The sequence below is a fragment of the Sylvia atricapilla genome, chromosome 10, assembly GCF_009819655.1.
Source record: "Sylvia atricapilla isolate bSylAtr1 chromosome 10, bSylAtr1.pri, whole genome shotgun sequence".
Classification (NCBI taxonomy): Eukaryota; Metazoa; Chordata; class Aves; order Passeriformes; family Sylviidae; genus Sylvia; species Sylvia atricapilla.
Genome location: NC_089149.1, coordinates 21,321,196 through 21,393,284, shown reverse-complemented (window position 1 = coordinate 21,393,284; position 72,089 = coordinate 21,321,196). Strand labels below are relative to the sequence as shown.

Below are 72,089 nucleotides of genomic sequence, written 5' to 3'. Positions count from 1 at the left end.
AAGATCACTGACTCCAGCCCACTGAGAGTGCTGGGTGAGAGTACCCTGGCTCTCAGGCTGGAGGGGTGACCTGAGGAGTGTTGTCTTCACGAGGATGGGTTCCTTGAGTCAGCATGCTGCTGAACAGCAGTGGCAGAGCAACATAGTGTTCCATTGCAGCAATGGAAAAATCCCCCCATGGGAACAGAAGTTAAAGCATAGATAGAGGATTTTAAATTGCAATGGTCACTCTCTGTGATTTTAGTTGGTAATAAAGGCAAGAATTCCCCTGGAGCAAGAAACACTCTTGGTTTCACCTCTCCCCCTCGAGGAGCTGCAGCAGCAGCAATAATTTTCTATAACTATCGACCCTCAGTCCTGGTAACTTGAGAGAAGGTGGGGGCTGAGAGCAGCTGCCGTGTACATGGAGGTGTGTGCACTCCCAGCACTCTGCTTCATCAACAGGGAAACCCACCTGAGCTAGAAACAGTTTGTACCTGGTAATGTTGAGATTGTGCTCTCTCCTGTTTGCAGATGGGTAACTCTGTGACCTTAGCAGAGACTTACAAGGCATTAGAATCAATCCAGGTGACAGGTTGGCATGAAGATAACCTTTGCTGTGACAAATCCCAATGCAGGCCTTGTGTTTCTTAATTTGTCCTTATTCTGTGTGCTGCTATCAGGCAGATGCAGAGACTGCTGGTGATCTTGTTTCCCAAATGCCTTATCCTGATGCATTTCAGACTTTCAGCTCCAGAGAGCAGCCCGTGTGACAAACAAGCTGACTGTGTGCCCTGTGGGGTTTTGCACTACTGCTTTTTGCTTGGGTCCATGCCACTGAGAGATCTCCAGGGAGATTGATGCTGTGACAGAGGCACAAAACAATGCAGATATTTCTGAATTGTTAGGCAGATTATTTACCTTTTTTTGAATGTGCCAACCTATTTACCTTCTTCTTAACTTGCCAACAGCAAAAATAAACTTGTGTGACTGATATCTGAACTGTTTTCTTTTGCTGTTGTCAGGAAGAAGATGGAGCTTCGGAGCTGGGATGTTTCGGCGTTTGGCTGGAATGGATGGATTTGTCTTGTGTGGAAAAACGATTCCTGTTGGCGCCTGTCAGAGGCTGCAGCCATTTGTCTTGTGCTGAGCTGGCTGGCATGTCACGCCGTGGGGACAGCATGTGTCATTACCCTGCTCTGGCCCTCCGCTGGCAGGCTTTCATCATGCCAGCTGCGGTGGTTTGGTCCTGAGCGAGTGATCCTGCACTGGGGCTTGCAGCTGCTCCTGAGCACAGACCAGCCTGGGAAAGCTTACCATCAGTGACTGGAGCAGTCCAGCACTCAGCTGTGTGCTCCAGAGGAGGAACAAGCACAGCAGTGCTCTCCTGTGCTGACAGGGCTGCAGCAGCAGAGCCCTGAGCTCTCTGCTGAGCCCTGGGAGAGGCAATGCTGCTCTCTGCTCCCTCTCCACGCCTGCTCCCTGGCACTGCTCAGTGCTCACGGGCACAGCGAGTGCTCACACCGTGGGCTCTGCCCTGGCTGCACCCTGAATGTCCCTGTGCTCTCCTCTCTGCTTCTGGGGCTCACACAGCTGAGACACTGGGATTTCACAATATGCTGCTGGGAGGAACAGACTGAGGCTGGGATTTGTGTGGGCAGTAGGGCCACAGCAAAGCAATATGTGTGGATGAATCTGGTTGCCATTGGGGAAATTCTTGGCATTTCTTGTACCTGTCCTGATTCAGGTTTGGTGTGATTTGGGGGCACAGTGTGGTTTTGTGTCTGAGGAGAGCCTGCACTGTGGAAAGGCTGTGATGTACTTTGACAGTGAAATGTCAGTGCACTTGGAGTGGCTGGGGCTGTGTGGGGTTCAGGGTGAGGGTGGTGCTGAGGCTGAGATATTTCTGTGTGCTCAGGCAGCCTTGAATTTGCTCTGGGTCCCCACAGTGTGTGAGCACACTGGGTACCTGGGGCTTAGGCTCACACTGAAGCCATGGCTGTTTGTAAAGCACTGTCCTGCCTCCTCTCTCCCTTCTGTGCTGCGCCAGGAAAGGAATATTGTGGCAGAGAGAAAGCCCAAACACCCTGGGAGTGAGTGAGGGGGACAGCCACCCCTGAGCACGGGCTGGGACCACCCCTGTCTGCCTGTGCACCCTGGTGGGGTGAGCTCAGGTCAGCCCTGCTCCAGCATCCTCAGGGCTGTGTTAGTTCCAGGATGGATTTGTTGTCAGCAAATACACATGCACCTGCCCATGGGGATCCAGTGCTCCATTTCCCATAAATTCTTAAGTTTTGGGTGAAAATCCAGATGTGTGGTTATTCATTAGTTCCAGGGGTGCTTCAGCCATGTGAATTGTAAATAAGAAAATGGCATGTGAAACTAGAATGGGGAAATAAAAGGCAACTAATCTAGAAATTATTGATTTTCTTTTTCCAGTTGTTCATGGTTAATATTTAGCCACCCCTAGCTGTGCTTGAACATGCCTGTGAACACAAAATATGAGGCAGGCAATAAGAAGCGGCTGATTTCATTTTACCATCCTTTAATTAGTGCAGAAAATAGCCTGTCACCCATATCTGAAGTGGAAGGGCTGCACACTGAAGCGTTCCCCGTGATGAAATAATGTGTGATTCCAGGTGAGGCTCTTTCTTTCAGCACTGTCAACAGTGAGCCCTGGGGAGTTTGTTCTTTCCAGCTGGATGATAGCAAGTGACAGATTTCTTAATATTTGTTACAGTGTTGATGCCTTTCACTGCACGGCACATCAGGAGAAAAAAGAATCGCTGCTCTGAATAGCTGAACCTGGCCTTTTTGTTCTCACCACTGGATTTTAGTGGTATAGCTTAAAATGTAAAGCCTGTGATATCAGATTATTAAAAGTTCTTTAGTTAGGCGGTAAACAACTAAAACAACTATATTTTAGTTAAATTCATTGTGCTTCAGAGCTGGAGCCCGCTCTAGTGCCACAGTGCTGTAGAACACAGAAATTTCTGTACAAAGCCACAGACCGTTGATTTCAGTCACAATACAAGGGACTATTGTGTCACATTTCTCTTTTCTTGTGGTTTATTTTGAGCAGTTTTCTATCCTGTGCGTTGCTGGCCTTCCTACCCCCCCCCCTCAAAACCTGCTGAAAATTTTATGCCTTTTATTTATAGTAAAGAGCCCTTCTCAGTCTTGAAGGCTTAAGGTTCAGGCTGTGGTGGTCAGGGAAAGCTCCTGTTCTGCAGGGAGAGGATCCGGGGTCAGGGAGGCTGAGGGAGCTGCCGAGGTCTCTGCAGTGAAGCTCTGTGCCAGTCCTCTGGTACACACAGGAGCAGAAGGGACCCCACAGCCTGGAGCCCCACCACAGCAGCCTCCTGCTGGACCCATCGCTGCGGCTGGAAACTTCATCGGCTGCTTTATTTTCAGTGACTGGGACAACACATTGTCCTGGTTGGTGTTACAAAGGGGAACCTGCTTTGGCTCTCAGCTCTTCCTCTTGCAGGCTGCTCTGCCTCCACTAACAATGGGCAAAAGCAACATGTAGCAGCTTCCAGTGAGGGGGAGACAAGCGGGGCAGGAGGGCTGTGGGTGTTTGAGACCAGCCCTTCCCTCCGGGACACCTTGTACAGGCACAAAGGCGACAATCACCTTCCAGCCCTTGGCTGGGGGCGAGTGTTGATGCACAACAACTCTGATTTGCCTTCAAGCATTAGACAGCAACTGCTAATTGTCCTAGCAAGTGTTTGAAGGTTTTCTAACCCAATAAACTTGCATAGCACTGCAATGGCTGAAGAAAGTGTTTTGCTACCATTACTGGAACTGAAAGTTGAGAAACTTTTTGTGGATACTGAAGGCAGCTCCATTAAAATGACTTCCCTCTCTGTCTCCAAGAAGTTCTTGGTAACACAGGTAGTAGTTGGATGTTTTGATTCTGTCTAGAACTAATTTCCATTGTATCAAGAAGGGAAAAGTGCTACAGAATCACATCGTTTCAAGAAATTGCATATGTAACAAAAGTTATATTGTGGGAAGGAGGCTCTATTTCAGATAAAAGGTATAATTGTTATTGAGAAAGGTCAGAAGACACCCATGAAATAAGTGACTGAATGTGTATTTGATAGTAGACAAAAATCACCAAACCCAAAAGCGTCCCAGTTACAAACATTCAACTATACACATTAATTTCTTGTGGTCTAGATCACCCAATTCTGTCTGGTAAACATCACTTTTATTTTGGGAGTGCTTTTCTCCCTGACCCATGTGAAAAATTTGATCTTCCTGGGCCATTTGCAGCAGCCTGTAAGAGCCAAGCGTGTGTCTCCAGATGTCACACAGGGTTGGTGCCCTGAGATCCTGGGCACAGGTCATACCTTGGAGCACTGACAGTATCTAGTAATGAGGCAGTGTCATGTCAGATACAAATGGATGAGTTATTTGTAGCAAACAACTGATCTAATTTCTTTCCCTTGGTGCCTGAATGATCTGCTGTGAGGTTTTGACTGCCAGAGATCTGCGTGTGTGAAATGACAATGACTGTTTTATGCAAATGGTTCCATGCTCTGTGTTGCCTATCAGCTATTCAGAGACATTATTTCTCATTATTTGCTCTTTCGGCTGAATGACAGCCCTTGCAAATCACGGGGCACTGAGGCTGAGCCCTGAATGAGCAGCTTCCAAACTCACATGGAGCCTCCAGGATGATCTTCCAGAAGCACCATACTCATGCTCTGAGCACAGACCCTCATGGAAAGGGGTTTGCTGTGCTCTCCTCCTGTTCTTTGCTGTGTTTATTGCCAGCAAGGCATGGGAGCGCTGCCTGGTGTGTGGGACAACCCCCTGCCTCTCTGCAGGGAACTTTGTGAGCAGGTTTTGGCAGCATTCTCTTGGTTATAAACACCCCAGTGCAGGGGTTGGCTTTGGGCACAGTACTGAGCACTGTCCCTGCTCCTCCTTGCGCAGTCCAGGCTTTTTCTCCACCTGGGAGGCAGGCAACGTTTGCTGTGTTCCTTATGCAGTTTTTCAGCAAGAGGTTGTACATGAGAGAGCTACATCACTTGTGACAGCTGTAGCTCTAAATAGGAAATTATTAATATTTCATGGTTATTTTTCTGTAAGACATGATTCTTGGGAGAATGCATCAGACTGACTTGCTGGAGAGAATGAGCCTGCCTTGCTCAGCTTCAAATGAAAATGTAGTCAGGCACTGCATGCTAATATTTTTACTTTAGATGAAAGCTCTCTGTCTGCCTGACTAATGCTCGACTGCCGGTACGTCAGTGCAAAAGTGTGCAGTGCAGTTTTGGAAACTTTTCTTTCCCTCATCAGTCTTGCAAGTTATCTGGCACTCTGCCTTTGCCTTCTGCACCTTCAGTCTAGGTTTTAAATAGTACAAGAGGTCACAAATGTCAGCCGACTGCATCAACTGCAAAATCTTTGATTCTGATCTTTCCTTTTTTATTTACTTATTTTTTGCTTTCTTGAGTCATAAGCAAACCGCTTCAAAATATTTCAGGGTTGCACCAGAGAATAGCAAACAATTGGTCAAGGAAACACTCTTGTCTCTGTGATACGACTTCTGTGAAGGTGGTTGTTTAAAATGCCTCTAGATAACAAATATTGGCAAATATCTTACGGAACTTTTGTTCATATAACATTAATGGAATGTTCACAGAGTTAACTGTTAATCAGCAGCGAGGCCACCAAGGCTTTGACTGCCCTGGATTGCTCCAAGAAAGTCTACGGGAAGATTATGGAAAGTTTGGTTAGAAAAGTACAATGGAAGCTGCTTTTTTTTGTGCTCTGCCAATTGTTCTCTAGGAGGAGTTATACTCTACTGTGGTAGGATGCTGTTCAGTACTGCAAACCAGGATGAAAGAAACAGAGGGACAGATTCCTACTTACATATAAAGATTTTTTAACCTGAACTCAGTTAGACCAGAATAAAATGCTTTATGTTCCCCCAAACCGGCGTAATGAGATTTAATCCTTGCACAAACAGCTGTACTGGAATAGAAACTGTTCATAGCAGATTCTTCAGGTCCCAGACAAGGTTTCATCGGGTTAGACACAGTAGAGAATGCTCAGAAATGTGCTGAAAGAGAGGTAAGATTGCAGAAAAAAATCGTATGTTAGAATGTGTCAGCATTGAAGTGGTCTGTGAAAAGTTAATTTAACCATCCTCCACTTCTGTCCCCTGCAAGTGCTACACTTGCTCTAAATTACAGTCGTGTCTGCCTTCTCTGTCTGTGCAAAAGGGTGGATATACTTGCTGTCACCAAGCAAAACAAGCACTCCTGGTTCTTTCTAGGATGCTGTTTTGCAGCTGGAGTTGTTTCTATATCACAGATGTTCCAGATAATTTTGAAGTATCTTGGTAGCCTCTAAATGAAGCAGAAAGAAATGTATAGGAATGGCAACTACTTTGCAAGACCTCTATACTCACAAGGCAATTGAAAGTAAGTTTTGGAGAGGAATGATTTACAGCACCCAAAGTACATAGAGACCTCATTAAGGCACAGGGTCATCTCAGAACTTCTGTCTGTGCTGTGTAAGGATTTAGGGATGTAGAAAACTAAATAGCCTGAATTGCTTTGCTTTGCATTGCTTTTCTGCCTAAAAAACCTGATCAAACCATCTCTTTGGGGTATTTATAAATTTTCTGCACATGTGGTTACATACTATTGGTATTTGGTGATCCATCTTTTTTAAGCTAATGCAGCTGATATGTCAGGCAAGACTTGCTCAGCGTTATTAAAATTTGTGGTTTTTTATGAATATAAGACTTACTTCAGCACAATGCACAATATGAATTCAACAGCTACTCTGTAGCTCAGAGTAGTCTTAAGCTAATAGGCAATATAGCCATGAGAAGATACCACATTTATCAGTGGATTGTAGGCAGCTTTGTAGATGTTGCTTTCGATGATCAACAGAGCAATCACATTTGCAGGCTTGTTTTATGATGTCTTCCTGAAAATTTTTGCTTGCTTGCTTGTTTTTTTTTTTTTGTTTTTTTTTTTTTTTTTTTTAAATCTCTTCTCCTGAAGTGTCATTGTTTTGTAAAAGGACTGGTTAGACTTGGTTATACTAATTACTAAAAGAGGTTTGGTTTGGTCTGATGCCACTGGCACAGAGAAGCCTCTGCAGTTGTGTTTGGTTTCCAAGTTAATGCTGTCTGGGTGTTGCTATTGATAGATGGTCTCTGAGCCCTGGCTGTCTGTGCAGCTGTGAGAAGTAGCAACATAAACTTAGTATTAAGGTTTTTGTCAATACTAATTTAAAATCATGGTTGAGGGCTCTCATTCAGCAAACACTGACTGCTGCTCAAAGCACTTAGATATGTTTTTAATTTTGTTCATACTGCAAATATATTTGGTCTCAAAACAACTAAAGCATGTATTTAGAATCTTACGGGTTTGCTGCTTTTTAAAAGCAAATAAATGGCTGGAATTCATATATGTGCTTGGTGGGTAAAAATCAGGAAACATAACTGGAGTTTTTATATGGATTTACTTTTGGGAGCAGGTTCTGTATTTCTACTTCCCTGCAGGTTAGCTGTGCTGGGATTTACTCTGTCATGCTTCCCCCTTAACTAATTTTTCCTAAGATTTCCTCTTACATTATAAGCCTCATTTCATACATTTAGTATCACTGTTCATCAGCCTAATTACCCTTTGGTCCCACCTCCTTGGCACAGGCCCTCAAAGAGAGGCTCAGCATTCCTGCCTCAGCTCCTGCACCATCTGGTCCTTCCCGTTTGGAGCCTGTGCCCGTGGTTTCCAGAGGAGCTCTGGTGCCTGTGCTCTGCTGGCTCAGGCACTGCAGCTGCAGCCCTGGCAGCTGGTTGCTTCCTTCACTTACCAACTCCTGCTGTGTCTCCTCACACTGCAGTTCTTCCTTCCCGTTTCTTCCTGTTCCCTACAAGATACCTCCATTCTTCAAAAAATAGAATAAAACGGGATTGATGTCCTTCCCAGGAGCTCAGGGTGCTCTGCTTCTGCACAGGACCAAGTCTGTACCTGCCAGGCACTGCCAGGTCCTTGCAGATGAGAGGATGAGGAGTGAGAAATGGCATCAGGATGAGAACCAGCCAGCAGGGTGTCACAAAGTTTCTGCTGCCCTGGTCAGAGAGGCACAGAGTGACGCCACAGGGACACACACCTGCCACAACAGGCACTGGCACATCAGGGGAAAGCCAGGAGAATCCACCTCAGCAAACAGATTGGTCATGGCTCCCTGATCAAAAGCAAGCATCAGCGACCCAGAACAGCTGGGTTTGGTTTTGTTTGTGTGCTTTGCATATAATAGCATCATGAAGTGGTTATGTTCAGTTGAGAACCTCATCCATTTTACATCTGCAACAGATGGTGAAAACCTCCTGGCATGGACAAGTAATCCATTTTGTTATCAGACAAGATCTCCAGTAGCAGGCAGAGCACCTGGCCTTTTGGTCCCTCTTTGAGGTGCATTGGTGGAAACCCACAGCCAGGGAGAGCTTGCTGTGACCCCATGTCCACACAGGAGCACCTGTTTGAGGAGATGCTGACAGCAGTTCACTGGGGGGTTTCTGACTTGATTTTAAACAGCTGCAATGAATTGCTTTTGCCTCGAATTTCAGACCATTTATTTTGGGATAGCAGAACACTTGTATGGGATGCAGCATCATGCTGAATGCGGTAGGAACAGATGACAGGAGACCTGGCATTTTTTTGCAAGATGGCCACTGAGTCCTTGGGGATGCAGCTTGCATCTATGAGCAGCTCCTGGACTGTGCTTTTGGGGTTTTGCAGCCCTGCTGCTGGCAGGGTGGACCCGAGGTGATGCTTTGCACAGTAGCAGCAGCAGAACTGCTTCAAAATAAAGGCATCAGCTACAAGTTTGGTGAAAAATGTACCCTCCCTAAGACTCCTGTCTTAGGACACTCAGCCCATCTCAGGCACTTAGCAGTAAGATATGTAAGACAGAAAGTATTTACCTTAGGGGAAAATCACAGCATTTTCACCTGATTATATGGATTTTACTTGCCAGTCAGGGCTCTTATAGCTGAGAGAGATGTGAGACTGCTATCTAAAGCAGTTTGGACATCCAAACAAACATTCTTCCCAGCTTGCAGAAATGTTAGTAGTTGTCCTGTAGATTGCAGCCTGTTTGGAGAAACAATGTCACCACTTATATTTTGATTTTTGCCAGAGAAGGGAACAGCTTGCCTGTCAGAATTTTCCTGCCTCAAGAGATCTTTTCATGACCGAATGGTAAGAAAAAGCAGATTATAGATGTTAACAGATCCCTTAATATTTGCAGTGGATGGATGCCATGCTGTGCCATGTACCCAGCTGTACCCACCCTGAGGCGTTGGATGGAGCATGGTGGCTTTCCAGGTACATTTGCTCACTGTGGAATTGTGCAGCTCACAGATGACACTGATTTCTCTGTCTCCTGCTGTCCAGAATCTCCTCCTGTCCATCAGTTTGATGGCATCAAACCCTCCCCACCCAGGAGAGGGTGTCAGTAGGTCAGTGGGCTGTGCTGGTTCTGGGCTCACTCCTGAGTACAGCCCACAGAAGTGGGGGGTAAATGATTAACCTGCATCTCTTCTGCTTGTTGCACTGAGACTTTGGACTTGCCTTCATTCCACAGCCACTAAACAAGGGAAGCTGCCATTGAAGCCATCCAGTTCTCCCTGGGTCTATATCCTGAAATTCAAAGTCAGCACCTCTGAACCCTAAAATAACAAGATTTCTGCTTTGATGCTGCTCTGCAAATGCTAATAGCCATAACCACATGAGAGGACATGAATTTATGCTCTCTTTGTGATGCAATCGCTCATAATTATGTTGACTAAACTTTTAATTTAGTGTACATTTTTTAAAAAGGGCATGGCATGAAGTGGTTTTGCCTTGTCCACACAAGCTAACAAATCAAATGGTTTACACTTTTCTTGTAGAAGGAGGAAATTCTATAACACTGTCTCTGTGCTGTGCCTTGCACTGAGTCTTTTTCGTCTATTTTTGTCACATTCTTGACCAAATACTAGATTTGATTTTGACCCAGATCTGTATAAATTACTGTAGCAACAGAGTTGGAATTCATGCACATATGTACTGAGCAAAGGACAAACCTGTGGCCACAAAAAAGGCTGTAACTAAACCATGAAAGGAATGACCCTGACAAGGACAATGCACAAGAAGATTGTGATAATATTTTATGGCACGGAGCAGAGCGTGGCTTTTTGCCCTCCTGACTTTAGCACATGAATTCTCACATGTTCCATTGCTAAAGCACCTGTTGCCCTAATGCCTTGGGGATGGAAGAACCTTTGCTCACGTGCAGTAATGCCAGCAGGCTTTGGGAATGGCTGGGGACTCAATATAAAAGAGGAAGCACAGGAGTGTTAGTTTGGAGTGGCAATTTTGCTCCTCTGAACTCCATCCTGTGCTGTCAGACAAGGCAGCAGATAACAAAATGGACACTTTTCTGCCAGAGACACGGAGATCCAAAAATCACTGAGCTTCTTTATGTTTATGAGTGATTAATGTAAAAATTAATGAGGCTTTAATGTAAGTATGGAATAGAAATGACTTAGCCCCAAGATCATGTAGTTTCTGTAGAACAGAATTGATGAATGATTTAGCAGAGGACCTAATAATGGACCTAATCTTAGGCACAACTGTGAAAGCACTTCTCTCTGTTGATTTAACATGAAAACTCACATCAATGTTTGTACAGATCACTGTTGTGCAAACTTTTTTCTCTCCCATGTAAAACTTTTGTGTTCTCTCATGAGAAAACATCACTGAAGGGCAGTCCTGGCTGACCCAGATACCCCAGGCTGGCCCATGCCCCAGGCTGGACATTCACACCAGCTGAGGACTTTGACATGAGCAGGTGGCATGCAGTGGGAGGGCAGAGGCAAACCGGTTTTGCTGGCTGCTGCTGCTCGCTGTTGCCACAGCTGCTCTGAGGGGTTTCAGTTATGTAATCTCCAATGATTTGGGGTGAAGCTGTGCAGATTCTCCTTTGTCTCCTTTCCCCACGAGCCAGCAGTGGGGAGAGGCACAGCTCCCCAGACAAATCCCACCTGGCTACAAGCAGACTGTTTTGAATCAACTTTAGTAAAGGAGAGTTGGCTGGGGCTGCAGGAAAAGCTGCCTCTTCCACATCTGAATGCTGCTGAAAGTTGCTGGGTCGTGCAGCATCCCGTGGATGACGAGTGGTTGAGCAGGCTGGGAGCAGTGACCCTGCCTGAGCGCAGCCAGCCCTGCAGCTGAGCCCCTCGGGGTGTCAAGGCGAAGGGGAGCCTGCCCCATGCTAATTAAAACTCTTTTGTCAACTTCTCCTTGGCAAAGTGCAAAGAAATCCTCTTCTCGTGCCCAACGGCAAGAATAAATCCTATTTTGGGTTTCAGAAGCAGCCGCATGACTAAATGAGCCCTTCAGTTTCATTCATGTTTGCTGTCTATTAATCTGTTCTCCTCAACCTCAGCAGGGTATGACTCAGGGCTTCACATTGTCTTCCTCCCTGAACTATCTGTGTTTTGACTTTAAATTCTGCTGTCTGACGCAAAGCAGTGCTGAAATCATGACAGTTTGATCCAGCCAGCTCCCAGGAGACTCTTGATCTTTACTGGCTGGTAAATGTAGCACTCAGAACAGCTATGCAGAGCAGATATCGATATTTTTACACCAAATGTTGGTAAGCAGGTGTCACAGGCTTGTGAAAAGCCTTGAAACTCCTCAGGAGAAAATATGTGAGTATGTGTGTGGGAGGCCTGGAGATAAAAATAATTCGGTGGTTCTATGAGAAGGCATATATTCCTTAATCCGTTGGTGTTCTGCTATTCCTGGGCAGGGTACTCAAAGTGGAGGCTGCTATACTGGAACAAGTGTAGCAGTAAACTTTTTCCCTCTTGATTCATCTGCTTCTTTTGCAGCCCCTTCCAGCCCAGGCTTCTCTGCCCCTCTGGCCCTGGCTGAGCTGATAGATGCCATCCCCTGCCCTGAGCAGGGGGTCTCTCCTATGGGGTGGAGCCTCTTATCCCAAACTTCAGGCATCCCATAGTAAGTGTAGGTCACTGGGCAGGGAGCAGCAGTGAGGCAGCAGGGCTGGGCTCCTCCAGCAGGCACTGGAGAAAACAGAGACACTGGAGGGGTGACAAAGGGGGAAGGACTGAGCAGGTGAGGCACAGCTGAGCCTCAGGTGAGCACAGCCCGGTGCAGGGCAGGGCTGATGCAGGGGCTGTGAGGGGCTGAGGCCATGGCTGAGCACAGCCCCGTGCTGCGGGGGGCAGCCAAGCCTTGCCCAAGGCTCCTCTTCCGAGTTTGGTTTTTAATGAGCAGGCAGCCTGAAATCCTGAGCTTGTAAATATTGGCTAAAAGTCCAGATTTGGGTTTTTTTCTGTTTTTTCCTTAGCTTTTCCTGGGTTTGAAATGTCCCCTCAGGGGCTGTGTGGGGCAGGCTGGTGTTAAACCTGCTCGTTGAAGTGTTGAATAAAGCCCAGAGATCTACAGCCACTGGACACTTGCCTTGATATCCCTGCTCTTAAAGGACTGTGGTTACAAACAGCAAAGCCTTTTTTTGTCCTTACAGTGCTGTATTTATCCCTCCCCTTATGGCTTTGGAAATGAAATTTGAGCCATTTATTGTGCACTAAATTTAGGGAGGCCAAAAATATTTGCATACAAATATGATTTATCTTTCAAGCATGCAAAATGAGCAGAAAATGATGAGTCTGATGTTGGAAACAAGCAGAGCTCAAGTATTTTAAAATTAAAATAATTTAGAAGAATCTGTATCTATGATGGCAGATGAGCTTTTCCTGAGAATAGAAAACCTCCTCTTTCTCATTATATACAGAGTAAATGAAGATATTCAAGTCAGATATGGACTGAATTTAAAATGTGACAATGGCATTTATTCTGCAGGAGATGTCATGGCTGTAATGAATTGTAAATTATTTTTAGTTGCTACTAGAAACAGAAGAAGGAGGGGGGAAATAATCAATATTGACACAACCATGCTTTATTTTTAAGCAGTGCTGATCTTGGTGGCACCAATTAGAGGAGGAGAGAGCTAGAGCTGCAGAAGTGCAAACCATTCTGGTATTCAGAAAAGGGCCACAGCAGCCAGACAAATGTGCTGCCTCCATATTTCTCCTGAGATGGTCATTCCAGCAGGATCACCATTCCGTCCTCTCCTGGGAGCTGGGCAGGTGTGCTGGGAGGCCACAGTCCGTGAACAGTTGTGGTTCTGGCCACCATCACCCCACTGGTGTGTCCTGGGGCCTGGGCACAAGGACAGTGACCCCAAGGCCCTCTGCCAGACCATGCCTCCTCCTCAAGACAAGTTTCCTGACTTTTCCCATTGACTGTAGGCATGATGATATTCCAGCTGGGATATGACAAAACAGAGTGGGCTGGAACACTCTGGCTTCTGTTTGCTGCAGTGAAGTTCCCCTCCCAACCCCATGCCCTCTTTCTTGCATGAAATGAAATAAAAGCCTTTTGCTGCAAGGTGCAGGGTTGATTGATTAACTTTTATCTTCCCATGATGCATGACTAGGTAAGGCAGAGCATGTGACAAGGCAAGCTGTTCAGAGAAATCACTGCAGATAGAGCTGTTCCCAGGATCCACAAAAGGATGCAGCGTGGTCAAAAGTCACTCAGAAAAACAAGATTACCCAGCTCCTTTGCTTAAGCAGTTGATATTGAGCTAATTCTAATGCAATTTCCTAAAATTTAGAGATGCTGTGATGCAATCTTTCTCTTGTATAAAATGCCATGGAACTTCTGATGACAGAACAGATCCAATTTTCGGTTGCATGACTCATTCTGAGGAAAAGAATGCTGTACATTCAACATGACCAAAAAAAGTACATTCAGTAAGGCTCTCCTGGTAGGGCTGTGTGGATGCAATCAGTCGTAAGCACAAAGTCCAGGCAACACTTTTTGATATGGAGTAAAATTGACAGATGGATTGTAGAAAGCCTTTGGAAAATTTTATCCACTGAACCCAGAATAGCCACAGCAGAGACCTAAGCCAAGTGTCTGCCTGGCTTTATATGCTGTAAATCTGAGGTGAGTGGTGAAGGAGGATGGAATCTTGCTCATGTGCCAAATAATTTGGGTTGTCTGAAATGCTCTCTAATGCAGAAGATCAGGGATAGATGGATGGGGTTCAACAGGATGATTTCATGGGAAAGAATTTGCTCCATAAGTATTAGTCATTTTGGTGACAGAATGCACAAGAGCCTGTTGGAAATAATACATGCAGAAGCACAAGAAAATTCCTGAAAGTCTGAACTGAGTAATTTTCTTCTGAGGTGTGTTGTGGGGGTTTTTTTGTTGTTTTTTTTTTTTTGTGTGTTTTTTGTTTTGTTTTGCTTTGTTTTGTTTTGTTTTGGTTTGGTTTTTTGTTTTGTTTTGGTTTTGGTTTTGTTTTTGATTATTATTTTGTTTGTTGGTTTTGATTACATTGAGTATTCTATCTATGGACTGAGGTGTATTGGTGACAGCAATGTCTGCAGAGCTGTGTTTGGTGGCCATTCAGAGCCCTGCTGAAGGAGATGTGATGTTCAACAATACAGTTCCCAGCTGCTCAGAGGGCACTTGGACCTTGCCCTTTGCTTACTGCAGCAATGCCTTTCTGTTTCCCTTCCTAGGGATTGCTGTCACGGGCCCCAATGCAATATTTTTTTTGGCTCTTTTCTTCCTGGGTGTGGTAATGAGGGTGAGTCTGGACGGAATCTGGGGCCAGAATAAAGCTGCTGCTGAAGAGTTTCAGCAAAAAATGATACTGTATTTTACTCACAAAACTATGTGAGGTGAAACAAGATCTCTATTTCCAGATCTCCATGTCAACTACAGCCAATGCAGCCAGGATTTTCTTGTTGTCTGTTCATGACTACAATTATTTTTAGCTTACTGTTCTTACAATAATTTAATTTTGTAATGTTTATTGGCTTGGAAGGTACATTCATCCTAGGTGGTTTTTTTTTGCATTTTGTGCTGTAAAAGGTCAAAATTGTCAGGAAAGATTTATTTTTGGGGAAAAGGAATCCTTCTTTAAAAGCCAAAGTAAAACAACCTTTCTGTAATAGAAAGGAAGTTAGAAAGGAAGAAGGAAAAAGCTAAAACTCTGAGCATCAGCTGAAGCCATGTGTTACATCTTGTGTTTTGTGATTTATGGCATGATGGTATTTGCCCACCCCACAAGGGAAGGGGAAGTGCTGCCCTTTCTGAGTGCTGAGAATGGAGGTAAAACCTGGGGGCCTTTTCAGCAGTGCCTGCAGTGGTGCCAGGGTAAGTCCCTCTCTGGCTCCATCCCCATCCAGAGTAGCGCCAGCCTGGCCCCTGTCCCATGCCACAGCCAGAGCCAGAGCACACAGGCTGGGATGGGGGTGTTGGGGCAGGAGGGCCCTTCTGCCTTATCTCTCCCCGACATTCTTCAGCTTTTCCATCCACCTCAGATAAACAATGGAAGGGTGTCCTTTCCCCCTCAGCCCCCTTCCTCAGGAGTGCCCATCTCTAGTTGGTCCAGAGCTCCAGGGCCTCCTACACCTGATGACAGACAATTCAGAGCCCTGCTGAAGTGGATGTGGTATTCAGCAATACAGTTCCCAGCTGTATGAACTATCCCTGCCCTGTGACAAAGCCAGAAATGTGCCACAATAGCTCAGTCAATGAACTAAAGAGAAAAAATAAAAAACCCCTGCTGGCCATAGCTGTTGAAAGGCCGTCTCCTGCCAAGGCACGGGCACAGCCCACACACACACACTCACACTGACCCTGGGGTGCAGAGTCTTCCTCCTAGCTGGGCTCACACCCACCTCCGGCCCCTGTGTGTCCCCTGACCCACAGCGCTGAGTGTCCCTGCTGCTGGTTTGGCCTGCCCCCAGCCCCGAGGTGTGGGTCATCTTCACTCACCCAGCCAGGGTGAGGGTCATGTTCACTCACATCCGAGGTGAGGGTCATTGTCACCCACCCAGCCGGGGTGAGGGTCATCTTCACCCACCCCCAAGGTGTAGGTCGGGTTTATCAAGTCCTGCCCCCCAGCCTGTGAGAGCTGAGAAGCAGAAGGCACCGGCTATATAACGTCTGCCTTTTCTAATTTTGTATTAATTTTTCCTTATTAAACCTTTTTTTCCCTTTCCCCTTCCTTCCTTCCTTCCCTTTCCTTTTCTCCCCTTGTTTTTCCTCGTGGCTTTCCCCCCCGTTTCCCCCTTTGCCCCGTTTTCCCGTTCCCGGTGGCGGGGCGGTGTGTGCCGGGCGGGGCCGGGCGGTGACGCGCGCCCAGGGCGGTATAAGCGGCGCTGTCCGGGTGCTGAAGGCGGCGGAGCGGCGGAGCGGCGGCAGCGCAGGTAGGGCTGCAGGGCCCTCGGGAAGGATGCAGGGCCGTCGGGATGTAGGGTGTAGGGATGTAGGGGTGTAGGGTGTAGGGGTGTAGGGATGTAGGGTGTAGGGGTGTAGGGGTGTAGGGATGCGGAGGGCGCGGAGCCCCAGCGCTGCGCAGGGGGATCCGGCACCGAGAGAGCGCTGAAGTCGCACCGAGAGCCGGCGGTGCCGGGGCTGGGGCTTGCGAGGGAGCAGCGCATCTCTATACAGCGTGCCCCTGTGGCTGTATATGCTGTATATGCTGTATACATGTGCTGGCAGCACCGCCCGGGGCTCAGACGGGAAGCCGAGCGCTCCCGGGGCGATGGCGCTGAGTCGCCACCGTGGCACTGAGCGGATGGGCGGCGGGTTCCCTCGGCTGCAAACACCCTCCGAGTCACTTCCAGATGTATCCGCACACAAACAGGCGTGATATGTTCTAGAACTGCTCCGGGGTCTGGGCTTTTACCCTTCGTTGCTGTCTTGTTTGTGTTTTCAGTTCCTTCCACAGGCTAAAGGGTAAAGATGCTTTTAAACAAGGCAAATTTACTGCAGTCGTGTTATTTATTGGAAAGAAAAAAAGAAAAAAGAAAAAAGAAAGAAAAAAAAAAAGGAGGAAGAGTGCATTATATATTTATTTTCCCTATGGAAAACTGCTGTTAGGTTTCACCTAAGACTCTCAGGGCATGGACACATCTATAGGAAAAACCTATGAGTCCTCATAGCTAAATTAAATTTCACTGGAAACATTAGAGTCACATCAGAAACAACTGCTAGGGGAATGAGAGAGAAAATTACTGCTACCATGGAAACATCCCAGAAAAGAGATGTTTTCTATATCTGTTTTTTAGAGAACTTTTTTCAGTCTGTATTGCCTTTGTATGTGTTACATTTTTATCATGATTGCCACATTTTGTAAAGACGAGCTTCTTCATCTTCATTTGTTGGCTAAAAGATGATTTTCCTGTTTGTTAGGTGCTAATAAAGGAGAAAATATGCTCTCCATCTAGCCTGGCTTCATAGTTATCGATCTGGAGACAAAGGAGCTGTTTTAGCATATTGTCTTTTGAGAGGCACAGAAGAGAATGCTAACAATATTTCCTAAAGATAGGCTAAAATGTCCTGTTTTAAAAACAAATGTGGATTTAAAGTCTGAAAGACTGGGGAGCAATCCTCTTACCTTGGATAGCGCAGTATATTTAATGACGAGGTTTACGGCCCAAACTCATAGCTTTTAAAAGAAATCCTTCAAATATCATGTACCAATAAATTAGAAGTAAAAATTGACCTAGAGGCAAATGCGCACAAAATATGTAGAGAGGAGCCAATGATCTGTTATTCCTGCAAAGGAAATACCCAATTCAGCAACATCCTCGTGGAACACTAAACTAAACTTTACCTGGCTGCACGCATTTTGATTTTAGTGGGATGCTGACAGCTCTTGCAAAGGCCATAACAATCCAAATTGTGTGCAGCAAAGGAGGGTGAGTTCCTGGTCTTTGTGAGTGGGAGGTGCTTGGCAGATGATTATAGAATGACTCTCCCTTCCCCCATCCCTTGGAAAGGACAGTTTCTCATGTACTAATCAAATAAACTCTGTTAATAACCAGTCTCTGCTGAAAAAGAAACTCTTAATTTCACTTATTTGCTAAAGAAATAGAAAATCAGGTGATTTTTTAAAATGGAGAAATACATTTATGTATTTGGCTAGTGCCTTTTCTGTGACAGAAAAGGAAGCAATGTGTTAGCTTTGTCTCAGGGCAAACTCAGATCTGGAGGGTGGGACCTTCTAATTAGCTGTTGAACTAATCATTTGTGAAATCAATGCTCAAATGTATCCAGGCTTGAAGTCAGAAATGTTTGGGGAAATTGTTTGCTATTATGCCTGTTAGCCTGCTCATGCATACTGAAGGGAGAAAAATAAGCAGCTCTCTGAACTGATAGTGCTTTAATTATTTAGTTAAGTCACATTATGTTAAGGACAAAAACTGAGTGGAAAAATCTACAAGTGAGCCGAAATGAACATAGTCATGCTCACTTTCTTCTCCCAGCAGTGGGTAAACACGGGTGCACACAGCTCTTTCAGGCTGTCATGAAGCACCAGTGTCTCAACAGGATGCTTCTACCAAGCCAAAAAACCAAAGGAACCAAAATAGGTCAATTAATCAAAGCAGTTTCTATCTTTATCATTCCTTTCTCATTACTGTACTTTATTTGTGAATGTAACTGGATCAGAAAAGAGTCTGATCTGTCCCGTGGCCGCGGTGTACCAGCGCCTGAGTGTGTCCTAGGGAATGACTGATGGCAATTCTCCCCTGTGCTGTGTGGAGGGTGCCCAGCTCCCTGCAAGGCTGGGCTTTTGCAGCTGTATCCTCGTGCACAGTGATGCTGTCATCGTCTTAATTCTGTCAGAGGCATATTTTTCCCAGTTCTGTTCCAGAGTTTATTTTTGTCTGGTGTAAGCTGAGCAGACATGGGCTTCTACTGATCTATTCTAACCAAATTTGCCAGTGGTTATGTTTCTGCCTGTCCTGGGACCTGATTCAATTTCTGCTGAAGTGAATGAATAAGCAAATGAGTGAAATCACTGCTCAAAACCTACCTACTTGAGCTGATTCCCAAGATGGGCTTTAAAGAATTCAGTAAAATTATTTTTTACCTTTAGGGTAAATTATAGTTTTCCTCTCATATAAGAGATCATTGCCTTAGGAAGATGACTCATAGAGTCATTAACTGATATTCACTTGTAATACAAATAATTTTTAATGAAATTGCAAAATAAAGGAAGTAATAGCTTCAGTACTATCAGTACTGGCAGAAATAAACTTGCAAGTAATTTTATATGCCACGTTCTCCACTTCATCACATTAATTTTATTGCAGTTTAGCACCATTCAGCAGTATTGTCCTGGCATGAAATTAGACGCCCTATGGAGCAATCTCAGAAAATATTTGTCTGTAGTTTTAATATTAGTATTTTGAGCAGCATTTAAATGTATGGATACACTGATTTTGTAATTTAGGTGCCTTGTTCTCATGATCAAAATGACATCTAGGTATGTCTGTGGGCATTTCATGAGTTATATAGGATTGGTATTTTGTACTTTGGTGCTGCCATTGGAACAGTACATGGAGCACAGAGATAAGAAATTTCTTGCAGAGCTCTGTTTCCTAAGCCTCTCTCCATGTGTTAACAGCTTCTTTTTTTTCTTCTTTTACTTTATTTAAAGGAACTATTTTTAACATGGCAGAAACTAAAACCTTCCAGCCTGGAGCAGCCTGTGCTCTCACCCTTTTCTTTGTCCTAATCTGTTGGGTTGATGCAGCCTCCTTCCAGCAGCACCAGCTGCTTCAGAAAGATCCAGACTATGCAATGAAAAACTTACAAAGGCTCCCAAATCCTGATATGATCAAGGCACTGGAATACATAGAAGACCTTCGCAAGCAAACCAACAAGGGAGAAAGCAGCCCTGATTACAACTCATATCAAAGTGTCCCGTACCTCCTCCCGCAGAGAGAAAGCAAGGATCAGCTTCACCTCCTGGACAACGGGCGGGATTCTTTGACTGAAGATGAGTCCCAGTGGGTTAAGGTAATGCTGGAAGCCTTGCGGCAAGCTGAGAAGGAGTCAAAAGCTGGCTCAAAGGAGAATAAACCTTACGGTCTGAGTTCAGATAACAACTTTCCAGCTGGAGTAACTGATGATTACGAGGCTTACAAGTGGCCTGAGAGGTGGCAAAAGTACCTCAAAATGCCACTTGGGCACTATGAAGACAGTTCAAGAGACAGTCCCTTCAAGCGCACCAACGAGATCGTGGAGGAGCAATACACCCCCCAGAGCCTTGCCACGCTGGAGTCGGTGTTCCAGGAGCTGGGAAAGATGGCAGGACCCAGCAACCACAAGAAAGAAAGGCTGGAGGAGGACCAGAAATTGTATGCAGATGATGAAGATGATGTGTATAAAGTGAATAACATCGCCTATGAAGATGTGGTTGGAGGAGAAGATTGGAATCCTATAGAGGAGAAAGTGGAAAGCCAAACCCAGGAAGAGATAAAAGACAGCAAAGAGGAAATTGATAAACATGAAGAGGAGATTGACGACGAAATGAAAAGATCAGGAAAACTCAGCTTCCTTGAGGATGAAATAAGAAGAGAAAATAAAGATCAAGCGCCAGAGGATGTTTCAAAACTAATGAATTATTACCTGAAGAGGCTGATGGGTAGTGCTGGGAATAAGAAATTAAGGACTGGAGGAGAACTTGAGGAAAAAAGAGCATCCATGTTTTTGGATAAACAACTTGATCCTCAGGCTATAGCTCAGCTGATAGAAATCTCAAGGAATTTGCAAATTCCTCCTGAGGATTTAATAGACATGTTGAAAGCTGGAGAAAAAAAGCAGCTTCAGAGCGAAAGGTTGGAAGCTGAGCAGGAAATGGAATTCCCAGAAGACCTCGATGAGATAACTGAAACCAATCTAGGACAGAGCGATATATTTAAAAATAATATAAACTCTAAAAACGGGTACATGAAGCAGCCTCTTATTCCAGAAAATCTACCTGAAGACCTCGATATTGAAGATATTGTCAGCCTTCTGGGAAATGACAATTTAGCTAATCAGAACCCCTCCTACTTACTAAATCGTCTTAATCAAGAAAATGATTTGCCAAGACTGTCTTACATTCCCAGAAGATTGAAAGGACACCTGTTCCCAAAAGCTGCCTGGATGAACGATTTGGAAAGGCGACAAACGGAGTATGAGAAACTGAATGAGAAAGATGAAGAGCTGGCCGATTACTTGGCAAAGGTGCTGGCCAAATACCCTGAGGTGATCAATACCAACCAGATGAAACGAGCCCCAGCTGCAGCTTCTGAGAACAACCTGCAGGAAGAGGAGCACCTGGAGCAGGCCATCCGAGAGCACCTAAACCAGCTGGGACCACAGGAGGCTGCAAAGCTGGCTTCGCTCAGCAAAAGGCTCTCCATGGCTGGGGAAGCTGATGACACACAGAGCAGGCAGTACCTGGATGAAGATATGCTGGCAAAGGTGCTGGAGTATCTAAAACAGGAGAAGTCAGAGCTTGAAAGAGATCACATTACCAAGCGAGCAATGGAAAACATGTAATTGTTCCCCAAGTATTATTTCTCTTCAATGTGTTGACTTCTATCCCAATTCAGTTGTGATTTATTCCTGCTCTCCCACTAAACAACCTATGGTAGACTATTTGCCATTGAGCAGTCTGCATATCTTTCTCAGAGCTGTTATATTGTTTATTGATATATGTTATAAATTATGGGGCAAACAACGAATTGCTTCAAGTGTTTTAAGAAACAATTTAATGATATCAAGTAAAAGTATAATATGTAAACAAATGACCTTTGCATTGTTAATAAAACATGATAAATGAAGAGTGACAATTATAATTTGAAATTTTTAAGATTAATTGGATTATTTTGTTACTGTCTGTAGTGGTTTTTGTGCAGTATCAAATAAAAAATAAAGCATTATATATATAGTTTTATTTACAAGGCTTTTTCTATTCAGTGTTTTATTGTTGATGAATAAACTATTTCTGGACAATCGACTGTGTTTCTTTGTGACAGTTGATAAAGTCATACTAATTGGAAGCATATTTTTACTTCTACAGATGACTCTTCTGAAATATATTATTTTTCCTACAAATTAAGTTGTAAGCATAAACTTGCAGTTTTCTGGGCTGTAAGAACATCAACTGGTATTACCCTTAAGGGCAGGGGGTACCTAAAGAACTTACTGAAGTCAATCAGTGTAATAACTTCATTATCTACAACTGAAAATCGGGCCTCACATAATTAGGAGTTATATCAGTACCTCTTGGCAGCAGGAGGAACATAAATGATCTGTCCAGCTGAGATAGATTTGATGATGGAACTCTGAAAAAATGTGAAATGGAATAATATGTGATCTCTGGGAAGCTCTGCAGAGGAGTCCCCCTCCATCTCTCAAGGAAAGAGCCAGGCTCCAAGGCAAGGCAGGCAGGGAACTCCCCTGTGGGGAACAGCATTGGTTTGTCTGATAAAAATACAATTTCCTTTTTCATGAAATGACCATTGTATGTCATATAAACACACAGAAAATCTTTGCTATTCAGCACCTATCTGGACACTTGAAATGTCTCTTGAGCTCCCTGCAGTTTGGACCTGCAGTAGATGGTCTGGAAAGCTTCTGGCTCTTTTACAGAAGAAAATGTGCTTGCAGAGCTCTGTGAGTCAGAGGTGGTTTTCACTGGGACAGCTTATTTCCAGGATTATAGTTTAAAAGTGGTTTTCCCTGTGGTATTCTGCAGCAGCTCATCTGGGCTAAGTGGGGTGGGGATGATTTTTGGCAAGGCAATGTCTAACGAAGTACAAAGGCTGCAGAAATAAAACTTCATCTTCTGTGTGGCCTTTACCCTGAGCAATGGCAGCCAACAGGAGCTCGGCCCCTGTTCCAGCCATTATTCCTTGAATACACACCAGACAATAAAGTATCTGATTCTCCAGGTGTGTGTAGGACCTGGAAGAGATGTCACACATGGTGACACATGACAGGTGGGAGTTCCTTAGTGTCATTCTCCTCCTGCCATAGCCTGCAGCACCCCCTTGCCCTGGGGTACCCAGGCTCCTGAGCTGACCAAAGCCCTGGGGAATTGTCTGACTGCCTCCAGGCTCTTACTCAGAGAGAGCTCAATGAAAATTTTGGATATTGGAATGATTTTGCGTGTAAGAAACCAGCAGTACAAACCTATGCATAAAAGGACAGATGTGGTCAGACACTGTGTAGAAGAGGAAATAAGCTTTGGAAAATCTGAATCCTGGCATGAGTAACTACATCACTTTTTAGAAGACCACCTCAGTCACAGCATGTGCCAGCCATTAGGGACTTTGTGGTTCATCTTCACAAACAAGAGAAGAGGTGTTGTGTTTGAAATAAAAGAATTGTTCTTCATCTAACAGAACTACATGGAAGCATCAAGCTGATCTCAAGCTAAGAAGTTACATCAGTCAGTTCTTTTTCTTCTTCAAGCCACAGAAAGCAGACAACTAATCTCCCTATGAAGTGCTTTATTTCTAACAAACTCATCTCTATACTGGAATTAAATGAAATGAGAAAATATTAAATAGCTATAGCTGCCTCTTGCTATGCAACCAAGGCTCCTGCCAAAGACTAATAGTTATACCTGAACATGCAAGACAGCATTATCCAAATGTGCATCCCATCATGAGATCTGCTCCATTAAACCACTCCAGAGCCTCCCCCTGCAGAGAGGCTGTGTAGTGCTTAATTGTTCTTAATAGCCATGGCTGCTTCTGCTTTCATTTGTCTGTGGTTTGTGTTTTCCTTATGGGTGCAGTGGGACAAACAGTCATGTTGTTAATAATGCACACAGAATGCATAATCCATAACAGATACACTATCAAGCTTATTATTATAATTATATACAAGATAAAGTGATCACCCTGCAATTTTTACTCAGTCAAAGTGAGGAGCAGATTTTTAATTCCCCTTTTGTGTTATGATTTGACAGCATCCCAGATGCAGCTGGTTTATACTCTCTGTGTCAGTGGCTTTTGTCCAGCAAAGAAAATGTTTCTGCTCAAATCTTCCTCCTAAAACTTGCTTATTGTATCCTCGTATTTAAGGTCCTCCCCAGCACACAGACTGAACATAAATTCTGTATCTGTCCTGAATACCAAGCTGCTGAACACCTTCCTCAGGATCTGAGGTAGTTCTTCTTTGTACATACACTAAAATTCATTTATTAGTACCCATAAGAGTAAATGCTATTTTGGTTTTCTTTCATCAATTCATATGCTACTGCAAGTGCTTTGTTTACATCTGCCTCTTGATGGTTCCATTATTTTGTCAGCTGGAGCTTTTAAATGAGAACACTTGTTGATTCAAAAATTAATGTAACCAAATTACTTCAACTGGAGAAATGAGATTGTAGCAATTATTTCCTTCTAAAAGGGTATTTCCACAGTGCAGCAGAAGGGGTTGAGTTGCATATAATGTGACAGTTGTAACTGTTTCCCAAAGCACTTTACAAGACACTGGTTTTGCAGAAGTGACATAAGCCATGATTTCCTTAACACGACAAAGGGGAGCCAGGGCTGGAGCATGGGCAGCCTGAGCTGTGCTTTGTCACACAGCTTCATTCTGCCATTCTTGCTGTTGCTAATGAGAGCACTAACGATTCAAACCTGCATCTCCAGACACACCTGACCCAGCCCTGTCTTCCATCAGCTCGGTCACACACGGCATCACAGGAACAGGGGAGCTCTGTGGCCAAGGGATGTGCAGTGGTGTGTGGGAGCAGCATCCCACCCCATCCCATCCCATCTTATCCCCTCCCATCCCATCCCCTCCCATCCCCTCCCATCCCATCCCCTCCCATCCCATCTCCCATCCCATCCCCTCCCATCCCATCCCATCCCTTCCCCCAGGCTCCATGGTTCTTGGAGCAGTGGCTATTTACTACATGATGCATAAATCCATACAGGCACAGCTGGATGTCAGCTGCACTCTGCATTTGTTCAGCTACCCAGGCACCTCCAGAGAGGTTAATGTGAGCTGCAGGAACTCCAGTTAGCAGCAGCAGGCAGGTGCAGAGCCTCTAGTGCATAAAGTCGAGAGGAGAAGCCCTGAATCAGAGCTGATTAGCTGAAGAGCCACGTTACTCCTGACTTTAAGATCATTCAAAAACATTTGAGATTGTTAATAATTCATTTGTAGAAGTAGCAGAGCTCTAAATGTGGCTGATTAAATGCATTTGACGTTTCTCTTGAGAGAGGCTGTTATTCCAGGAAACCACTTGGTATCTGCAAATGTCTTGGAATTAGTGTACTCAAAATTACGGGTTCACTCACAATGTTTTCTGTTGTAAAGAAAGGAAAGTGACCCCTGATTTCAAATGTAATGTACCCTGATGAATAACTGAGGCACAATTATTTCAGAAGTTCCCCACAGCCACTCAGCAGATCTGCTGTGTAATGACATGGTCCAATGTGCAGAGCTCTGCCTTCCTCTGCCAAGGAAAAATCCTGCAGCCCACGAGCAAGGCAAGCCCCCCACACCTGGGGAAGGAGATCTCAAAAAGGGGTTGTTTGGCAGCTGCCCAGCTCCTACAATTGCTGCTCAGTGATCTGCTTCCCAAAACCCTTCCTGGCATCAATCTGAAAGTAGAGCCCCATGCTTTATCCTGGCATAGAAGCCAGGCTCTCATGGTGGGAGTGCCACAAAACCTCTCAGGCCCTCTGGGCTGGATGAGCAGGATCCAAGACAGGATCTAAAAGAAATTATGAGCTTTATACCATCTTTGTTTCTCCTGATTATGTCAGCAAATCTGGGTCCACTGGGTTTGGCGTCTTAACTAAGTTGGAGTAAATCTCTTCTGGTGTAGCTGTGGGGTGTATTTTGTGCCACTCCTTTTAAATGTTTAATGAGAACTAAGTGTTTATGCAAATATGAGCACATGTTTTTCAAGGGGGTCACCCACATCAGGGCAGTTTTCCTACTGCTCTGCTGTCATCACCATTGGCACACCTCATCTGCTGGCGTCAGTGGGATCCTTCCCTGACAGCACTTTGCTCAGGGTCACCTTGGGAAAGCCTTTTTGGGTTATTTTCCTCCTGCTCTAAGCTCATGTCAACACACAGAAAGGAGGGGCACACCATTTGTCTGTTGAGATCTCCAGGTGAAACATACGGTCATTCTTTATTGTCTGTTAAAATTCCTTCTAAAAGAATACTTCCTTTAACTGGATCTTTTTTTTCCTAGCTCAGATTTTAGATACCATTTAGTTTTACATTTTACATATCTTGATCCTGAATGGAAAAAGAAACCTCCCATCCCCACTTTTCTCTCTCCTCTTTGACCTAAGAGAAGGTATGAGACTGCTTGGATGAGATGCAACATATAATTTCTGCAAAGAAACACATTTTTACCATGGCTACATGTTTTGCCACCTGCTAATAAATGTCATAGCAGCACAACAAACCACTTAGAGCTACCAGCACTTGTACTCCCTTATTAAGTATGTAAGAGCCAGGCCAGGAACAGCATATACAGACACAGAGAAAAAGGTTAAAACAAAGATAAATGATTAAATGGGGAAAACCCCAACATTCCTTGCTTGTTATTCATGCAGCTTAACAGCAGGAGATGTGTTAAATCTCTGCAAGTAAGTTCTGGGATGGAAATATCATCTGACAGGAAAACTGTTTTCTGCAAGGGTAAATTTACTCAGATCCAACACAGTATCAATTGATTTTTTTCCTTACAAACATGAACGCAACAGGGTAGAAACTTTTTGATAGTGACTAGCACACTGAAAGAGGCTAGGAAAAAAAGAAACTAGATTGGAAAATTTTATTCTGTGTGTAAGTTTGCAACTACCACAATGTTCTACTGGGTAGTTTAGACAGAAGAAATGTTACTGTGCAAACTCGTGAGCTTTTAGTCTCATCTGTGGCCTCAGACTTTGCTTTCCTAGAAGCAATAGTTATGCTGAACTTTGATTAAATGTATTTTTGACTTTCTAATTTCTATTTAAAAAATGCCAGCCTCCTGGCCCTTTCTTCACGCAGAGTGTGTGGTCTGAAGCTGGTGCAACCGCAGTAGCACAAGGTTTTAGGCATGGCTGGGGCACAGTGGCTGCTCTAATGCCAAGATCTGTCTTCTGCACTCCAGAGCCTCCTCCTTGTGATAAAGGAGCTATCTCATCCATAGGATATTTATCTGCAGGAAAATGTTTATGGATATTTTTATTCTAGAAGAAAAACTACTGTTGAGAATGAACAACTGTAAAAAATGCAGGAAAAAAAAAAAGGAAAGCTGAAAAATCCTCACACTTTATTACTTGTTACTTTTTTACTTATTGCAAAAACACTGATTTTATTTCGTGCTGTTTCTCCTTTGCTCCTTTTAGAGTCAGCACCCTGCACTTTTCTGATGCTGCACAAGAGTTCAAAGCTAGTGCCTGCTTCCCCTTTTGGCAACACCTTTTGCATCAGTCTTATTTATATCTGACCCAAAGCAAGTGGATCTAAAACTTCACACAATTCTGTGCTGCACGGTGCTATTTGTTTCTGTGCCAGGAAATTCTGTGATATCCCACGTAAAAAGTCTGTTTTTAAGCCGAAACTCATTCCCAGCCCAGAGAAGATGTGAATCAGGAGGCAACATCCTCCACCATGGACAGAGCAGTACTTGACACTGCCTTGGCAGCCCCATGTCCCCCTCCCCTGTGTGGGGACAGTCAGGGACACCAGTGCAAACACTTGGAGACACAGTGACAAAGGTACAGCTCAAACATGTATTTCACTGTGCAGTCAAACAGACAACTTTGCAGGAGAAGCCACAGAGCAGCTCCTGTTTTCTTCAGCTCTGCCATGGCTGTGAAGTTCCTTTCAGGTGAGAGCAATAACTCTGTGGAGCTGATCACTGCTTCATGCCCAGATAGCCAAAGACTCCAAATCTCTTGGCTCCAAACTATTTACAAATCCCCCTCAGGTCTCCCCAGCAGCCTTCCAAACAGGCTGGAGTATCAACTCTGAAAAACAGGAAAACTGTTCAGGTACCGATATGAGAACAAAAGGGATGGTAAGTAATTTGGATACTAAAAAATATGCTAAGATAAATTGTGGCAGACACGCTAAGTTCCTGAGGAACAATATTTTGACAACAACCTTCCAAGAAAATTTCAGTAAAATCATTACTTGCTCAGACACCTTTTCCCATCCATCTGATTCACAAGTAGGCAGCCAGAAAATGTGATTAGCTTTATTCCATTAACCCTGCTAAAGGCAACATTTACATTTTTAACTTAATGCTGGATGCTTGCTGAAGTGCTCTCCAAAGCCAGGTGATGAATGAGGCTGGGGAGGCCTCCCATCCCTGTCACTCGCTACCTCCATGTGCCATGGAGAAGATAAATGGTAATTGGGAGCCTGGCCTTGCTGCAGAATAATGGAATCATCTGGGGAAAATGCTGCCTGAATATCTGCATTCCCCTGGGCAACCTTTGGTAGTCTTCTATCTTCGAGCTGACACCTCAGTGGTAACTTTCTTGGCTAACTCATTTGTTAGTCAGGTTGTGTAATTTCCTTTTCTTCCATTTACCATCCTCCTGACTTAGCTCGGTGCATGAGTCAGTAAACCTGGCTTAATCATCTTTTTTATAAATTCTGAATCTATTTTATTGTGGATAAAGTTCTTGCTGACCAGCTCCTACAGCTTAAATATCCAGAATGGGAAAAAAACCAAAGTGGGACTTCACCTTTGCTGGGTATTTTTTAAAATTAACTCCTGCCCTATAGCACTTCTCCAAAGATGAAGCCAAAAGCAACAGCAGACTGTTCTATAAACAGAAAAGGGAAGTGACCTTTTAAAAATATATACTTTACATATCAAACTGCAGAGATAAAGCTGAATATAGTTATCCTATGCCAAGACCATTGAGACACTTGCCTTTTTCCTAAGGAAATTACTTTGCCTCATAGCTCACCTTTTTATAGTGCACATTATTCTGCCTGTGAAATTCATTACTCAGTACTTGATCTCCTCGATAGCCTAGTGCTGATGTCCTTAGGAAATGAATTTTTTAATAGCCTTCTTGATGAACATGTGTTTTGTGGCACCTGAAAATAGATGTACCGCAATTCTAGGCTCGCTGCACATTTTACCTATTGAGCTGTACATTTCAGTAGCTGTGACTTTCTATGTGTGGAGATGGAAATAATTTAAAGAGTCATTTGCCTGACAAGATATGATTATTTGTCCTCCTACATATCCTATGAGTACAAAGTTGGATTTATAGCTTGACCTTTTTACTTTACGTCTTTCAAGAACCAAAGAAGAAGGAGTGCACTGCTTTATAAAGCCTTGCTGGGTGAGCACAGGCACTGCAGTGATATAGGCCCTTACAACAACGACTATTGAGATGTACAAAGCAGCAGCTGCTTTAGTGGAGATATTGCTACAGACAGGCAAAGCACATGGATGGAGAGCAGACAAGACCCTGCTTGACATTCCTAGGTTAGGAATGATGTGTGGGGGACCATTCCTGCCACCAGATCTGGCTTGGCCAGCAGGAGACAGGTCTTCAGCTTGACTTTTTCACAAGGAAGACACCAGCTTTGGCTCATCAGTGCTTCTGTTACTTATCCATTTTTCTGGCAAAAGGAACTAAAGCCAGGGATGCTGTTCTCCTAAAAATATTACGACTTTTGGAACTGTGAAACAATTTGGCTGCCTAAAACTGGGCATCTACATTAAAACAGCTCATCTTCCCAAGCTGCTGTGCTTTGGCAGAGCTAAGAAAGCATTGGGGTTGGCTTTTCCTTATAAATAGCCATGCTGTGTACTGGGGTCACTTACTGCAGCTCTGCTGACTTCATTGAATACCAAGTTTTGGCCATCTAGACCAATAAGTACACGGAGACAAATGATCTCTCCTGTCTATGCCTTGTTTATGACAATTCCATGTCCAGCCAGGGTCTCTGGAGAGCACCTGGCAGAGCCTCTCCTCTGTCCTGTGCCCCAGAGAGCAGCAGGCAGTAGAGGACTGGCAGGCTGTGGGAACACATCTGTGACAAGACCACCTTCCCCAAGCCCAGTAAGAAGAGAGCCAAAGGACAAAATGTCCACGGTCTCTGTGAAGATGCAGTTTCCCAAGGGCCCCAGAGGAACATGCTCATGTGCCTCCTTGAAACCCATGCATTGAGCATTTATAACCTTCTGGACATGGGCAGGGCACAAGTCTCCAGTGCCCTGCAGGCCCTGTGCCACTCCCGCAGCCCCCAGGAGCTGGGCACCTCGGGACAAGCCTGGACCTTGGCTGGGGAGCCTCCCCTGGGGTGGTGCAGGGGGAGCCCTCCCAGGGCACAGAGCTGCTCCCAGCTGTGCTGGGCAGAGCTCCACTGCCCTCCCCTGCCACAGGCCACTGTCTTTGGGCAGCCTCTGAAAGGTTTTCTCCTTCATCAGCCTGATCTCAAGCCTGGGGAACACGGGGGGTAGTGGATGGGGCCACGTAAGGACAGACAGGCTTACAGTCTATTCATGCTACATTTTCTCCAACACTTATATGAATCGAAACGTTATCAAACCCCAAACACTTCATTTCACACAACACAAATTTTTATACAGCTCTTGAAGTTGTTTTTAAAGCTCTTCTATAAAAATGAAGTACGAACTGAATGTAAGAATTATCTGAACATAAAATGAACTATATTCTCTTCTGAAAATTCCCTTTCTGTTTAGCTTCTAAGGATTTTTACCTGTTCAGAAATCTGCAGACTGCTTTACTCAAAGAGGACTTTCATTTTTCAGGATAAAAAATTCTCATTTCAAGAAAAGAATGTATAATTCTCCTCTCTTAAGCTAGAAAGCAGAAAATAGGACCTTCTTTTCAGCATTTTTGTGGCCGATAGCATCTCTAAGAGGCTTTCTGCATTCCTTCTGGCAAAAGAATTAGTGGAGAATTAAATATCATATAAATGTGTTGAGACAAAACTACAGCTGGATGCAAAATATCCTGCATCAAGAGTAACGTGTCCTCCTATCCAGAGAAGATTTTTTATTCCAGAGAAGTCTGTCAGGGACCATTACTGATAATAGCATAAAAGCCATAGTTCTGTTCCCCAGAACTAGCCAGTTTGCTTTCTCCACATGCAATTCAGAATTTGATATAATTTTCAACTTTGCAGTGCTGGAAGAGCAGTTCAACTGACTTTTAAAGTTAATTTCAAGAATCCAGTTCAATTTAGCAAGTAATTTGCAGAGATCAGCCCTCTTATTGCAGCATGGTTTTCTGCACATTGCAGAAAGCTCAAAGGAGAAGGAAGACAGTGTCATTAGCTCCCTCACATAATGCTCTCTAACACAAAATGCAATTGTAAGTGGATATATTAAAGGGTTGAGATGCCAATTAGCTACTTCAGTGTAAATTATTTTTTTACTTACAGGGTGGTTCTTCCTTAAACCTGAAATTGCTGCAGCTCTGATGCTAGCACCGAGTCATGAGATAAATGAATCACAGAGTCAGGTTACTGCATCTACAAAAAATGTTCTTGAGTCTAACCTGATGCTACAGCACTTGCAGGAGATCTGTGTGTGTGTGCATGTATCTGCCAGATGAAGCAATTCCCAAGGGATTTTCTGGTGAAACATCTCCCACATGCTCACAGAGCTGGAGGAGCAACCAGCTGGAGCTTTGGGTCCATCAAAGCGGAACACATCCCTCGCCTTCTCTGCTCTTGTCCATGTCCCCTTTAGGTGAGTTCACCCTTTCCTGGGCACTTCATCAGCTCCTTCAAGCCCAGAGCTGAGTCCCCTCTCACTGGAGCAGGGCACCCAGCAGTTTGGTGCCAAGTGTGCCAGGGCTACCAGAGGGGCCTTGACCTGGGGAGTTTTCCACTTGTTCCATCTCTGTCAGACTGGTGCAGTCACTGGTCCCCATGTTCCTCACCTGCCTTTAGAATGCCAGGTGTGCAGTGTAGCAAACATGAGCCAGCAAAGAGGAAATAGGCTGTGTTATCTTTAAAGACAGACAGCTGAAGGCTTTCCAGAAAAATCTAGAGGTTTTCCATTGCGGACTTTTTTGTACACCCAAAATGAAACCAAACCCACGGGGTGGACTTTCTGCACTGCCAAGCCAGCTTTCCCAGCCATGCTCCCCCACATCCCCCAGGAGTAAAAGCTCTTCTCACCCTCACCTTGGGAGCCCCAGTGCTGCTCCCCATTTCAGCATTGGCTCCCTGCATCCCACCAGCACCAGGCACACCACTGCCTGTCTGCCCGTGCTGGCAATTTGGAAATGGCATCTGGGAATCTGGGGACTACTGCAAAAGGTCCACAGCAGTCCAGGAGGACACAGGGCTGTTGCTGGTCTAGCTGAACACAGTCCTGCAGCCCACACTGACCCCAGGAAATGTCTAAGAGGTGCAGTGAGAGATGAGTGAGAGATGATGCTCTGCAACACACACACAGTCAGGAATTGGCTGATCACCTCTTGCCTGAGGTCATATAACACAGTAAATACAGAAATGGGATTATAACTGCATCAGCCTTGGCCTTTTCAGTTCAATATCCAGCAGAGGAAATGCTAAAAGTATCCACAAGTACTATGGTCAATTAGTTACCAAATGTTTCTGCAATATCTATAGCACCTTCACAATTCAGAGTATTTGCTGTTATTGAGAAATATTAAATTTTACTACACTCTGGTTTCACCTTTAGCAGAGCTGTAGCAGAGTCCATTATCACATTGCTAGCTGTGCTCTGTTAATGCCTACAGAGAAATTAATGGCAAAGATCTGATTGCTCTGAGATCAGTGGGAGTCCACTACTGCCATCAGTATTTCCCAGACTTTGTACAGGTCTTTAGAGACCATGTCTGTGAAATATGTCCTATCTCTAAGGCAAAGCTCTAAAGCTCCCTCCTTTTTCTAATGCCATTTCTAAGCTTTTAAAACTCATGTTAAAATTTGCCCTTATTGGGCATTAAGTTCCAAACCCTTTCCACAAACCTAGACAGGATTTTGTTATGCTCCTATATTTAAAATAGAAACATTGCTCAAGTGTTTAGTGAAAACAAAGTCGCTGTTGCAGGACACTTACGGCCACCCAGTGGGGGTGACACAGACAGTCCCAGGACTGCACATGCAGCTGGGGAGGCACAGCCTAAAGGAGGCTCACTGGAAAGTAACAGAACTGAAAGCACCCAGCCTCTGTGGTCACTGGCAGAGACTCCCAGCAGCCATCTCCATCTCCTGCTGTTTTCCAGCATGTGCAGAGCCAGGCTGGTGCCACATCAGTCCTGATGAAATGTTGGCTCTTGCTGGCAGTAGCAGCTGCCTCTGCAACATTAGTCACACGTGCAAAACAACTCAGCCAACTTAGGAGAGACAGCAGCATAAACTGTTCTTCAATTTCCTATTTTGTTATCTCTGAACATCTCGTTTGCTTGTTTGTCTCATGTCTCCCAGGCTGGATCTCAAGAGCGATTTTTCTGCTGGACTGATTTATTTCTGCAGGAATATCTGCCTTCGTCAGGCTGATTGTGCAAGTGGAAATGAATTTCCATTGAAACAGATTAATTAAAAGAAGATTAGTAAGATTAGCTGAAGTATAACTGGTTTGTGCCTTTCTTGTTGAAAGAAAAGCATTGTGCTACAAACAACAAGCCAAGGGCCAGCCCTTCTCTAGAAGTAACCAACATTTCTCCATGTATTCTGGCTTTATCAGCAGCTACTTGCTGGTAAATGGATGATAGCTGCTGTGAGGTTCTGGTGCTATATGCTCACAAGCACACACACAAAAAGGACAAGGAAAAATTTCCAGTCATTGACAGTGCAGCACTGCTTTGTTTCAGAAAGGTGGGCTCGGGGTCACAGCTCTCCCCAGCACAGCACACCAGCCAACCAAAGGGAGCTTTATTTGTAATGCACCCAAGCTGTGCAGCCATCATGGACTGTTTCATGGTGTTAATGGAAAGACAGAGGTATTTCTAGCTTCCCTCTGACTTTTAGAGCTGTTTTCCAAGAGCTACTCATGACACTCAGAATTGCTTGGGCGATAGGTTTCCTGCCCTGGGGCTCTCTGAGGGATTTTGTGCTTGCCTGTGGTACTGAATACTTGTGATACACAGCCAGGCATGATTGCTGGGACCTGTGTCTTCTCCTCCACACACAAACCCCTTAGCAGGAGCACTGACCAACATAGCAGGAACCAAGCATTTTCCCTGCCACCAGAGCTGGAGGAACACCAAGAGCTCTGGGCTGGACAGAGGCACTGCTGTGTCTAGTGGTCATTTGGGAGGAGGGCAGGAAAGAGGGTTCATCACACCCTTACTGCCCCACACATTTCTGCCTCTCCAGCACATCTCAGGGGCTGCTCCTGCTGTGCCCAGCCAGTCTCACTGCCATTTTCTGCCACCTTCGGGGTCCAGCAGGAGAAGGCATGGCAGCAGATCCCCAGGCACCATGACAGAAGGGAGTGGAGGGTGTTTCAGCATTTGGAGACTGGAAGAATCCAAGACTAGTCAGAAGCAATGGATCTCACACGAGAAAAACCTTCACAACTGAATTCTTTACCTCAATTATGCAGGAAACCACTGGGTGGCTGATGCTAGACAGGCTTTAGCTCTTCTTGTAAACAACAGTGATCTTCCTCCTCTTGCATTTTCTGCTGCCTGCTTTTTTCCAGCTCAGGAACTTGAGGGGGGGGGGGAAGGAGACAAAAATAAAAGGAAAAACCAAACCAAAACAAAACAACAAAAGAGAAAAGAACAAACTTGAAGCACAGCAGGTCAGGAGGAACAGGGAGAAGGCACATCAGGAGCTCCTGTCCTTCCCATCTCAGAGCACGTGAGCAATCAATGACGTGAAAAATAGCAAACACAGAGTTGATGGAAGAAAAACTGTGTCATCTAACACATAATTAGACCAAAGAACTCAGTGCTCTGAATGGACATCCAGGGAAGGACATAGTGAAATTTGAACAATTATTTGTGTAATGAGAATAACAGCTGTAGCAGTTAACAAACTCGTGTAGAGATGATGTAGCATGGCATATTCCCAGCTGAAGCCAGTCAGGATTAGGATAAACCCAGTTAGAAATGCAGTCTGGCCATAACAGCTGAAAGCAAGGCTGCTGAGAGGTGTCTGGAGCACCCTATTTGCTGCAGACCCATTAAGCAGATGGACAGTGTCTCTGCTTTGTTGTGGCAACCCTGAGCCCTTCTCTGTGACACTGCTGTTGTCCCCATGAGCACAGCAGTGGCCATGAGCGCATCCATCTGCAGCTCCCCAGCCTACACCACACACCAGTGCCTCTGGCTGCCACCTGTGCCCTGGTGCACTCACCGTGTGGAAGGGGAACAAATCAGTGCTAAAACACCTAGGAGAGTGTTCAGGAAGTAGATTTTATTACAGTCTATGCAAACTCCATTTGCAGCTTGAGCACACCAGACTATTTATGAGAGGAGTTTTGTTGCTGGAGATAATGAGCCAGTTTTCAGCAAAGTGTAAATCTGCTGCTGCTTGTAGGGGCTCCCAGGCTGTCAGAGCACAGATCATCATTGCTGAGTGCTCTGCTAATACTGTAAACAGTGATGACATTTAGAGAATTGTTTAACTGAGGGAGAGGCTTAAGTCACTCCTGCAGTAATATCTAATGGGGGGGTAAACCCCTGCAGATCATACATCACAGCTCTGGCAGCAGTCTGTAATGTCTTTAAGCTACATCTTTAAATTATGAATAATGCCTATTAAAAAATCATAACTCTTATTTGTGGTAAGCATGTCTGGGTAAGGTGCTGTCAGAAAGATTAGAGCCCAGATCACAGATGCAGTATCTATTCTCATCCCATAGAACAGTTTGGAGAATTGGCACATGGTTATAATGGTTTATTGCATGTCTTAAAACCAACACACTGAAAAGTGTTTCCCACCAGCAATCTTTCTACTTGGATTTGAGTTAAGCCCTTCCAAGTCTGAGCATCCAAGAGCATGAGAAATCAGTAGGATGCACATTTTAAGGAAGTCTTTCGTAACTGGGATAAAACTGTTTCCTCTACAAGGATTTGTCTTGCAGCAAGGGTAACTTTGAGGTGATGCAGATGGGAGTGACATTTGTTTCCTGTCCCCATAGCAAAGAGGAAGCCCTTGATCTGTGTCCCTGAGACCACCCTCATGTGTGTGTGGTTATTTCTGCAACAGTGAAGAGGTGTGTGAAAGAAAACCTTTGAGCAGTACCAGGGTATGTAAAAATGTACCTAAAGGCAGTTACTTTATCTTTGAACTGTAGTTAGCTTTCAAGTTAAAGTGCAAACAACCCTTACATTGATAAAGCTAATGTTAAAGTTTCAGCACATACGTCCCTAAATTTCAGTAAGAGCAGAACCAGGCGCCTCCTTTTGTCCAGGTTTGAGCTGCTCCAGCCCCTCTCCCCCCTGAGCTCAGGGAGATGGAGGCTCCATCCTGCTGCTCACTGCAGTGCAAACCTCACAGCACAGAGCGAGCTCGGGGCTGGGGGTGAGGAGATGCCTCCCCAGCACAGCCATGTGAGGGCTGGGCTGGGTCTACAGGATGATGCTGAGACCACTGGGGTGAGCCACCAGAGGGATTCAAGGCTCCAAACCCAAATGTGCAATCTGGCACACACAGCAGGGACACCAGCACAGTGCAGCAGGACCAGGGGCTCAGCTACAGGGATATTTCTTATCATAGACAATCTGTGGGACTTGCAGGCTCTGGGGGTGGGTGAGAAAACCACTGTGGCTCTGCTTGCCTCTGCCTCCCTCCATTCTTCAGCTGGGGAGGGGTGGAGGGCAGGCTCCGTGGCCAAGCTTGTGTTTCTCTCATCACACAGACCAAAAATAGCAGTTGGCCTTAATGCAGGCTTTTTTTCTAACCACTTTCTTCTAATCAGCTGCATAAAGGCCAACCACCATGTATTTACCACAGAGCAAGATAGAAATGCCGAGCAGAACTGTCAGGTCACTCATTTAACCTCAAGAGTTTAATCTTACTCTGCCTCCATGAGCAAGGAGTGGGACAGCCTCTGGCCAGGTTATGTCCTAAGTGGATTAGCAGCACCATCCATAGGCTTGCAGAAGTAAAGAAAATCAGAGCAGTACCACACAAGGAAAGGAACTTTTGGCAGCTTATCCCAAGCTTTCTGGAAGGGCAGGCAGGCTACAGGCTACAGGAAATCAGGACATAGCAGATACCATTTTATAATGTGTTTTCTTCCCAGCAAATGTAAAGCTTGTTAAAAGTGGGAGACCAACAGCACTGAAAAATAGCTGAAGAAGGGAAACTGGTTCCAGTAGCATGAGATTTAACATATCTTCTGTCAAGAGGCAATCCTCAATCTCAGAAATCCTACTTCAGTGAGAAACTGTAAGTGATGGTCCATTTACACAAGGTTAACTACAGCCTGCAAGGGCCATGCAGCTGGATGATATCCTGTCTCTGAACCCAGATCTGCTCATTTTCCATACAGAACACCTGATAAACAGACATTGTGCTGATCTCAATCCAGCAAGGTGACTCTGTTGGGGCTCACCATGCTCCCTGGACCTGATTTCTCATGCAGCTCTGGCTGCAGCAATGGAGGATCCCTCCTACACCAAGCCTGGTCTCCTGCTGTCCCAGGCAGCCTCTTCACATGACCCCATCTGTCAGTCAGGCACCGTCCGTGCACTGGACTACAACTGCAGTAGCAGATCCATCCTCAGATGAGCCAAACCCCTGGTGAATGTGATGCCCACCATCGAGAAGGACAAGTGTCCTTTTGTTCTCTGTGACCTTTTCCCCGTGACCTGCCTCTGCTGACAGGGCATGGGCCCACATGCAGGAGCTCTGTGCCCCCCAGATTGCCTCCAGCAACACTTCCTTGAGAAGAGATACTGTGTGTTCAAACCTGGGAGGCCTGGGAGAGGCCGAGGAGAGTCTCCTGTGCAGTGCTCCAAACACCAGTCAGTGCCCAATGGCATCACTGATGGTACCACTGATACCCCAGAGGACAAGAGATGAGACACAAATCCTTCTGCAGCACACACTGAACAGAAACCAGCAGCACTCTGGGACTGTTCCACTCTGCTGAGGAGGATACTCTGAGGTACTGGCAAGCCTCAGGGATGCCAAGATTTTTAACGTCTTGTGTGTTGTCAGAGTTCCTGTGGAGTGTGGACTCAGGGGATTTAAGTTCCATTTGCCTCCCCACTCTGTATTCCAGCAGATGGGGACACATCGACAGGATAGCAAGAGTTTTTGAAGTGTAACTGAAGCTTGCAGCTTACCTTTCTACAAGAACACCCCTGTAATGAGAATATCTCACAACCAACATCTCATTTAACAGTCTGCATTTACCACAAACCACCAACACTAAAATAAGATGAACTGACAAACACACCAGCTGCACCTCCTGCTCTGCACAGCATCTGAGATGGCCACTCTTCCTTTCCAGGAGATTATTTCCCTGTAGAAGCCAGCTGCTGATAATATCAAGCTCATCTGTTTTGAACATTAACTCTCTCTATTCTCACTTTCTTGGTGGGCCTTTGCCATAGAAACATTCCTTAGCAACAGAGAGGCAGAGCAGCAGCAGCTCAAGCCAGAGACACTCCTGAGGCAGCCCTGGACCCTCTGTGTGCCACCTCAAGCCTTGTCTCCCCAGCTCACCTTTCCAGCACGATCAGGGTGTGTGTCAGGAGGCAAATGGCTGCATTGTTGATTTGAGACCACTTCAAAATCACCTTTTGATTAATTTCCCTTGGCCTGGTTTATGAACCCATCCCACCCAAGGGAAACAGTCTGCACCCACTGAGCACTGGAGTGACAAGGATGATTTCTGATGTTTGTGGCCACAGGTATAGGGGGTGACAAGGAGAACCCAGAGGAAAATGGGGAGGAGATGAGAGCTGGAGCATTTCAATATCAGCTCAGGATGAGTCTGCTGAAGTGGAGCAAGTAGAACGGCTGAGGGCACTGAAAACAACCCTGAGAACTCCATGGAAAAAGAAAATCCTGAGCACAATCCCATCCTGCACAATCGTTTGTGACCCTCACTGGCCAGCAGGAATGGTCACTGGTGTATCTGAGCCTGTGGGGAGTAGTGGTATCTGAGATATTCTAGAGTTTTTCCTGCTACACATTTCTGCTGTGTCTTGACTTGACTGCTATTTCTTTTACTGGCTAGAAAAACCAGCATTTGCCTCTCTGATGGGAGGCATGCTGTAAAGAGAAAATCAGGAGCTGCATGAGACAAGGGGCAGCACCTCAGTCCTCTCCACCACAGGAGAGATGGCAAAGAGAAATGCAGGCAAGAAAACCTGGCACTTCAAATTCCTAATCAATCAGCATCCAGGCTGTAAAAGAGGTGGTGAAAGATCAGAGACAGCATTGTTATTGCTTCTGTATCATCCTTCCTCCAGGCTTGTGCCTTTCTTTTCCCAGTAGCTTTATTTTGGCAGGCAGATAAAGCAGTATGCATGTTGCTCTGAATTTTCCACTTCTTTCAGGGAAGTAGCTGACTTTGGCTCTGCAGACAGAAGCAAGTCAGCTCTCCCTGTGCTGCAAAGCGAGTCTGAAGTGAAACATCTCACCCGGGGGAAACATTTCAGCCCAGGTCCAGGGTCAAGCTAGAGCCAGTGATATCACTTCCATTGTGGAGCCTGCTTGTGTCCAGACACCTTGGAGGCCAAGTGTCCTAACCAAAGCTTCCCCAGCTGCTCCTCTCTGGAGAGCCAGCACAAGGACATGTCTCAAGTACTGAGGCAGGCACTAACCACCACTTCCAGTCTCAGGAACCTGTACCTTTATCCTTCCATTCTCTGACTCATCCTGTCACAAACACACCACACAAGCACCCTGCTGCTACCAGCATTACACCATGACTCACTGGTAAACCTGCACTGCCCTCACTTCCAATCCTCCCTGCCAGGTTTTCATTATCTGCTCTGCTGCCTGTGGGACAATCATCTCTGGGGAGAGCCCAGGAGGTCTGCACCTCCAAACCCCTTTCCCCTGCTCACCTTTCAGTACAGGACACAATTAACTGCAGGGAGATGACCTGAATTCACAAGCCCAGCTTGTAGGGAACAGGGTACAACCAATTTGTCCTGTTCGTCCTGTGTTGTGAGAGCAAATACTTTTATCTTGATGGGCTGCAGGATCTGCAGAATTCTCATTACATATACAGGAAAACATTTTTCTGGGTTTTTTTTTTTGCTAGTTTGGTTTCACATTTTAATATTTTCTAACTTTTATCCAGTGACAAACATTTCTGCTCTTAGATGAGGAAGCATTTGTTTATGCCTCTGACCAAAACTCTGGCCTTGAAAGGGCTTAGATTTAGCACATTCATTCAAGAGCCAGCTGGGGAAAAACAGGCTTGACTTATGTGATTTGATATGTTTGATCTTGAAGACATATGAAAACTTGATTATATCAAAGCCTGCTATTTATGAAGTCTGTTTCTCAAATATAGAGACAAAAATCTTAATTCTTAGATGAATGCTTATGGAATTAAATAAAGGAACCAAACAGCTTTCATTACACATGCAAGTATTCTCACACACTGCTATGAGTAATAACACATAAAAAGTTCATGAAAAAAAATCGAACTTGCTAAAGGCTAACAATAACATACCCTTCACCATCAAAGAGAGAAAGTTTCAACACTTCAAATATTCTTAACACAAAGTCAAAAGTGAGCACTGCTCCTAAGAAACAGGCACCACCTGAAGAGTAAGGGTAAGGTGCCAAGGCTGGGCAGTGCCTCATTCCAGGAACTGGCACATGCTCAGGTCGCTCCATTCAGGTGCAAGAAAGTGGAGCTGCCTCTAAGCCTGGCTTACCCTCTGGGTCTCCTGTGGGGAGCAGGGAACCCCAGCAGGCCTTTGCTTCTGCAGAGCCACAGGTGCCAGTGCAGGGAGCCCAACAAAGGCAGCACAGGGCACAGACAGCAGACAGCCTGGGTTTCTGCAGGCAGGAAAACTCCAAAGACCTGGCTTCATTCTAGAATGAAAAAACTGGAAATGTGATCCAGCATAAAGCCTACCCTTAGTGCTTTATTCTGATCACAGCCTCCCAAAACCATTTTGCTTTCTTTTTCTTCCAAGAAACATAAGTAAGTAAATAAAAGTGTCGTTCTTTATAAGTGCATTTGGAAATACTTTCTATTCTGATAAGAGAAAAACACATTACACTTTTGTTCCTCAGATTTTTGGTTCAAATAAGGAATAATTCCTGCTCTGCATGTAAATTTTCAGGAGAAAATAATTTTCCCTTCTATGAGTTCTAACTTTTCCTTTTATATTGTTTTTTTCTTCTCCTTCATTGTTAAGTTCTTTGAGTTTACAGGCACCCAGGGTATCAGCAGTGGCATTTCTGCTCTAGCATGTAGCTGTAAGGAGCTGTATCTTCCCAGGGGAAGGGGAACAGGTGAGTGTTCCTCCATTCCCATTCATCTTGCCCATGCCATGCTGCAGCACTGCAGAGGACAAACTCTCACAAGCAGATGGCTGAAAGTCGCCATGCAAGACAGGAGAGATCCCCCACTGCCTCTTCAGACCTCACACATGTTTTAATCACCAGGCAAGATGACCTTGGCTCTCTTAACACAGTTTTCTGCCAAAATTATGAAACCAAATTAGATTCACAACTGAGTTTAAGCACTGAATTTCCATTAGTAGTGCGAGAAAAATTCTCAGCAACCTACAGCTTCTGTGCACGTGGTTCACACTTTCTCCACAGCCTGAGTGACAAATAAACAATTTAACTGGGATTCCAGGGGAAACCTGAGTAGCAGAAAGGAATTAAAAAGCAAACATCCTGAATGTAGCAAAGGAAGAGCAGATCTCCTCCTCCCCTACCTGCCAGGTCTTAACCAGGCTGCCAGCAGCTCTGAGAGAGAAAATCCTTTCTTGCCAGCCAGGAGTCTTCCTGGAAGGTGAAAGTAAAACCAAAAGAGCACTTCAAAACTGAGTCTGACTTCAAAGAGCCCTGCTGGGGGACCAGCACCTGCAGTTTTTCATATTTTCTTGCTGTGTTGGACTGTTTATCATTAAACTATTCATTCAGCCAGATCAGCACAACAAATCCTTTCATGGGTCTTAGGCTGAAAAGAGTTCAGCCTGTAAACATAGAAAGTAAACCCATAATTTTCCATGAAGAAAACTTTGAGGTATCTTAACATACCAGGGTTTTTTTTCAGGGGTAGATACTATTCAACCTTTTTTTCCTTTCCTGTGGGCTTTTCAAGACTTAATAAATCTCTGAGCCCTTATTGACCTGGCACAGCAGGTGCATAGGTAGGAGCATCTCACTGGAATCCAGGATGAGGAGACCAGCTCTGAAATCCTCCCACTGCTGGTGCACTCTGCACAGGCTCACACAGGAAAGGTCTTCTTCTCATGGCCAATCACAGAAACATCTGCAAAATTTTCAGTGAGGCTGATTCTCAATGACTCAGTGAAACTTCTGATTTTTACCATCAAGGATTTGGCTCCATCCTGTTAAATTCTGAAAACTAAATTGAACTATGTAAAAAGATTTCTTGCTTTCTGTCCATCCATGTTATAGAACCTCCATTACCATAATATTGGTGTGCTTAATGATTTTTAACATTTATGCTTACAGCACCCCACTGCAACTGAGAAATTTCTTTGTTTTGCAGACTGGAAACTGAGACATAGAGAGACCAAAGAGTCTGATCCAAGAATTACAGGACCCATAAGGAGTAGACTGCAAACCTGAATTCCTCAAACTCACATCTATAAGTGTTCCTTAAAATCCACCAAGTCTTTAGACTTAAATCTGTCTCAAATGCTTGGCATCATCACCTTTTTCATATAAGAATGCTGGAAAAACCATTCATCAGAAAGTTGATGTTCAGGAAAGAAAGGAAGTCAGATGCTCTGAAATTATGAATGCAAGTAAGGTCAGAGAATCTTGGTTAGGGAAGTGAGGCACATCCACATTATTTATCCTAATAAATAGGCTTCTCTGGACCACACAAAAATACCCAGATTTTCTCCCTTGGCATCAGCAGCACCCAGGCCAGCACGAGTACTGGAATCTTTTGAACTTGTCTTACTTTCTCAGACACTTAGTGGGAAAAAACAGCAGAAAGTTATGATGAAAGGGATATTATGTGGCTGTGTGACTGTCACATAATGGAACAGTCTCTCTGAGTAATTGCGTAAAGAGCAATTTTGTGGGTTTTATTGAATAACTCAAGATAATTTAGACGTCCATAAAAGGATAGTGAAAATAAAAAATAACTCTCTTACAGGAAGACACGTCCTCACATGAAGAACTCCAGAGGTGCAACACTTACAAATGCGTTTGAATTTTAACTTTTTCAGAAGACATTGCAATCTTTTAAAAGGAGTAGGTTTTGTTCAGACAGTCCAATAATTTGCAGCATACAAGTTCTGCATGTTGTGCACGTATGATGTGTACTGCATTCAGTATATAAGTGCCATACAAAACAAAACAGAAAGGAAAACCCTTGTTTAGAAAAATATTCCCAGCCACCTAAGCAAGGCAGACAAGGGAAAGGAAAAAATTTCTTTGCACATCAAATATGTTTCCTGCAACTGTGCCTACTCCTACTTCACCTAGCTCCACTCGTACCCTTAGCACTTTAAAAATCAGACAGATTTTTGTCCATGATATTCCTGCTAGAGGGCTGCTGCAGAATCATACCAGGGCCTTATCAATACTATCTAAAGAGCCAAAATAGAAAAATTACATACACTTCTTGGGGGTTTTGTTTGTTTGTTTTTAAAGGAAGCATCAGCATAAAAGGATTCAGCCATTTACCCCCATCTATCCAGAATTATTGGTGACAGACCTGGAGAGCTGATCTTGGACCTTGTGCCACCCAGCCCTCTGTTTAGCCAAGTGCTAACAGAAGTTATTAGATATGTCACTGAAGACAAAACCACTGAAAACACACCCTGAGACACGGTGTCCAAATTTAGGCATTGCTTGGTTCTCTAGTTTATTTTAGCTCCTTTAGTTTTTCCTTTTAAAGGAACCATCAACATCACATCTTTCTCAAGGTGAGGATTTTCCAAGCAGTGCTACTCTCAGTCTTGCCGGGGAAAAAACACCCAAGCAAACAATGACAAGCATAATTCAGTTCTCACAAAAACCCATATACAGTGGCAGGTAGCCAGTTTGTGATCTCATTTACACTGGGGCAAAGCCATGGCAACAGCAGAGCTGGGGAGCTGGAGCTGCTCCTGCTGCTCGGGAGATGGGCAGAAGTTTGCAGCATGATGCAGACAGCCTCTCCCAGCAAATGGGAAAGATCTGGATCAGCACTTGGAATGAGCAGCAACACGTTTACACATCACAGAAAGGTTTTTCTGTCTCATTTGGGCATTTTGCTGTTAACTTTTTCAAGTAAATTCTAGAAAACCCAGGCTTCAGCCAAGTGTCAGCAGGACTTTGCCAAGGGCCTGGCTGCAGAAGGAGGTCAGACCCAGTGCCCCACACTCCCTGGCACAGCTGCTTGGCTAAATCACCACCCTGAGGCATCAGGGTGCCCTGCAGACCCAGCAGGGGTCCCTCCTCTTGGGCAGTGGCTGCTGTGAGCTGGGAGATGTTCTGGGGAGTGTGGCAGTGCTCAGTGCTGAGTCAGACTGAGGAGGAATGACTCACCCAGAAATGTCAATGAAAGACAAAATTTCTTCTCTCCAGGCTGCCCTTGTGCCTTGTGTTGCCTCGTGCTTTTCATCCTAAAGGACAGAGTCCCCTTGCCCCTTTCTAGATAACAGCTGAGCAGTTTTTAGCAACATAGAATTTCAAAATGCTGTTCTTTCTCGATGTTTCTCTCCCAGCAGATGTTTGTCCTGTGCCTGATACAAGACACCATGTGCCATTGCAGCAGCAGCAAGTGCAGCAGGAACCACAAAGAAGGCTGATGTAAAGCAGAGCCAGGCTTGGGAGGGTAGGCTGGCTGCTGTTCCAGCAGACACACAGGACAGCCTGACTCCCACTTTGGCACAGCTGATGGCTGCACACTTGTCCTCCTCCACCCCTCTCCAACCACCATGTCCTTCTCTTTGCTCTAAGTGTGACGTGGGGAGAGACATCATTAAGGTCATTAAGTACATGGAACCATGATGTCCACATGTTTAATAGAACAAATTGTAGTTTTTCTTACTTCATGATTTCAAGACTGCTTCAAGAAGAAAAAGCACATATTCTTGAGATACAGATACTGCCATTACCAGGCTGTTCCCTTCCCCCTCGCTGGGGGCCTTGTGGCCTCTCTGCAGTCAATGATGGGCTTACCTTCAGGCTCTTTGCTCCTGAGACCTTGTAGGTACTTCTCTTTGCTTTGAAAGATGGAGCTCACAGGCATCTAGGCCCAGCATCTCAATCCAGATCACCTTCCAGGCTTGTGAAGGTGATAGCTTTATTTTGAACAGCCTCATTACATCACTACACAGCATTTGTGCATGTGTTTTCATCTCCTCAAACAAGAGATACCATCTGCAGGCACAGTAACAACAAGAGAACTACATAAGAGATGGAAAAACCAGATCTAAAGGGGATGTCTGTATCACAAACAGGGTTGTAAATCAAGGCTTCAGTCATAAGCCTATCAAAAACAGGCTCATAGGCATATATTAAGTTATTTATCTGGCATTGTTTCATGACCTGTTTTACTTGACAAAGTAAAGGTATGCAGGAAAATCTGTAGTGTTTAACAGCCAAGTGTAAGTTACAGACTGAAGAGTTGACTCTAATTGAGGATCTAACAACACTGAGGTAAGGAACACCAAATATCATGCCTTATTTAAGACAATCCTAAGAACTGGGAGCACATCCTACCTTTCTGATAGTGCTGGGAAGTTATTTTGCACCGGACTTTGGAGCTGATGTAAACAACAAGAAAATTGCTGGCTTAATTTCTTCCAAAACAAAGGAAAGCACAAAACCCAGTATTTCCATTCAAGCTGTGGCTCTAACATGTGCACATGTTCTCCAGCACAGAGACCTCTGACCTTTCCATGGCAGGACATGACTGGGCATTCAGGGAATGTTCTCTTGGTCTTGAGAATTTATTCAATTCTGGCCAGTGAGGGGAAGGAGAAGAGGGTGTGCTTCTTGAATCATCTTTGCTTTAGTCTGTTCTCCTTAATTTAGACAGACTGCAAGTGTTCACTCGCTGTGGGTCACACCTACCCACCAGCACATCACTGGGATCCAAAGAAGTGTTAGTGAGTGTGTGTATTACAGCAATTTTCTTAGAGAAGACACGAATGGTTAGCATTTTAATGGTATAATTAACACCCATAAAAACTCTGCTTTCTAAGAATAGCCACAAGAAACAGAAATATGGAGTGGGAGCTTACAAAATGTTATCAGTTTTGTCATCTCTGTTGGGGAAAGCCTGCCAACTGGCCTCAATTCATCCTTCAAGGGCATAGTAAATGCTGGAAAATAGATTTTCAGAACAGTTTTACTCCAGCCTCCTTAAAATTCTGAACAGTTTCCTGTTGCTCCTTCCTTGAACAGCAGATATGTTCAACAGCCACCAGATGTAAAATTTCTTTGGTTAATTAATGAATTAGTTAATTGTGGATGGCTGCCACATATGAGTGTTGAAGTACAAAGCAGCAGTATTCAATTATAAATAAAATTGACCAGGGTACAGCATGTGTCCCTTTGTATATAGGATCTAAGAAGCTGATGAACAGCAATTGGCACAAGAATTTGCAAAAGTTCTTGAAATGCAAAAGTTCATGAAATACAAAAGTTTCTGCAGATGTGGGGTAGACTTTAGGGGAAAAGACAAACCAAGAGTCAAAATTTAAATCCAAACTTGCTTGGCTCCAAAGCAGTGCCCTTTTGCTGCCATTTCTTGGTTGCTTGTCCCGGAGCTGCCATCAGGCAGATTGATGATGCCAGGCAAGCCTGTGCTCCAGCTCCAGGGGAGGCACCTGCACAGCATCCTGCACAGCATCCCAGCACCGATGGGATCAGCCTGTGCCCCTTTGCTCCATCAGTGCCTGCACAGGTCAGGCCAACCTGCCTGTTTCCCTAGGTAACCTTAAACTCAGGTACTCCACTTTCATTATTGCAGTGTACATTCCCTTAGGTCCCACAGTCTTAATCACTCTTCTAATATTGTGCTGTTGATGTGGGATTTAGGTTTCTTTATCACTTTTGTTCTTATCTCTGCTGTTCAGAGTGGGTAAACACTGCTGGATTGTTCCAAGTCACTGCTCTTTTTCTTCACAACCTGACACCCATCTTTATTCTTTGCATCTCTCTCAAGAGAGGATTATAAGGTAGATTTGCCTGGCTTTTGCACAGTAGTTAGGTAAACAGAGAGAAGATAAAAGAGTTATTCAGCTGAAATAACTTCTCCCTTCTTCCCAGTTTCTAAATCCTGGCCCAGTCCTATGCTGAAAATCAGGTGTGGCCTAAGGCAACATGAGCTTCTCAAGACCCACATATCTGCTCATTCTTCTCATCTGCACATGTACACACCCAGAGGATAAACAACAAGTCCACCTTGCTTGCCATTTGCTTCTGTAAATTAAGGAACCGAGATCACCTTGGGGAAAAAAAAAAAAAACCAAAAAAACCTACAAACAAAAATGGCAAAGAAATTAATTAATAAATCAGTTTCACTTTTGGTGGCATTGAATTCCCAGAAATGGAAGGAAGTTCTTGGGAAACAATTTATTTTGATAGGAAAAATTTGTTGATTCTCTGGGAAGCCTCAAAGATGAGCTGCAAATTCCAGTTAAAGATATTGTAATGAAGATGAACTAATAGACAGCAAGGTGTGAGGATATGTTGGTAAAGCAGTAGATTGTGTTTTTCAACAGAGTGCAAGGGACATTTGTGGGTAGGGCTTGTGAGCAGAGATTCAGGAGATTAGAGGATTCAATTCAAAGCACTGGAGAAAAAGTAACAGGGAAACAACAGTAGTTATTTTTAACTCTTTGATATGTTTATGAGTTTTTGAGAGGTTTATAGACAGCACTTTAAAAAGGGTATGAAAAGCTGCTTTGATTGCTGGAGTGGGAAAGATCACCTTAATTATTGTCTCATCTCAGCTAAAGCTTAGACCCTGTTTCAGGGGAAAGGAAGTGCTCCAGCTATTTTGAGATATAAAATATCCCACCAAATCACCCAAAGTGGGACCATTTCAAGTTATCAAAAATTCTTGCAAAGATTTCCCAAGATTAGAAACTTGCTCAGTGAGAGCAAAGACATCATGAATTTTCCCCCCTCTGAGACACAGGACAGCCCTGCAAAAAGCTTTGATAAGCCTTTTTTAAGCTTTCCCTAGAATGGGGTTCTTAGAAAATATATTGAGTATTGAACACAGCCCCTTCATGGAGGGCTGATGACAAGCTGCATGCTCACCACAATATCCCACTTTGGATAATAAATTTGCTCCTACACTGGAGCGAACCCAGCCAGGAAATTAAGAATTATTTGCTACTGGTAGATATATGTTATTATTATTAAACTTTCTTTGAAAATACCTGATCATCTATCATTCTTTTAAATAATTCTGCAGTTTGAAAGAAGTCCAAATATAGTTGAGGCATTAATTATCCACAAAAAGGGAAGGAACACAGTGCTCCTATGTAGTTTCCATAAATCTGAGGTGCTCAATAACAACTGGAATGGGAATTCATTGTTAGATTTCTTAAAAACATCCCAGACTTTTCAGATAAGAGAGAATGGTCTGAGAGGAAAAACAAAACATGGGTAAACAGTGGAAGAGTATTCCCCTGAAATTCAAATATCACACATGGATTCTGATTCTGCTTGAAGAGAGTCATGTTTAATGCACAGCTCATCAAGCACAATTGTCTCATTCTCTTCAGAGCACTGTGTTTTCCTCCTTCCTTCTGGCAATGTGGGCTTCTTCCTTTACAGATCCCTGCATTGAAGAAAGTCCTTCATTTCCTTGTTTCATCTTAAGAAACAAAACAAGAAACCCCTCTTGTTTCCTTTAGGGAGCTATTTTGTCATGGTGATTTCGAGGCAAATCAAAATGTGCAAACTTGCTCTAGTTTAATTTTACTTGAATGCTAGCAGTAGCTGTTCCTGCAGATATGTAGGGGAGAAATAAACTGCAGCTTTTTCACATATGAGAATCTAGGGAAAGGCAATCTCAGACTACAATGTCCTTGGACAGCTCCATATGTGAATATGTCTGGATTTCCAACAGTTTTGCAGGTGGGCTTCTGGGCTAAGCTCACTAGAAACACAAGGGCAAGGCATGAGGGTCCAAAGGAGAGCCAAACCTCGATAATTTTCTGGCCAGGAAATCTCTGAATCATAGAAATATAGAATTATTTGGGTTGGAAGGGATCTTAAAAAGGTTGGACCTTGTTCCAACCTCCCTGCCATGGATGGGAAAAGGTATCAAAGCTGTCAACATCTTATCAAGCAGGGCAAAGATTTCATCCAACAAATAGGAACCTTGTATGACATGTTTCTGTTTTGTCCAGCACGCAGATTATTCTCTGTATCATCACAAGCAACCAGCAGACACCTCCTGCTCTGATATGCCAAATCCTCATCAATGTAAAAGCTCTAAATTCCACAACACCACAGCTGTGGTCAGCAGAATTCATAATGGGAAACAAAACATAAATTGTAGCTGGATTTTAGGCTTTCCTTAGATCCAACAGCATGGATCCCTTGCATTCATTTTAATAGGAATGGTATGACTTTTTCTTTCAGATACATGACTGGTTTGTGGTTTCTTAAAAAATATTACTACATAAGAACATTGATATTTGCCCAGGTCTTAGGATTCAAGGCAAGTTATCTTCAGAGATACAAGGTATTACTTCAGGAGAGATAGCAATTTTGAATTTAAAATTACTTTTTTTTCTTCTATCCTACCCTTTCCTTCCAGTACAGCATATGTCTGCAAAAGTGCACTTCCCAAGGGGTCACACTAATACTAGAACCTAACCTGGCCAACATAAGTTAATTTCTATACATACATACCACTCCAACTGGAAAACCTGTCCATAATATGCCTCTATCCAACTGGTTAAAGCACTGTTTGACTGTATTCCTTCCTATTGCTAGAAATCTTGCAGCTCTGTAGGAAAGACAGTAAACATCACAGGGTTATTAAATTTCTGCCTCAAGGTACAGCTGCGAAGAATGGGTACTTAGCAACAAGAGACAGAGGAGCACAACATGTTCCATCCTAATGGCACATTTCACAAGGAAATACAAAAGCTCCTATCAGCCTGTAACATCTAGGCCAACACAAATGATCTCCACAAACAACTCCAAACTTGTAATTGGCAGGAAATGAGCAGATTTCAAAGCCTAATGTGTCTGGCAAATATAACTCAGGCCCCCAACTTCCTTGGCATTTTTGTCCTTACCATCTCCACGTTCTCCAATTGGATTTAAATGAGTAATCTCGGTTTTAAAAGGTTGGTTCAATATTTACGTTGGTTATTAAGGTCGAGGAGTCAAGAAATGAGAACACTAATTTCTGCAGGCTGATTGCCTGACATTTGAACAAGATTGAAATTTCCATCAATATGGCACATTTTTCTTTGTAAAAAGTTCATGTAATTTCTTAGGCATTAGTCAGCAGACATCAATCCTGAGTGACAAGGAAACAACAACCTGGATCCTCTACACCATGTCATCCAGTCTCATTGGAATGTCCATGCAAAGAGGAGTACATGTTACACAGCAGAAAGTGTATCCAACACAGCCTGTACAGACCTCAGATCCCATTGGGAAAACCATATGGGGATCTGCTTAATGGGGAGGATGAATTTGGGGACCAGCTAAAGGACCACACACATATAGGTGTAGGAGAAGTAACGAGTGGTTTGGGCCCCCAGAAGTGGCTGTAAAAAGCTGTATCCACGATTTCACTAAGGCAACATCAGGTTATGGAGAAGGAAGGGCTATTCTGGTCCCTAGACACTGGGACATCCCATTTCTAGTGAGTGTTACTGAGTCTCAGAGGCACCATACTGTAAGACCAACCCAGGTTTCTGCCCGGGCACAAGAATTGGTCAAGTCATTGGGATGTGAGACGACTGGCTGAACCTTAGTACTCTTTTAGCTGCAGCTTTTTCAAGCTTTGCTGAGCTCTCAGAACACCCACCCTCTCTTCCTTTGCTGACAGCCAGTACCTTCTTTTATCCCATTTCAGCCAGCAGCCACATCAGACTAAGGCATGTTTAGAATCTCTTTGGCTTGGCAGCATAGGGGGAAATACACCCCCAAGTGTCTATCATTCAAATGGTTATTTAATGAGCCTGCTGGCTCCTGTGGAAGCTGCATGCAGAGGAAATAAAAGCTTTTAAGGCATCTTCTTGATTGTTCAATAAATAGACCTATAGCAGAAGAGGGTTCCTTCTTTACAGGATGTTAGAGGAACATCATCATGCTGGGAATCACTCAATACGCCAGCCAGCTCCTCAGCTGCACTGCAAACAAGGAGAAAACTGGGAATGCCACAGAGGGAAATACATCAGACTCATAGACAGGAATAATCTCAGAACGAAGCCAATTGGAGACTTTTAGAGACTTAAGTTGAAAAAAAAGCCTTTGAAAATGCTCCAGAGCTTCATGCAGACATGAAATGTTGAGGATTACTATGCTCTTTTCCTTCAAGTGTTTTTCCTTTCTAAGCTCCCCCAAGAAAAGTATAAGGTGTTGGAGAAACTTTCAGTTAACTTGCACAGGAAAAATAAAAGAGGCAGGAAAACTGTCTCCACAAACACCAAAAACTCCTCCCAAGTTTTAAGTTGTAATTATGAGAAATTATTCCCTTCAGTGTGCCAGTTGCACAGTCTCTCTCTGCTTTTTGGAAAGTTTTGGGTGTTGCTTTGGATGGTTGGGGTTTTTTTTCCCAATTTCTTGTGATGTGATTTAATATTGGCTATAGTTCACAGAATATATGTTGGTCTGGAGTTCCTTTGAGTGATGTAACATGGGATACAAGCTGCATTGCTGCTGTATTCTGCTTCCAATGTCTCACAGACCTGAGGCCAGTCTGTCATCTCCCCATGGGCAGCTCCTCCTGGCTGAGGATAAAATCCCTCTATTGTCCACCAATTAGTGCCTGGGTTTGATGGGAAGAGTCTTTTCCTCGCCTGTTCTCCAGGCAGTTCTTTCGCAATACATTAACAGGAGACAAAGACTATGACCTTTAGAGTTTTATCCTTCTTCTGGAGCCCTGTATGAGCTAAAAGGAATGAAGTGACCTGGCACAAGCCCCCCTATGCTTTTGTGTACAGTCCAGTTCTAGGGAAAGAAAGGTTACATGCATATGTTAAGTGAGACAGAGAACAATTATTGGCCATGTTTGACGTTTTAGTTTTATACAAGATTCTTTTCTTGTCTAAGAGCAGAATTTGGTTAAATTTTAATCAAAACACAATAAACAGGATGATCACTAATAAAGCCTGAATATGGTTGCCTCGACAGTTGCATCTGTTAACACCTTCCAAAAACTACAGGAAAAAACAAGCTCGATAAAGGACAATATAAACTGATTTGAATTCAGAAACAAGCAGCTGTTTCTAATAACTGCATTTAAAACACTTCTGTTGGCCATTTCGCCAAATCCCTGCGGGCATTCCCAGGATTTGTGAGCTCCCTCTCGTGGCCGCGTTAACAATTTTGGGCCGGTTGTTATCAACCCAGATTAACGCGACGCGAAAGGGCAGTTTGTCATCTCCGAAGCAGGAATTGATTTTCGGCTCCTCGGTGGCCAAATGAGTCACCCGAGCTCCTGCTGAATCACCGCCACAAGCGGTGGGAGATGGATTTCTGTGCCGGAGGGCACGTGGGAGCCGGGCAGGGCTCCTGCTGCAGCCGCCGGGTCCCTGCAGCTGCAGGGTGGCGAGGGCTGCCCTGGGTACCACAACAGCCGTGCTGCTTCTCGGGGCAGCCCAAGGGCAGGGCGCCCTTCACAAGCCACGAGCTGCCGCTGCACTGTGTCATTTCCAGGCTGCTCCAGCAAAGATGTGCGGCACATCACCGGTGAGGGGTGGAGGTGATGCTAGTGCTGCTGATCCCAGCAGGCAGGGAAGCTGGGGAGGGTGAGGAGAAAAAGCAACATCCACCTACCACACTGGTCTGGTAAACGAGCCAGAGGGAAGTCATGGGTTGAGAGAGCAACAGAGAGATCTGCAGAATAAATCTTACACAGTTCTGAAACCAGAAGCTCCAGGGTTTGCAGGCTGGGCTGAAAACTACCTTTTTAAAAATAAAAAAAGGTGCAAGTGTATCATAAGAGTTTTGGCCTGCTTTTTAAAGTGGCAAAACACTATTCACAAATTTATGGTATCAGTTTGCAGATGGTCATTAAAGACATGGCTGAGATTTCCATTTCTATTTTTAAGACAAATGAAAACGGGAAAAAGAGAGAAAAGCTGCTTCTTTCACCCTAGATTCAATTTTCCCTCAAACTAAATGCATTGTCTCCAAAGACTGATTGTCCTCTTACATTAAAAGCTGGATTGTAGGTTCAGTAATTTAACCCTAGACAGGTTTGAGTAGTGCATATGACAATCAACGAGTTACAGCCATTCAAACCCTGCAAAATGGCTAATTTTGAAACACAATTACTGAGATACATTGCAGGCACTGAGCCATGAGAGTAAACATACAGTCCTGCAAGCATTACATAGATCTCCCATGAGTACTTTTTAGCACAGAAATTTACTGAAAAACGTTCATTTATTAAAAAGAATTAATTAAAATTAATCAGTATCATTAACATTTCTTGTAGATCAATACTACCTACTAGATCAATACTACCTAGTAACAAGAGTATCAATATCTGGTGCAGCTCTGGGCCATATGTACCAGAAAAAACCCACACATTTAGCTTGTGCAAAAATGCGCAAATTTAATTTTGGATAATTTGTGTATGCTCAATTACCACAGTGCCATGGGCAAATAAGATGCTAGAATGCACACACAGCTACAGCTCTTCCTGTGCTGTTTGAACTGGCAGTTCTCATTGTAATGCAATGTTACTTTTCCTAATTTGCTAATCTGATCATGACAATAGGGATTGTAATAATTAAACCTCAGGTTTCTCCATTTAAAAACAACACCACCAAAATCTACCCCCCTCTCCATCCTGGCTGCTGCCCACCACCTCTCAAGCTCTCCTCAGGACTGTGAAGGATTTCTCTCATTGCATCTGTGAGACTTTGGATCCAGGCTCCAAGAGATGCACCCTTAGTCACAAGACTTGGTACCAAGATGCTGCAATACCACATATCTGGGGAAGTTAAATGCTTCACTCAGAGACAGAATAACAGGAAAGCTGTCTCAAAAGGCCTTACACCAGAATCTGTTGTGCACAATACAGTACAAGCTCAGCTCCTCTGCAAGTAATTATTTCCCATTGAACAGCATTTTCCTTTTTCAATGGAAGAAGAAATTTAAAAAAAGAAAACCAAAACATAACAAAACCCCTATAACCCAGAAGAAAGCCCATGCCTTTGAAAGGTGGATGTCAGATGGAAGCCCTGGGAGCTGCAGTACCTCAGGAGGTGCTGCCTGCAGAAAGGACTTCAGCACCTCACAGTTCCTATTTCCTGACAGCTGAAACTTGTATTTCACCACGGCTCCTCTCCCCATCCCTGTGCCTTGCACCCATCATCTGCATGTGGGACTAACCCAGGAGCACAGGATGCAGTGTCCAGGGAAGCTGCTTTAGGTTGTCCTCCCCAGAGCTATGACACAGGGATAGAGAGGGATAGGGCTTGTCCTTGCCAGGGTTACCTGTGCCCCACACCCAGTGTGCCCAGCCCCACCTGAGCTCCTGCAGAGGCAGCAACGGAAGCTCAGCATTGCTGCAGGCACCACAGAGCCCCTTGTAAAAACCTTTCCACAGCTGCATTATTGCTGTCTGGGGAACATCCCTTGATGCAAACAGAAATTGAAGGCTTCTCCCTTCACTCCTCCATCTTCCCTTTCCTGTATACTGGTGCTTGAAGGGAAAAACAGATTTTAGAGGTTGCTCCCACAACCAGATCCTAACACAGATAATTCTGTTTGGTAAATTTTGAGGTGGAAGCTCACATAGCAGTGAGGAGTTTAATTTCTTTCAAGGTAATTTTAAGGGAAAAACAGATCCAAAGGGAATCTCAAAAGTACCAACTTCATCAGACTGTCTAACTGTCCTTGCTGAGAGGAGTGTGCAGAACAGGCTTGGAGCAATGTGATGGCAGCGATAGCTAGCACTGAGCAGGGAATTATGAAGTGCAGATGCAAAGTTTGGCTAAGACTTTCATTGCTAAAAGGCCACAGTTGGAATTTGGTTTTTGGAATTATCCAGGTTGTGAGCTCTATGAAATGTAACAGTTTTTCCACATTTTAACACTGCATATGAAGATTAGTATTATTTTCCTACATTGTCTCTCAGGCAGAAAGAAATTAGCCAGACTAATAACACACCCATTTTAGAGGTTATGCCTTTGGGTAAAAAATAATACCCTATATCTAATTTACTAAGGGAGATAAGTGATACTCATCTCTTTTACTAGCTAGCCTGATATTTAAAGATACTGCAAAAAGCTAATTACCTTATTTCTGTGAAGCAGATATAAGACTAAAACCTGTTTAATAGTTAAGCCTGTTGCTATAACAACCACACTTCAAGGACATGGATATACCAAACATGCAACAACATCTGCATTAACAAAATGTCTCACTGCAATTGAACTCTACCTGGCAAAAGAACAAATTAAATGTCAAAACTTCTTTGTTCAAAAGGAGGAAAAAACAAAAAAAATACATTATTTCTTACTGTCAACTGAATTCCATCTTGAAACACCAACAGCCTCTCCACATGAGATTATCTATTTAATTAATCTAGTTTTGGATTCCTCCCCAATGTTTCCCCTCCAAGGACAAGAAGTGAACTTCAGTGTTCCCGCCTCAGTTGAGCAGACATTTAAACATCTGGTTGTTTCCATTAAGTGGTGGGAATACTGCTTTGGCTGTGTATTGCACCGTGCTCAGAGATAAAATTTCCTTCAGCCTTTGCTCATGAAACAAAGAAAAGAGAATGAAACACAGAACAGAAAGCTTCACTGTAATGTAACATAACAGGCCAGTCAAGGAATCAACAGATTTTTGTTTGTTGTTTTGTTTGGGGTAGTTTGACAAATACAGGAGTCATTTGGCACAACTTTTTCCCTTATTAGATCAGTATTTAACCGGGATAGAAAGAAGTATAGAATAATAAATTTTCATTATTTTTTTAAAAGAGAAGACAGGCTAAGTCAAGCTGAGGCTGATAGAGATATGTCCAGTGATGTTCAAGAGTAGTATGTGGGTTTTGCTGCTCTGAATAAATACAGAAAAATTTTATAGGCTAGGGAAGCTCTACTTGAATATAATTATGCACGAGGGACTGTTACACACAAAACATACTAGTAGTCATTGGTTAGGATACCCAGATTGTTACTTCAAAAAGAAAAGAAAATGCAAATTTTTGCACAACAATTTTAACTACTCGAAAGCCACCGAAATGGTCTCGTTATAAAGGGGTGTAGCTCAAACTTACACAGTGATTGTTTCCATAGGTTTGAGGAGATTTCAGTTCATCCCACAGCTGGAAAGACCAAAAGTGATTTGGATCGAACTTCGGCAATAATTATTTTCAGCATAAAAAGTATTCATCATGCAAGTTTCAAATACATAATTATGCTGCATGGGGGGTTGATAATCATATTAATATTTGCAAAGGGATGAATACAGCTTCCTGTTGGTTAAATCTGTGCTTTGCAATACCAGTCATGAAACACAGCAGCGGGGAGATAAGAGGCAGTAGCAGTTGTACCCCTCTGGTGTACAAATTTCTTAACATATCTCTAACCTGTTGCTCTGATCAGAGCATCTCAAGCAATATAGCTCCATCAATATACACAAATTAATCTGATTATGCTCCATCCCCCCCCTTTTCAGTTTCCTGAGTTTACATAACTATGTATTTGAGGAAGACAGTTTCAGAAGCAACATGAAATTCAGCACAAGTTTCACAAAGCTTTCCAGAACTGTGACTTTGTTAATAATAGACACAAAATACAGGTTTCTCTACAAATACCTTTTAGCTTTCTTTTGCAAATAGCAGCTGTGGCTTTGAAAGAACATTGTTTTCATTTGAATGCACACCTGTTAAAGAAGCAATAAAAGTACTGGAAGCAGGAGTCAACAAATGTGTTACACTGTTCAAGGTTTTTGGTTTCAACTCAAATTGCACACTAGAAAGGCAGCCTGCCAAAATCAGACCACAGAAATAAAAAGTCACACTTTTCTTTTCCTACTTAAATGTAAGCACAAATTCTGACATTTATTTGAGCAAAACTCTTTACAGCAGAAGGCAGCAAGAACATCACATTATTGATGATGGAACAACACGAGTTGCAAGCCTCCTGTTTAAACAAAACCAGCTGCATCCTTAAGACGTGCTTTTCAGCTGGATGAATTTGCCACCACCTTCTTGTATTTGTGTTTTAAAATTCAATTTAACAATTGAGCACTTTTAAGAGTCTGCTTATCAATAAGCAAACATACTTGAATCTTCCATTCAGAGGTCTAATGGCAGGAGCTGGATAGGTTAATGTATTATAAAATGTTTTACAGCAGTTGTTAAAGCCAAAGGCTGAAACCCAATTATCTCATGCAAAAAGGACTCCTACCATTGTTTTTTTAAGAGCTGGGATTTCACCCACTGAGCTGATGTCTTGAATCATAAGGTGAAAGCAGAAGACACTGCTGTGATACTGACTACCATAAATAGAAGCCCAAAACTCAAGAATGTGTTAGGTGAGATTAAGATCAGAAAAACTAAATGTAAGTTATTAATTTGCAAATAAGATCCAAGACAAGTAAATAATGCTCATGAAAAATATTTGATTCTTATCATCTCAAGATCATGAGCTCCCAAACCACACATGGAAAGCAAGTTACAAAATAGCTTTTAATTGCAGGAGAAGGCTGACAAGAAGAGAGGAAATGGCCTCATCACTTCGTTGACATTAATTTGTGTCACACTCATCTCCCTATTCATGCAGTCATGATCTTCTACAACTCACTCTTTTCCTTTTGTGTGTGAGAAGAGGTAATCTTTATTTAAGCCAAGTGGTATAACTGTAAAGAATACAAGTTATCAGGCATACCATCTCTAGCTCAGCTATTTTGCAGCTGTAAGTATCTGGAGGCCAGTGAAGAGCTACCTTCTCTACAAAAGAATAAAGATGCTGGCGCTGCAGTTTCCCTACAACAGAGACCTGGGTGAGGAATGCCCCAAGCACAGCAGCTTTGGAGGCCCTGCTAGACCCTGCAGAAGCAGTGGCAGGCTCCCAGCTGCAGGACAAGCTCTGAATCTTCCTCAGAGCTATTGTGACGTGCCAGACACATTATTCCATTTTTTTCCATTTCAGAGAGCTATATTGTTTTCCTTGGTACCCACTTTCCTGTTGCTAATCTCCTCTAGCCCCCAGCACAATTTTCAAATTACAAACAATGATAAGAACAATGTGCATGAAGTGACTGATGTTAAACATTGTCATCTGTCTCCACTAAAACCTCTCGGTTATTCAGCATAACAGCTGGCAAGAAAACAGATTACTTCCTTTATACACTTCAGCAAATTTGATCTATTATCAATTATTTATGCTCACTTTTGGTTAGAGATGTAAGAGACAGCCCATTTCTCATTTTCCAGACTGAGGCTCTCAGGGCTGGATTCAATTACAGCTAAATTATGAGATAAGGTTTGGGATAAACGTTGCCACCCTCTTCACAGACTCTAGTGAGGCTGAATGTCTGCTCTCTGACACAGGAACAGGGCCAACCTTCAGCTTCAGCCTAGCAATGTCATGATGAGTACTCCCTCGGGGAGTGAATAGCTGTGTAGAATAGCTGTCACACCCACACAGGATCACAAGTGATCCCTTGGTTCTGCCTGTACTGTCAGCAACACCAGAAAGCACTACAGGCTTCTCCTGAAGAGGGAAAATGCTCTTTCACAGAAGCATGTGAGATGGTCAGAAATTTGTGCTCTCTCAATAAAAATTTCAAGGCCTTGGCTGAAAGATAAGTGTGCATCTGAAATATGCATTGCAAATTGTCACATTCCTGTTTCTAATGCAATGGCTGGGGAGAACTTAGCTCAGGCATGTCCTGTTCTTCTTGAGGAGCCTTACCTAACATGCTCCTGAGGTAGAAGTCTGTTCCTCATGAATAAGAAAGGGCCCGTGCATATCGTGAGCTATCATGAAAGGAAATTCCTGGAGGTTGAGTAGAATATGAAGGCATGGATTAGGGTTTTTTAGTAGGGCTTTTATGGCACATTGCCCTAGAGCAGACCACTGCAACACTTTGTATGGAAAACAAATACACCGTGGGAACAAGCCCCATGAGATCCATCAATAGATTAAATGCAGAATGAGTCCATGCCCAGGTATTACTCTACAAAAAGAACTGAGCTGTGTCCCTGCGCGGTGAGTGGTCCCGAGCCCGCGGGCTGCACCCGCCCCAAGGTCCCCACTACAGCCACTAGAGGTCAACACGATCCCACGCTTGGGAGCGCCCCAGGCCAGCCGGACACGGCCCTCGCCCCGCCGGCAGGGTCACAAACCAGGGTTTGTGGTGGGACCCCGGGGTGGGTGAGGGTCTGCTGAGCTCCGGCAGCAATCAGGCTCCGCATGGAAAACTGTCGGCACCTCCACAGGGGTGGGCTGCTGCAGCCTGGACCTGCTGCACTGCCCTCCGGGATGCAGAGATGGACAGGGATGGGCAGGGATGGACAGAAATGCACAGAAACGCACAATGATGCACAAAGGATGCACACGGATGGACAAGGATGGACAGGGATGCACAGGGATGTATGGGGATGGAGAGGGATGCACAGGGATGCACATGGATGTACAGGGATGAACATGGATGCACAGGGATGTACAGGGGGTGCACAGGGGATGAACAGGATGCAGAGAGTGAGCAGAGAGCAAGAGAGAGCAGGGAAACACACCAGGAGGTGAGGGATCCACAGGAGGTGAGGGCTAAGGATGCTCTTCTGAGCTGCCGGTGATCATCTGCTCAAAGCCTGAAATACAAACTCAGGAAACACGGATCTCCTTTTACACAGAGCAGTGCCAAATACACCTCTCACATTTTCATGTCCTCCTTGATTTCCAGAGATAATGAGCAGTACTTAATTCAGTTCAGGCATGTAAATAATTTTATCTATCCAGGAGCTTGTATAACTAGGCAGGATTTTGGATTTTGATAAATCAGTGGGTATAAAAGTAATATGCATTCAATGGAAAACAGCTCTCCAACCATTCAACAACCTCCAAGTTATATTTTTTCCCCTGCAAAGCAAAACACAGTTGATCATTGCTATGAAATTGTCTTTCACTTTCCCAATTTTACTGCTGCAACTTGATAATTTCTTCCCTAAGTCCATGTTTGCATTTCATAATGTGTTACCCAAGTTCCCATATTTTACCAGTGTGTTTTTCCAACATTTTCCTTTCTGTCAAACAGTACTTACAAGTACACTGAATTCCCCCATCCCAGTCAATTGTCAGTCTTATATAGTCCTTGGCAATGTTCAGACTAGTTTTACCTTCCTCAAATTTGCTGTCTCTGTGAGAGGAATGTCCTGTATCAGGGGAAAGAACAAAACATTTGGTATGTTTTAGCAAAAGACAAATACTACAAAGTTTACCCACACATTTATATTCTATCCACCTCCAGAAAAAAAACCCAAATTTTCAACAGGTTTTTCTCAAATAAGCTGGCTTTATAGTTCAGGCACAACAGATTCAAGTTACTACTGACTTCTGGAAGCTTGCATATTGAATGAAAAATACTTATATAAGCCTTTTAATGTTTTCTCCTTTTTGACATGCTAGCATTGTAGATGAACTCCCATCTGAATTGTAGCTTATTGTAGAATGTAGATTGGGACCTATGGTTATACTAATAGATTTTCAAGGTCTTTTTATTACAGTATTTCATTTTCCTGGGGTAATTACATATATCTATTAAACCTTGCAAAGTGCTTTATACCTTTAGTAACTTCCAACTCACAATGTCTTTAAAAACCAGAATGCACATACAATTTTTTAAGTCTGCAACTGTAGGCCAGGTAATTATTATGAATTTCCTAAGGGGCCTTGGTATTCTGTGCCTATTTGTGATTACAAATATTAAATTTTTCTATTGATCAGTGCAACATATCTTTTTGATTTTTTTTTTCTTTTTACTATATTGCAATGCCCTTGGGGCAGCAGGATGGTGGGCACCTCAGCAGGAGGAGTGCTGGGCTCCCTGGTTCATCAGTGCACTCCTTGGCATTTTTAGAAAGCAGGATCTAGGAAGGGATCCTGGGCTGCAAACTAGGGATGGGGGGGGGGGGGATCTAGGAAACTGTGGAGGGGGCAATTCTCTAGGAGTGTGTTCCTATCCACCCAGCATCCTCCTGTTGTGCTGTCCAGTCCTGTGCTGGGCACACCGGTGTTGGGGAAGACACTGAAAATAATGAATGCAATTATAGCAAGAAGAGTCACAGCGCATGGGACGAGGAAGATGGTTTTTCAGATGAGTCCAGGGTCCACATGTACTTCAGGCATGGGTTTAGCTACTACAAAGAGTTGGAAAAAGTCCTCTCAGACCTCATGAATCATTGTCAGCTAATGAGAGCACACTGTGGTTCAGCTATCAAACAAACAGGCGTTATCTGCTCTTAGCCCTGGCGGACGTGACTGCGGGGCTGAAACCAACCAGCAGAGCCTCTGCTTGGACATGCAGGTAGGGATTACATTTCACTTTGCTGTTTTGCTGTTGTGTGCACTGATTTATTTGGTAACCAAAAGACCTCAGGGAAGACAGTGCCAACAGCACTGCTGAGTTCCTGTAAGGTTAAATTCATTCTTCTGCCAGTACTTTGTATAAAGATTTGAGTACTTCATATAAAGCAAACACGGGCCTCACAAACCTCTCCAGGTTTTTCCCTGCTCTGGGTTTTCAGCCATTAGGTCCCCCCAGGAGGAGATACTAGAATCCATTTTATCATATTTAGAAAAAAGCTGAAAAGAACCACCAAAACTCCACAGTGGTAAAGTTTCTTATTTCTCTCTCTCTTTCGGGTGGCTTTTTGTTTGCTTGTTTTTTTGTTTTGGGTTTATGTTGTTTTGCTGTTTTGTTTTTGGTTTGGTTTTTTTACTTCCACTTGCTTGTCAGTTCATTTCTCTCTACAGACAGCTACTGAACACTTGAAGAAAGACATTTCAGGAAGTCGTGGCTGTGAAAGACAGCAGTCAGTGTATCAGAATAATCCTAACAAAGACCTGGTAACCAGTAGCATTCAAAAATGGGATGGAGAGCTTCTACAAAGATCATCTAAACCAGACAAAATTCCCTCTGACGCCACAAAGACTGCTGCTTAGATAAAGGCTAATGTCTCACTCTCTGGAAGGGAAAACACATCGGTGAGCAAATTTCATCCCCTCAGAAATATAACCTTAGCCGTGAGACTTGGAAATATTAATTAGATGTGTGGCTTTTGTTTGTGTATAATTTTAGCAAATCTTCACATTTTATATCTTCACACAGAACAGGAGATCTTATGCAGAACTTTTCAGGTTCACATGTAAACTTGGAGCAGGGTGGACACTCTCCTAAATCAATAAATATTTTCCAACACTTCTGTATCCACATAACTTAAAATAAATCAATGTGCATAATCTAAATGTAACTATTCTGGCATGTAGATGTGGACAGAAAAAATCAGCCAGACCAATGACTTGCTTGGGAAAACCAAAGGAATTAGTGTGGTGTACATCACATCAAATACATTTGATGTACATACATTAAATATTACACAAGGAAAGGCTGTTCTCTCATCTAAAATGCAAATACAATTTCTGATATGGGACTGTAACCAAGCAATACCTGATAGCTCATTATCAAGTGCTAAAAACATCTTGAAAAGACTACCTTCCACTTTTAATTCATCTACAGAGAAACAACTGACCCTAGACACTGAAGGTTGATTTGTGATAGCATGTAGCAGTTGTTATCGTTGTGAAGTGTAGGATTTAGATGTCTTGCATTCCATCACCACCAAACCCCACAGGATCCAAGGCTCTGTCCTGGATCAGCCTTTCTGCTCAGACTGTGCTTGCAGTTTCACAGGCAGCAGTGTTTGGTCACAGCTGAGACAGAAGTCTGTCCCTCTTCTCTGCATTTCTCCTTTCTCCTGTTCCTGCTCCCACTTGCTGAGATCTGCCAGGGGCCAGCTTCAGCAGCCAGCTGAATTTCTCACAGCACAAAAACAGTGAGTCTTTCAGATCACTCATTAAATCAGTTTCTGTGTGGGTCCAGTGAGCACCAAAGGAGCCTGAGGCAAAACGGTAAGAGACATGGAGTGGAGCAGGTGGAGATGGGAGAGGATGAGAGACACAAACACCTTCACCACAGGATTTTCAGTGACCTGTGGAGCCATATCCTTTATCACCTCTGCTTTTCTATGGTCTTCTGCCCTGCTGAACCACCTGGCAGTACCAGTCCTCCCTGCTAGCCTAAAGGGAAACAACATACACAGAGGAAACTCTTTTCCATGGGGTGGGAGGGTCAGGAAAGACACAGGACTGGACGCTGAAGTATATTTGGAAGCTACTTATGGCTTCATTATAATATTCCCAAATACTTCACCTATTAGTTTAGGTTTAGGGCCAAAGTTTTGGCATCCAAGGGCAGGACTAAAGAAGGAAATGTCTTCATGCTGTTTCAGTCAATATGTATCTGCCTGTGAGTTCACCAATCAGTTTGGTTGTGTGAAAGGCTAACAGACTTCCACTTGAAGGAAAATTAAAATTTCTCACAGCCTCTCTTACAAATGGCACAAAATGGCTTGGGAGCTGCTGTAGTATGACAAATGCTTTTTGGACAGCCACAGCTTTCTCACCTTGTGCTCACCTCATCCTGGCCAGCTGCTGTCCTACAGCCTTTGGAGACTGCACACCGAGCAACCATCATCTTCCACTATGCATTTATTTGTAGGGTTCAGGCTGGGCCATCAACATAATAAAACCACTTCATAACAACTATCCACAGGAAAGTGTGCAGACTGCACACTTACTCTCAGACTGCAGATCATTTTAAAAAGCAAACATGCTGGAAAAGGGTGACTTTGGGTACAGAGTCATTTTAGGGTAGGCAGGATGAAACAACCTGTGTTTCCATTTTTAATTTTTACACTGGCAGTCATTCTCCCAGCCATGTTTCAGAAAGTTAAACAAGCCAAACCAGTAATGCCACTGCAGAGGTTTGCTTATTGATTGATAGTAGTGCTACAATGAACCCCAAGGAAGTGCTCAGGGAAACAAATCAGGCTGCTGGTGGTGGACCTCTGTGAGAGCCTTGTACTAGTTTGAAAGCCAGCCAGTGAGAGATCCCAAATCAGAATTACATTTTAACAGGAAAATTAGGAAAAAGGCAATAATACAGAAACACTGACTTAAAAAGACAGAGTCAGGATATGACCTGACACCCTGTTGGTCAGGGTGGTGGTAGCTGATTAACTGCTGGCTGCAGTCCTGGTGGAGTGATGGATGTGATTCTGTCAAAGCAGTGATTCTATAGTAAAGTCTGGTCTTTTTCTGGAGGTCCAGTTGTGACTTTGGAGCTCTTTTCCTCTGGGAATCCAGTGGGTGGTGCTCTCCTGGTGTTCCAAATCTCAGATTATATCCAGGTAGGAATGCTTGGTCCCTCTCCCTGGGTAGGGCATCTCACAATGGGATGATGTAACTCTATGAGTCATGCAGTGAGACTTGATGGCCCATGACCCAAAGATAGTCCCCCAGAGGGAGTTATCTGGGATGAGTCATGGAAGAGATAAAGAACACTGCCCCACCTGTTTTTAACAGCTTATGAAGATGGTAATAGAATACATACTTTGGTTACATCTTGCCAAGATGTAACCTGTAACCTAAGACCAACCTGAGACCTAACCTGCAGCAGTTGCAGTCTCTCCTACCTGGCAGGAAGGATAGCATTCCACAGGCAACTGATGGATTAAGCAGCTCTCAGGACACTTGTTTACAAAAGCAGCATTATAACCCCACAATCCTATACCTGAATCTCTGGAGATATACATAGATAGATATAATTTGACCTTAGAAATTGCTGTCTGTCAAGCCCTGGACATTCAGGTAAAAACATTGGGCTAAGATGTTTAATGCTTCATGTGCTTTCAACAGGGTAATGTATACAGCTTTAGCAAAAACATCCCTGGACGATGAAGCAAACTAAAACATTTACATTAAAAAATAACAAAGGGAAGCTATTCTTGGAGCCATTTGGGCCACCAGATTCTTCCTAAATAGTGCAGAAATATCATCTTTGAATAATTAATACCTGGAGTGGTTGATTCTCACTGAGAAAAGGAAGCAGCTTAGCTGGTCCTCCAGAAGTCATTCCTACAGCAGCAGTAACAAAACACTGCTCACCTTGGAAGTCAAAGTGAGAACCAGAATTCAACTTCATGTTTCAAACCTGTATCTCCACTCAAGACCCTCTTCCTCACAAAATTTGAGCAGCGATTTCAAAATTTGATGACCAATTTCCAACTAAGCCTGAAACTCCAAAGGCATCACAGTAACAGCACAGTAAAGCTCTGAAGTCAAATGTTGTATTCAGATACACAGCTCATTACACAGGGAAAATAAACTGCAGTAAAGCCTTAGCACTCTGCAGCTACACAGCAAAGTTTGAGGACTTGAAGCAAGTGATTTCTAAAATGACTTACACATTATAAAGACACACAGGATGGCAAAAAGAAATGGATACAGTGCAGGTCATACGTGAGGATTGTGACCGGACAAGAGGCAGTGGTTTTGAAGTGAAAAAAGACAGGTTTAGATGGAGGTTAGGAAGAATTTCTTTACTGTGAGGGTGGTAAGGCTCTGGAATAGGTTGCCCAGAGAAGTTTTAGATGCTCCATCCCTGGAAGTGTTCTAAGACAGGTCAGATGGGGCTCTGATCAACCTGAGCTAGGGAATGGCATCCCTGCCTTTGGCCAAGGGGCATGGAACTAGATTCTAAAGTTTCCTTTCAACCCAACCCATTATGTGCTTCTGTGGTTCTATAAAGGTGAGGTTTATGGTCCAATCTAGGCAAAAGGGGATAAGTTTGGTGGATGCTCTCACCTGAAGGGAGATTCCCTTAGGGTACCTTGAGGGTATCTCAGAAAAATTAGCAGTTCTTGTCAGCAAAGTTGGTCTGTGTGAGCCCTGTCAGCCCCATCCCCGTGTCCTCACTGCTCAAGCACTTTTAGACCAATCAGAATCTTGTTCTGCAGGACTTCAGATAGTTGTTGATATGCAGCTACTTATGGACTTTGCAGTAGCTGAGATTCCTCATGGGCCAGGAAATCCTGAGAGAGTAGGAGTTTTCTATCCCAGTAGGATGAAAAAGCAAAACCTATTCAGGTTGAGGAATAAAGCGTGTAGATTCAGAGATTTTTTGTATTCCTTATCTCTTCAGGGAGACAAAAGCTGCTCAGATCCTCAAGGCTTTGTTTTTTAAAAAACAATCTCATGCAACTTTGGGGGCAGGTCAGGACACAAACTCCAGCTCCGCCAAGTCTATTCAGCCCAAGGGATAGTTCAAATAGTAGGACACACGTCCTGGAAAGAACAGGGCTAGAACCAGGAAAATAACTTCACCGATGACTAAAGCCTTCAGGCAAAACAAATGACCTTTGTCCTTTGGAACCCATACAAAAAAATAAATCTTGCTCCACATTAGTGACATATAACAAATAAACTACAGAATACTAATGACCCTCTGTAATTTTCGTATTTTTTTTCAGAATATTATTTCTGGCATATCTCTGAACAATGGAAATAATGGTTAGAAACTGAGGGCTGATCAGAGAATGAAACACTTTCCTCCTCTGTTCCTTTGGAAACTAATTTAGATCTCTTACACAGCTGAGACTTACTAGAGCTAGAGCTAAGAGCAAGTGTAAGAAACCAATCACATCAAAATTCCCATACTGATTGACTGTGAGTAGTCCACTTACTCCACCAGCTTGACACATTATTATTTTTAAAAGAGCCGACAGGGGCAAGTGCTGGACTCCGTTAGGATTCCCCACGTTGATGTTGATAAAACCCCTCTAGCTAAGTCTAAGACTTGGAGTGCCTTGGTTGTTGCCAGTAGCCCTGTCAGCCCAAGCTTGCCTGGACCCCAGCTTAGACAGCAGCCATAAAGAGGATCCTGAAGCAATCTGGGGTGTGAGCCAGGGAGAAGGGCTCTGCTTGCTCTAAATACACCACGTTAAGCTCATCTCAACCTACATGGGAAACCACAAAGCTTCCAGACTCATGGATGTAACAGAGGCATTCGGTCTCACTGTCTTTCACCACAACCTGCCCCAAAAGTGCTCCCCTGCCAGCTGGAGTCAGTGACAAGGACACCATTACCCATCGAGCAGGGCTAAGAGGGGAGCACAGCACTGTTCAGTACCACCACTAAGCCTGGCCTGAGCATTCAAGGAGCAAGGTCAGAGGAGACACCACACACCCCAGCCTCCTGACTGACTCCCTGGAACAACCTCTCACATGAACCCTGAGTCCCAGAGGAAGTAAAAGAGCTGTGGTTCAGCTGTAAGGTGTGCTACCAGAGCAAGGTCATCAGAGATATTAAAATACCCTATATTAGCCAGAACACACATGTGTGTCTTGCCACCCCAATGGTTTTAAGACCTCACAATTTCAAGACAACCTGACAAATCTGCACTTATGACCCTTTTTCTAAAGGCTTCAGGGAAAATGGTGAAAGGGTGGTCACATCACACAGGATGGAAGTACTTGCCCATGATACAGACAGTTGAACTAAATTAGGCTGTTGCATTGTGCTGGTGCTTGACAAGAAGCAAAGAAAATTGTTCAGGCAGTCCCAATAGGAACTCAATTAATTATTAATAAGGACTTGTTATAGCTGACATCTACTACATTAGAGGAAATCCCAGTGGTTTAGTGTGTGGGTGAGATATTCACTTCTGGTTAAATGAGCCAATTTGGCCAATAAACTTTGGCAACTTTTCTTGGTTGGCCATAAGACAGGAGAAAATTAACAGTCAGATGTCAGGAGAAAAATCAGCCTATTTGAACTACTGACCTTATTACAAAAGGCCTAGACTTTTATTGTCTCCAATGCTTAAAGTTTACTAAGCCAACAAATGTAATCTGATATCTGAAAAGAAAAAGCAACAATATTTGACTGCTTCTGGAAGAGTTCTAAGTGAATGTCTCCTTTTGTTTTCTTTTCTTTCTTCTTTGGGATTTTGAAAGAGGGAGGTTGATTTACCTGCTAGAAGATGTATTTTTCTCTAGCTTTTCCTCCATTGCCATGAACCTATTTGGAACCTGGCTAAAGATGAGCATTGTTATTCAGAGACAAGAAGGGTGAATGGGGTAGACTGATGTCTGGCATGGTAACAGTTGCCAGTCACAAATATTCAGCTTGTTTTTATGAAGACCTCTACAGATTCAAAAATTTTTATGCATTGTAACCTGGGAAATTTCCTGGAGGAGATTTGCAGTTAGAAGTCACCATAATTTTTTCTGCTCTGTACAGAGTTTCAATGACTTCCATGAGAAGTGGAAACAATAACTCAGGGAACAAGAAGTGAGAGACCACCATAAGAAATTAACAGTTACTTCTCAATCAAAGCAGGAAGACACAGGCACAAAGCCTTTGTGTGGCAAATGTACAGACACACCCAACAAAGGGATGAGATCAGGAAAAGTGTGTTAATGGGAACAGAGCTAAAAGATACCAATTTCATAACCAGTGAATGAACAAGCTGCACTTGCTCCTGGACAAAGTGCCACTGCACAAAGAGATATTTGCAGACAGGTAACCAAATTTTCAAACATTCTACCTCACTAAAGGGCTCCAAGCTTTGTTCTGCAGACACTGTCTCACAACTGGAGCCAAGAATACAGAACAGTCCATGCCTGAAAAGAACAGATTGCTAATTTAGGATGAGGTTTGTCTTTATGTGGAGAATCTTTGCTGTTCAAAAACCTCCAAAGGAACAAATGAAACTAAGGGCATAGTTAGCTGGGAACAGCTACCTGGGGATGTTAAATGTGTGGCAAACATTCTCCATCAGAATTACTCCTCTAAAGGGATGAGCTTCTCACTTTTACAAAATGCCACATTCAGCTTCCCCAGTCAAATTTTAAGTCTTTACTACAACCTGTGAACTGGCACCCTTCCTATAACTTCAATCAGTCACAGGCAGCCTTGGTTTGGAGAAGTGTGCAGGGCTGTGCTTCTTTTCTTGCTGTCTTTTCCAAGTACCACCCTTAAGCCTTTCCTCAAGGTTAGGATAACCACACTTTTGCAGTTTCTTAATGCTCAAGTCAGCTTGGGACAGCTGGTAGGCCTGACAATCACTTTGTTGGGTACATCTGTGACCCTTAAGGATTTCTTTTAATTGCAAATATAATCCCTTAGCATTGCATGTGCAAGTAGTTCAGCTTCCCAGAATCTAGAAGTCTAGAGGAAGGAGATTCCAAAAACATGTTTTCTTTGTAGACGAAATTGGAAACATCTCTGAGAAATAATCAAGTTTTTCCTCAAACACTGAAGCTCTCAATGATATCTGCTACAAATATTGGCATGCTGCCTACTGCTTCCAATTAACTTCTAATTACACAGTGTAATGTATGGAATATAATGCAAGAGGCAAATTTGTCCATTAATATGAATGTGATGAGACCACAGTGAATGTGTCTGTATGAGCTGCTGAACTGACTTAAGAGTGATTGATTGCCTTAATTTCAGTTTTATTCCCAGCTTACAGTGTTGCTTGTTTGGGGCTTGGAATTTAATAAGATTTGCATCTAGAATATTAGAGCTGAAAGCTTTCATCTCATCTGGATTTCCTGGAATTAAGAATTTTAAATAAAATACGAGAGGAAGGAAGCCAAGGCAGACCCCGAAGACTCAGTGCTAGAGTTGGGATGTTGTGAAGGATTCTGAGAAAGATGTGTGGCAGTTCACAGTGCAGACAGATACAATGCTTACTAGAAAAAAAATACCTTGCCCAAGCTCATGGACCCTTCTAGGAGTGAGAATACAAGAACAAAATGAAGGAGTTGACCACATATTTTTAAGCAGGAAGAAAGATTTGGGAGGAATAACAGACAAGTAAACTTCCACTGCCACTATGTTGGCTTCCTATGGGAATTAAGGAAAGAGGAGATGCACACCAGGGGCCAAGTCACAAGATCAAGTCTCTGTATTTTAACCAGTTTTCACGTTCAGTGGTATCAGGATTTTATGGCTGCTTATTCCTGGTCCAAGATCATTGAGCACAAGGGGAACAGCAGAAATGCCATAAGTCCCTGGGGATGAGTGATGGGAACCTGGGAGAAGCAAAATTGGGATATTCCTGTATGATGTCCTTGTACTGCAGATGCTAGCTTCAGGGGGAGCTCCCTGCCCCTGCACAGCTCCCTGCACAACCCATGGCTGACATGCTCTTCCAGCATGGACATTTGGGTGGAGAATTGTCCCCAGCTGCACAACCCCCTGCATGCCTGCACACAGCTCCACCCAGAGCCACAGCATCCACCAGGCTCTCCATGAGGATGCGCTGGGATGGAGGTGTGGTGTCTCTGCTCCCTCCACCAGCAGCAACAGCTCCTCCAAGGGCCAGTCTGTGTGGCAGCTCTCTGTCCAGGCCACCCCAGAAGCCTCTGGCCTGGCCAGCACAGGGAAACACATCCCACTGTGGCTGGGGGATGTTGGGCCCAGGAGGAGAGATGCTGGCCCATTTTGTCAGTGCCTGCTTCACATTCCTTAGTGTAGGAAGGCTCCCCTTGCTGGGACATACTGGGGAACAAGTACACAGCACAAAGCATCCCCCAACCACCTCTGGGGCCACTACCTCTGCCTCAGCTCCATCCTGCACCCTGCCTCTGCTGAGCTGAGGGTCAGGAAGTGATAACACTGTCTGCTGCCTGGAACAGCTTCTGTGAGGAAATGCACAAAATAGCTCTTAAATAGAGTTTTCTGCCAGAAAACTGTCTGCAGATGGCAAAGGTGAAGCAAAAAATGAAGTGGCTTTGTAGAAGTCACTGAAGAGGATCAGGCAGAAAATGATTCTGTGTGTTCAAACCCTCTATCTATAGACATAACAATCAAGCACTTAGGAGATTATGAATGGTAGGTGAGAAGGTGACATTTTTCTTTTGGAAAGAAAAACATATTTTTTCTTACCCATGCTGCCCTCCATAAAGTTATGCTGAGAAAGATCAATTCACTGAATTTCTCCTGCTGCTTTCTTTGAAAAAAGTTCAAATGCACAGAGATGTCTTGGATTTTTTCCCCCCACTCTTCACTAAGTAACTATTGAGTCTGTTGAAAAGACTGAAGCCTTTGTCAATACACTCCAGGTTCAGACAGTAATAGATTTTATTTGGAATTAAGTACTACCCTTTTCGTTTGAGCTTGGGGTGCTTGAGGGGTATTTACCTATCTCTTCTCTGCAGAGGCAGTTCTATGTAGTCTAACTTTTATATTTGTTGCAGCTGTACATTTAGATTCCTCTTGCTTGAGTTCCCCTTCCTACATTTTTCTCTCTCCTCTCAAGCAAAGCAAATACTTTCAAAGCAACATCTTGTACAGCCTGTACTCCTGTAGCAGCAGGCAAGGTGAGGAAGTTTTGGGTTGGTTTGTGTCATTCACAGGTCACTACTGACATACTCTGCAATTTATTATGACTGTAACACACCCACTGCAAGTCATGCTGTGACTGCAGTCAGGTCATGTCCCTGCAGGTCATTTACCTTCAGTACTAATATGAAAAGGTGCTGTGGGAAATCTTTCCCCAAAGTCCTTTTCCTGTGACTGCTGCTGTTGCACTGGCACAGATGACTGATGTGACATTGCTGTCTGTGCTCCCAGTACCTTCACTTACCCTCCTTATCCCCAGTAGCATTCGTTCTGATAGACAGTGACATGAAAAAGGGACGATGCTCAGGAGTTAATGAGTCTGAGTGCCTTGCTAGAGATGCTTTCAAAAGAAGGCAGACATTCAGAGGAGGGAGAGAGCAATTACTCTGCAAGGGCTGAGCACCCACAGAGTGAAGGAACTGAGACAGGCCCTTCTGGCAAT

At 43.9% G+C, this 72,089-nt stretch overlaps 1 protein-coding gene across 1 annotated transcript; it reads left to right on the top strand.

Moving 5' to 3' along the window:
- The first annotated feature begins 16,293 nt into the window (after positions 1–16,293).
- Positions 16,294–21,911, top strand: SCG2 (secretogranin II). The gene is made up of 2 exons (XM_066326258.1): positions 16,294–16,321; positions 19,564–21,911. Exon 2 carries the CDS (start codon positions 19,578–19,580, stop codon positions 21,453–21,455), a length of 1,878 nt encoding a protein of 625 aa, XP_066182355.1. The 5' UTR covers positions 16,294–16,321; positions 19,564–19,577; the 3' UTR covers positions 21,456–21,911.
- Positions 21,912–72,089: the final 50,178 nt, after the last annotated feature.

What these genes read in the sequence shown, in the direction of transcription:
- SCG2 (XM_066326258.1), top strand. Translation starts at nt 19,578, where the DNA reads ATGGCAGAAACTAAAACCTTCCAGCCTGGAGCAGCCTGTGCTCTCACC.